The following is a 72,089-nucleotide window of genomic DNA, read 5'->3' as shown; positions in this document are numbered from 1 at the left end:
GACTGAAAAAAGTCTTCCCTGATAGCTCAGTTGGTAAAGAATCCATCTGCAATGCAGGAGACCCCGGTTTGATTCCTGAGTGGGGATGATCCTCTGGAGAAGGGATAGGCTACCCACTCCAATATTCTTGGGCTTCCCTTGTGGCTCAGCTGATAAACAAACCGATTGCAATGTGGGATACCTGGATTCAATCCCTCTGTTGGAAAGATCCCCTGGAGAAAGGAAAGGCTACCCACTCCAGTGGGTAGAATTGGCCATTCTCCAGCCAGAATTGGCCTGGAGAATTCTATGGACTTCATAGTCCACGGGGCCTCAAAGAGTTGGACACGACTGAGCACAGAACTGAGCAACTTTCACTTTCAAATCTAAATTTATATATGTTACATACTGTTGACCATTGAATAACATGAGTTTTCAATAACTGCTTATAGGAAGTTGTTTTTTTTTTTTTGGTAAATATGTATTACAGTAGTACATGCTTTTTTTTACTGGTTAAATCCACATATTTGAAAACGTGGATGCTGAGGGAGGGTTGGATACCCATCTCTACATCTGTATCTATTTTCTACTGTGTGGTTTCAGTGTCCCTAGCCCTCAAGGTGTTTGAGTGTCTATTGTATATTATATTGCATAGCCATGTTTACTGCATACAATCCAGATTTGTTAATTTTTACTTTTGAATTCTTTAACACAATTTGTCATTCTTTGTAGAAAGAAAAAAGATGAAGTGGCTTGTTCATGAGCTGTGAATTTGAAACTTGCTTTCTAAGTAAAATTTTCATATCATACTGTAGCTGAAAGTGGAAACCATATATCAAGTTTTAGTACATATGGCTTTCTTTTATCTTAACTTGTAACTAAACTAAATAGTTAAAAACAAAACTCTAGATGAGGCTACCAATAAAACTGATAAGATGTATATGGTTTTGTGAAATAATTAGCCCAATAAAGTTGTGAATAACATGTTCTTTAACAAAAACATAAAAACTGAGACAAAAAGGCCAATGATAAAAATGTTGAAGGCTTGTTTTAATTCTCACAGAAGTTCATAATTTTTATGCTAAAGAGAAAAAAACATGAGGTGGGATTTTTCTGTGGAAAAAGACAAGAAGATTAAAAGACAGGAGCGCCACTCCATCACTTGGTTTTTGAGTGCACATTCTATAAGACGGCTTTATAACAATGTGGTTACCATATTCACTGAAGCCACATCATCTTATTTATTTACTACAGGAAGTCACTGAACCCATGAAGATTTCATGATTTGTAGACACAGACCCTCTAATCAGAGAAGAAAAATAATGTGACAAGAACTACACAGAATAGCACAGAGAAATAAAATAAACATCTTTGTATTATGGTTATTAAAACAGAGATCTATGAAAAAATGTCAGCCAATATTTTTTTCCTGAAGCTGGGAAATTCGCGAACTCATCTCATGTGTCTCAAGATTCCTAAGAATGAATTAGGGGGGTGGGCAGTAAATGCTATCTCTCACTTTGATTCACTCACTCATCAAAAATTTATTGAAACCTCCTATACATAAAGCTCAATTGGAGGTGCTCTATAAAAGGGAAAAAGGTAAGCCTAATGTAAATAATACAACTCCTCAAGGAGATTATTGTCATGGCAGGGAAGAAAGACTAAGTATTACCTATACCAGTATATGGTACCCAAGATGCTGATGTGCCATGTTATATGTTCATAGAGATAACTAACTCAAAGATTGAAATTCTCTTTAGATACAGAAATGAAATAAGCGTGAACTGGTACCTAAGGACAGGAAAGAATCAAATCTCAATAGATGGAAGAGAATAACGTATTAATTCAGTTCAGTTCAGTCACAGTCACAGTCGTGTCCAACTCTGTGACACCATGGACTGTAGCACACCAGGCTTCCCTGTCCTTCACTGGCTCCTGTAGTTTGCTCAAACTCATGTCCATTGAGTGGGTGATAGCATCCCAGCATCTCATCGTCCATCGGCCCCTTCTCATCCTGCCTTCAATCTTTCCCAGTACGCGGGTCTTTTCCAATGAGTCGATTCTTTGCATCAGGTGGCCAAATATTGGAGTTTCAGCTTCAGTATCAGTCCTTTGAATGAATATTCAAGGTTGATTTCCTTTAGGATTGACTGGTTTGATCTCCTTGATGCCCAAAGGACTCTCAAGAGCCTTCTCCAGCACCACAGTCCAACAGCATCAATTCTTAAGCCCTCAACCTTCTTTATGGTCCAGCTCTCACATCCTTACATAATTACTGGAAAAAACAGCTTTGACTAGATGGATCTTTGTCTGCAAAGTGATGTCTCTGTTTTTTAATGCGCTGTCTAGATTCATCATAGCTTTTTTTCCAAGGAGGACACATTTTTTAAATTTCATGACTGCAGTCACCATCTGTGGTAATTTGGAGCCCAAGAAAATAAAGTCTGTCATTGTTTCAATTGTTTCCCCATCTATTTGCTATGAAGTGAGACTGAATGCCATTATCTTCATTTTTTGAATGTTGAGTTTTAAGCCATATTTTTCACTCTTTTCTTTCACCTTCATCAAAAGTATTTTTAGTTCTCTTCACTTTCTACCATAAAAGTGGTGTCATCTGCATATCTGAGGTTATTGATATTTCTCCCAGTGTCTTTGTTCCAGCTTGTGCTTCCTTCAGGCCACCTTTTGACATGATGTACTATGCATATAAGTTAAATAAGCAGGGTGACAATATGTAGCCTTAACGTACTCCTTTCCCAATTTGGAACCAGTCTGTTTTTCCATGTCCGGTTCTAACTGTTGCTTCTTGACCTGCATACAGGTTTCTCAGGGGGTAGGTAAGGTGGTCTGGTATTCCCATATCTTTCAGAATTTTCCACAGTTTGTTGTGATCCACACTGTTAAAGGCATAGTCAATGAAGCAGAAGTAGATGTTTCTCTTTTTTCTGGAATTCCCTTGCTTTTCCTTTTTCTATGATCCAACAGATGTTTACAGTTTTATCTTTGGTTCCTCTGCCTTTTCTAAGTCTACCTAGTACATGTGAAATTTCTTGGTTTACATATTTTGAAGCCTAGTTTGAAGAATTTTGAACATTGCCTTGCTAACATATGAAATGACCACAATTGTGGGGTGGTTTGAACATTCTCTGGCATTGCCCTTCTTTTGGATTGGAGTGAAAATATATCAGTACATGACTAGAAAGGGTGAGATAGGCATACTGGAGTATCTAAATCATGGAAGGGAATGGGAAGATGAAACCTAGAAAGATGGACTGACTGCAGATGGTTGCAGGTTTGCATGGTAAGGTCAAATGTTCGAACTTAATCTGTTACCTTAAAGAAAGTCATTGAGAATTTTGAGCGAAGTGTGAAGGGAGGAAATCAGAGCTCAGATATAGGAAAATACAGGAAGAACCCTGGATTATATCTCTTTAGACACTTTGAAACTGCATTTTTCTGTGATTCTGTGATTTTGGCAGATGATATAGGAGAGTTGGACTAAAAAAGGTCCAGTTGTTAGACGTTTTCTTGATGCTATTCAAATGGCCCAGGGTTGAAGGTAGGAGTGTGTGAGCTCCTTTCGGAGAGAATGGCTCAAAAGAAATTTTGCAGAAAAATAGAGGTAAACTGAAAACTGCTAGCATGGGACTGAAGGAGAGAGAAGCAGCCCAGGAGGTTTTGCGTTCTTTGGGCTGGATTGTGACAGTATGGAAAATGGAAAGTTTGAAAGAAATGGGGTAAAGGATGGCCCATTTTGAAATTTTGTTTTAGTTAAGTTCATTTTATATACTGATTCAGTTCAGTTCAGTTCAGTCGCTCAGTCGTGTCTGACTTTCCGCGACCCCATGAATCACAGCACCGCCAGGCCTCCCTGTCCATCACCAGCTCCCGGAGTTCACTCAAACTCATGTCCTTAGGCACGTGCTTATGAAATCTTGCAAAATGCACTTGACTCAGGTTCTAAACGGAGAAGGCAACAGCAGCCCACTCCAGTACTCTTGCCTGGAAAATCCCATGGATGGAGGAGCCTGGTAGGCTGCAGTCCATCGGGTCGCTAAGAGTCGGACACGACTGAGCGACTTCACTTTCACTTTTTACTTTCATGCATTGGAGAAGGAAATGGCAACCCACTCCAGTGTTCTTGCCTGGAGAATCTCAGGGACGGGGGAGCCTGGTGGGTTGTCGTCTATGGGGTCAGTCGCACAGAGTCAGATATGACTGAAGCGACTTAGCAGCAGCAGCAGCAGCAGGTTCTAAAATGTACACACAGCCAACAAGAGATCATTGACTAGACCTGCAGAACATAGAGGGAGGGGTCTGTGAGGGATAATTGAGATGAAAGATAGTCCTGTTAACTAATTAATCAGGGACCAGGAAGTAAGTTGTTTTCTCTAAGTGAGAATCAGAATTCAAAACTCAGGTGCCTATATCCCTGGCTGAGCATAGAGCAAAAAGCAAAGGAAATACATTTTAATACATTATTATGCAAATAATTTTGAGGGCATTATTACTGTGTGGTCCTTTTTTAAGCCATGTCATGCAACTCTTTTTCTTAAAGAATAGTTAACAAAGTTTTAGCAACTGGAAGAAAGTTCAAATATTAGAACTATTACAGACAGGACTGTTGAGTGAGGAAGATGTTTGAGCCATATTAGTGATGAAGACCACAATGAGGTGTTAGGATTGTAGAAATTCTTAGTAAAGAGTCAGATTGAAACTATTCTGATTAAAAAAATGGCCTCTTATCAAGAAAATAAGTATTCATTTCAACCAGCTCCAGGATTGATTATTTATAGATAAATGCTAGTTTTAATTTTGTGATGATCAAATGGGAAAATGGTGGGAAAACCTTTGAGCAATTATGATATCATTCTTACTGTATAATCCAAGGCCTTTCAAAATAAGTTACATATGTCCAGGTATTATTTTGTGGAACTAGAAAAATTCATCTTATAAACAGTGTTCCTTTTACTCTGGCTGGTCATTATTTAATAATTATAATGCTAGAAAATGTAAGGAAATGTAGGAAAATGATATGTATATTATGATTATAATTATATGAATATATAATTATACATCATTTTGAAATAGAAAAAATTCCAGCTTCATGAGATATAGACAGCATTTTTAAAATTTCTTGCTTCAACAGTTTGTTTTTTAACAATTCAGTGTATTCCAAAGGTGTTATTCAAACAGATAGGAAAGGTGACAACATTGATTAATATCATAATGTGCTGTGCTGTGCTTAGTTGCTCAGTCGTATCCAACTCTTTGCAACCACATGGACTGTTGCCCTCCAGGCTCCTCTGTCCATGGTGATTCTCCAGGCAAGAATACTATAGTGGGTTGTCATTTCCTTCCCCAGGGGATCTTCCCAACCCAGGGATCAAACCCTGGTCTCCTGCATTGAAGATGGATACTTTACCACTGAGCCACCAGAGAAGCTCCATAAATATATTTTAGTAAATCAAAAGTTTAAATGCAAATTACCTTTCTTCAAAACAAATATATTACTAAAATCTCAAATGTATGATAATAAAAAAACTTATGGAATTGACATTAGCAAGGTACAGAGTAGGAAACCCTGGACTTTTAATTTTTCCCCCAACAAACAGAAAGATTCAGCAACAATTCATGGACAAATTCTCTTGAGATATCCAGAAATTAGTTAAAAGTTTCCTGTTCCCAGAAGAACATGAAATCACTCACTGAAGCCAATGGTGAGATTTGGGCCACCCTCTAGAATCCTTACCCTTGGCAGGAAAAAGTATAGTCAAGAAGAGACCCACTAGCTCCCAGCTTTTCCAGGTGTGGAAAGGCATTGATATGTGCATCTAGCACCCAACTTTTCTGAGGGGTCTCCCCAGAGGACTGGATTCTGTCTTGCCAGTCTTGAAGCTTTCAAGGTTCTGGCACAGTCTAGCACCTGGAGGAGAAAGGAGATGGCAGCTGGGATCAGTAGATTTTCCCTTCTCCTCAGAGAGTGAGAGGATGAAAAGCCAGCTCTCAGCTTCTAAGAAAGACAGTTGATCTCTGTGCCAAACATCCCACTTTTTTTGGGGCTGCCCAAGTAACTAACGTTTTTATCTTCTCAGTCTCAGAGTTTTAATGGGTCTAGTGAATAGCCACCTCAAGAGTTCACAATACTTATCTCTGTATGGCATAATTATGGGTGAATTTATTTGTAATTTTTTAATATTCTCCCATTGATTTTGTGATTATAAAAACCACAATCCATTTGTTAAAAGGAATGCAATACATCATGTCCAGGCAAAAGGGAGAGTTTTTGTTTTGCATTTATATTATTTCAGTTTTCTAATTCTTTGGGTATATTTGTGCATCAAGATAACATGAACTCAAGTTTTATAAGTTATTCTTATTATACTGTGGATATCTTTGCCCAAGCAGATTGTAGAGGTGAAACTCTCTTTGTATTTACATCTGTGATATAAATTAAAAACCATTTAAATGATCCCTGGTTCACTATGATTATCGGTTGAGTATTGGAGTACAGTGTTTGTGAATCTTAGTCTTTCTCCACAGAGGATGTTCCTCATTATCCAGAGCAAATTAATCTGTGCAAAATCCCATTTGGTGTGACTCTAATTGAAAGCATCCAAAAACAATAAACTAAGGACCTGAGAATATTACTGTCATATTTAATAAAATGTATTTTATTAAGCAACTGTGAATAAATACAATGAATTAATATTAACTCTTTTGTATAATAATATTTTATCACTTTTAAGCCTCCAAGTTTTTTATTGTTAGTGATAAAAAGACCATTCTTTACTTTTGACCTTTTCATAATCAGGGCATGCTCATAGAACTTTGCCACCACAAGTGGAGGAAAATCCACACCACACCAGTGAGATTTCTTATAAAATTAGCTGGGTGACATCAGAGGCTTAAAATTAGTTGGCATGTTGGGGACTATTTCTCTTGGCACCTGCATACTCAGTTTTGTATAAGTATTGAGGGACTCTAAGGCACTCAACTTGCATTCTGAGAGTTCTTATGGTATGAGAATTATGCATTACTCCTGAGTTACTGCTTGATCATCAGTGTAGAAATGGACAGCTGTCCAAGGAAGATTTCTGCATGATCATTCAAATTGGTATTGATCTTGTCATTTTAGAAAAGTAGAGATTATGATTGTTCTGTCTTCCTATGCTATTTATAAAAGTATCCAGTGGTTTACACTAATGGCAAACCAAATGCTAACCAAGATCATTATCCCAAGCACCCTCGGTTGAAGTTAGTCAAATATAGACATATCTCAATTTTTAGGACCTCCAACAGACTTTAGTACACAGCAGGCTGATAGTTTAAAGAGAAAACGTTAGAAATAAGTTCAGATTAATATATAGACATTAACACTTTAGGAGGACCTTGAATTCAGCATGTTGCAACAGCTTTATATTAAGAGAGTCATAAAATTTCTTTAGAAGACAGGCATTTATTATAAATGGATTAATTTGAAGCACATAATTAAATTCTTTGCCAAGTGGCAAATAGCCAGTCAGAGGTAAAGCATGCTTTCTAACCTTCTTTTCTCCTTAGTCACCCAAGAGAGTGACTTTCAAACTTGTGAGTACCACAGTTTCACATTTTATTAGCATTATGTGTGAGAACACAAATTCTGGTATTACAGACTCCAGTTTTCATATATTTTAAACCAATTTATGTAATAAAAATTATTTAATGATTTTTGCATGTTGAAATACTATCTTTTTGCATTGTTTAATACTCAGAATCAGATGATTAAAGTATCCATCAACTGTGTTAAGGTTAAATTTTAAAAGTTGCTATAATTTTCATGACATGAAAAATACTTATTCTGTGATTTCATCTAAGATTTGTCTTAATTTACATAATTCCAATGTTTACCTTACTTGCGCTCATCTTTATTTTGTTGTTGTTGCAGAGATTCTCAGTCCTGATTAATCAAATATTAACATATTAATATCATTAAGTATCTGAAGACAAATAAAAGCATTTTCACCTCTTTATCCTGATTTCCCTCTACCACACTTACAAATATGTGAAAGTGTTAGCCTGTCAGTCGTGTTCCACTCTTTGTGACCCCATAAACTGTAGTCTGAGTTCCTCTGTCCCTGAGATTCCCCAGGCAAGAATATTGAAGTAGGTAACCATTCTCCTCTCTGGGGTATCTTCTTGATTCAGGGACTGAACCTCGGTCTCCCTCATTGTAGGCAGATCTTTTATGACCTGAGCTATCAGGGAAGTCCACACTTACTGACTTAAATAAATAAGGGAGTTTTTGAATATATAGATGGAATTTTAACATACATAATTTATTTTGCTTGTGGATGCAGAGTTAAATGCATGATAATCATAATATCATCAATCATAAATGTATACACCATTCCTAGGGAACATTGATTTGGACACTGAAATTGAAAGATGCTGATTTTAGAACATATAGGAATCATTTTCAGTGATAAATATATACTTATCTACCTTTTAATTTTTGAAAGAAAATTTATAAACACATTCAGTTCAGTTCAGTTCAGTTCAGTCACTCAGTCGTGTCCGACTCTTTGCGACCCCATGAATCACAGCACGCCAGGCCTCCCTGTCCATCACCAACTCCCGGAGTTCACTCAAACTCATATCCATCGAGTCAGTGTTGCCATCCAGCCATCTCATTCTCTGTCGTCCCCTTCTCCTCCTGCCCCCAATCCTTCCCAGCATCAGAGTCTTTTCCAGTGGGTCAACTCTGGGCATGAGGTGGCCAAGGTATTGAAGTTTCAGATTTAGCATCTGTCCTTCCAGTGAACACCGAGGATCGATCCTTAAAAACTAAAACACATGCATTAAAGTAATTGTTTGTGTATTAGACCTAAAAAAGGAAAATTTTGAAAGATCTTATGTTGCTTAGATCTCACTAGTAAGGATTTATATAAACCAAGTGAAAAAGCTGGCTTAAAGCTCAACATTCAGAAAACTAAGATCATGGCGTCTGGTCCCATCACTTCATGGCAAATAGATGGGGAAACAGTGGAAACAGTGTCAGACTTTATTTTTTTGGGCTCCAAAATCACTGCAGATGCTGACTGCAGCCATGAAATTAAAAGACGCTTACTCCTTGGAAGGAAAGTTATGACCAAACTAGGTAGCATATTAAAAAGCAGAGATATTACTTTGTCAACAAAGGTCCATCTAGTCAAGGCTATGGTTTTTCCAGTGGTCATGTATGGATGTCAGATTTGGACTGTGAAGAAAGCTGATTGCCAAAGAATTGACGCTTTTGAACTGTGGTGTTGGAGAAGGCTCTTGAGAGTCCCTTGGATTGCAAGGAGATCCAACCAGTCCATCCTAAAGGAGACCAGTCCTGGGTGTTCATTGGAAGGACTGATGCTGAAGCTGAAACTTCAAATCTTTGGCCACCTCATGCGAAGAGTTGACTCATTGGAAAAGACCCTGATGCTGGGAGGGATTGGGGTCAGGAGGAGAAGGGGACGACAGAGGATGAGATGGTTGGATGGCATCACTGACTCGATGCACATTAGTTTGGGTGAACTCCGGGAGTTGGTGCTGGACAGGGAGGCCTGGCGTGCTGCAATTCATGGGGTCGCAAAGAGTCGGACACGACTGAGCAACTGAAGTGAACTGAATGAAACTCCTAAGCATGACATTACATGGCCGGCAAACTGCTCTTTTTCTAGAGAATGTTGCAAAGGACATTCATTATCTATTAATGGTGTCAAATCACTAGTGAAGACTGTAGCTATTTCTCTGAAACAAGGAAATTATTTCTAAATTACATAATTTGGATTTAGAATAAAATATTCTATTCACTTAGTACCTATCTTAAATATTTATTTCAAAACAAAACATTATAAAATAACTAAATAGAATTTTAAAACAGATATTATTGAATGTTTAATCAATTTGGTACCTTTGTTTTTACCATTATATAGTTTTCATTTTTATTTCTAAACAGTAGAAAAAAAATAACATTTTTACTGCTAACTAAATTATTTCAAGGATTGATGCAGCTGTTTCTCAAACTGTGTTCCAGGGAACGTTTGTTCTTGTGACTGCTAATATGTATGTTTTTTAAGTGTCCTGTAATAAATTTGAAGAAAGCCAAATTGGAAAGGGTTTTGGATTCAGAATTTTTAGACTGCCACTATGATTATGCCGACAAAGGTGTATATAGTCAAAGCTATGATTTTTCAGTAGTCTTTGTTGGATGTGAGAGTTGGACCATAAAGAAGGCTTGAGTATGGAACAACTGATGCTTTTGAACTGTGGTGCTGGAGAAGACTCTTGAGAATCTTTTGGGCAGCAAGGAGATCAAGTCAGTCAATTCTAAAGAAAACCACCCCTAATTATTCATTGGAAGGACTGTTGCTGAGGCTGAAGTTCCAATACCTTGGCCACTTGATATGGAGCTGGCTCACTGGAAATGAACTTAATGTTGGGAAACGTTGAAGGCAATAGGAGAAGGGAGCAGCAGAGGGTGACATGGTTAGATAGCATAACTGACTCTGCGGACGTGAATTTGAGCAAAGTCCAGGAGATAGTGAAAGACAGGGGAGCCTGGGGTGGTGTGCATGGCCTCATCACCAAGCATCAGAAAAGGAGAAGGACACCTCAGAAGATGCCACTTTGGTAGACATTGACAACCCAGACAAGATGCCTCCTGTCCCCCAGGGGCCTTGAGTGATTTAAGTTGCTTTTCTATAACAGGCTGGGATGGAAACCCAACTCAGAAATTATGCTTAGTGAAAGAAAGTATAGAAAATTGCATTCCTTGCACATTTGAGTCTGTGACTTGAAATTTATTTTGATTATAGGAGCACATTTTTGGATTAGGATTCCTTGGAATATACTTTAGAAAGCAGTAATCAAGCTAATTAATTCCTGGCAGTACATATATTTCATACTCACTGAGCTGAGCAAGTTTATCTCCAAACAAATTACTTAATATATCTGATCTACTTAAGCTTCATACTAGATGTATGAGATATAGAATATTGATAATTATCTTAATCAATGAGGAAAAAGAAATAAGGCCTGTCTAAATGTTCTGTGACATTTCTGTCTTGATTTTGGCATACTTTAGACCTCAGTTTATACTATTTTTAGTCTGTGGATCTTTAAAGTAGATATAATTTATGATAAATAATTATTTTTCATCTAAGAATTTTTTTTTCCAATCTAAGTTGTCCTTTAAAATAATCCCTTCTTCCTTCAAAAAATTGTTGTGGTCTTCTCCTTTCTGAATTACTGTGTTCTGGATTAAAATATTTACTTTGATCTGAAAAAAAATTTTTTTCACAAGCTATAATCAAAACTCATTTAAATTCACATGCACTCGTTAATATTATTCTATTATTTTTATGTTAAAGACTACCTATATGTTGAAGTTAATATAATGCAATTATTTATAGAGGAGGGAATTGCAACCCACTCCAGAATTCTTACCAGGAAAATTTCATAAACAGAGGAGCATGGCAGGCTACGGTCCGTGGGGTAGCAAAGGGTCGGACATGAGAAAGCAACTGAGTGTAATTATTTATAGGTTTTACTTACTTTACTCAAATTTTCTTTGAATAAAAAAGCAAAGATATCATTAAGGATAAGATATTATGTATCTGTGCTGTGCTGTGCTTGGTCACTTAGTTGTGTCCAACTCTTTGTGACCCTGTAGACTGCAGCCCGCCAGGCTCCTCTGTCCATGGGGCTTCTCTAGGCGACTTCACTTTCACTTTCCACTTTCATGCATTGGAGAAGGAAATGGCAACCCACTCCAGTGTTCTTGCCTGGAGAATCCCAGGGACGGGGGAGCCTGGTGGGCTGCCATCTACGGGGTCGCACAGAGTCGGACACGACTGAAGTGACTGAGCAGCAGCAGCAGCAGCAGCAGGCCTGAATACTGGAGTGATTTGCTATGCCCTCCTCTAGGAGGAGGATTGTGAATTATGTATCTATTACATAATAATTGCTGTTCTACTTGGTAAAATTTTGTAGCACTCCTATTGTATTTGAACTGTCTTTATTAGTTTTCCCATTTAATCGAGAGACTTTCAGTTTCATAAGTATGGACTAAACAAAGTTTACATTGAAAGATACTGCATAGAATAATGTCAGTTACATATGCCAAGAGGTCAAAAGTACCAATATGTGGTTGTATGAAATATGACAATTAAGAAATGAAAGCAATTTCCAAAAGCATGAAAATCTATTTATGACAATATTACATTTCTATTTAATTGTGTCATTAGGTAATTTTTGGCTTTATTTGATGTATGAAAGATTGTAGAGAATTAATATTTTAGTTTTTATTCATTTGAGTAATCATCAGTCTTAAAATGGAAATTTCATGGTTATGTTTCAAGGTTCTGTGAATGTTGACAAAGTATATGCTCAATTAGGGTATAAATGTGTTTGTGTAGCTAACTGTGTGGAAAACTGTAGGCTTTTAACACATTGGATTATTAACAAAAGCAAGTCAAGATTACTGATCAATTTCTATATTCTGTTAAGTTCCATAGTAAAAATTCAAATTTTTATTTCATATGCTTAATATTTTGACTTAAAAACAACTATCTTGATTCCCATTTTTACACTCAAATAATTAATAAACATCTTGGGTAATTATGATGTGTTCATCACTGGGTAGGTAGGTGCTGGGGAAAATCAAGGATACATGTTTTTAAGAAATTACAGCTTAATAAAGGAAATGCACACTGAATCAATAAATAATAAAGCAATCTAAAATCACTACAGTCAAGTTGTATTCAATCAAATCAACTGATGCATTGTGTAGTGAAAGTTACAGATAATGAGAATTCAGAGAAGTGATATCTCTCTTAATGTGTGTAATCTGAGGAGGGCTTTATAGAAGAGAGAAGACAAGATGGATTTCAAGTGCAAATTCACACAATATCTGTATAGGAACTCACTGCAATAAGAAAAGAAGCTAGAATTAACTCTGTTTTTCTCAGCCACAGAAAGCTATCCTTTTATTTTTCCCCCAATAATTCTGACTCCATGTTTAAAACAGCACAGGGTTGACTTTCTGAATATATAGTATTTTTAGAAGTCAGGTCATAATATACTACAAGCTGAAAACACCAGGAAAATCAGTATTCTATTATTATTTAAACCATATAATGTTTTTTTTTTACATAATTTTGATTGCTTTAATCTCCTATAAACATCAGAATTATCAGGTCATCTCTGTTAAAATATTTTCTTATTTTATTTGCACAATGACCAAGAATGTTTAGCAGGGCCTAAACTTTTGACTAAATTTGTAAGAAAGAGTCTTACTGTTTTACAAATGTCAACAAAAAATCGATGCAATTTGTGTTTTTTTTTTTAATACATCTGTCAATCGATTCTTTTTGCAGGTGTTTTTACAGCAATTTCTAAACAATCAATCAAGGCTGTGAAGATTTTCCACTTTCCATTCCAAGACTTTTGTCACATAGACATTTCATAAGAAATATTCAAATCATTATATATAAAATTAGTAAAACCACTAATTCTTTGAGATATTATAGGTTCTTCATTAATGATAGATTTCCATGATGAGTAATGCTGGGTAACAAAATGTTAAACAGTTTCCTTTGCTGGATTTTCCTAGATTTTATTACACCGAAGTGTATGTAAATCGCTAGGGGTAGATATGTTATGCAGCATCTAATATTTAATCATAAAATATCTATTAATACTTAACAAGTATTCTGAGGAACATAGAGAGGGACATGCTGCTGCTGCTAAGTCACTTCAGTCATGTCCGACTCTGTGTGACCCTGTAGACGGCAACCCACCAGGCTCCCCCGTCCCTGGGATTCTCCAGGCAAGAACACTGGAGTGGGTTGCCATTTCCTTCTCCAATGTGTGCAAGTGGAAAGTGAAAGTGAAGTCACTCAGTTGTGTCCGACCCTTAGCGACCCCGTGGACTGCAGCCTACCAGGCTCCTCCATCCATGGGATTTTCTAGGCAATAGTACTGGAGTGGCTTGCCATTGCCTTCTCCGGAGGGACATGCTAATTTACACCAAATACCTGAACCCTCTTTCATTTTATAGATCAAAAGTTAGAAGTCCAGATAAGTTATATGTCTTCTTCTAGGTCTTCTAAGTGGTCACTCACAGAACACTTATAGCCTGTCCTTCCTGAAACTGCATTAAAATGAAAATAAAGGAAGTTTAAAGTGTAACAAGAGAACAACGGAAAATATATAAAAGAGGAGTGACTGATGGAAGAAATGGAAGAGAGAAAAAGCAAAATATGAAGCCGGCTTAGCAAAATCAACACAGATTTGTGATTCAGATGGATAATGGTGGAGGAGGAGGCAGCAGAAGGAAGCTAGGCAGGAAAGAAAGTGAAACTGAAGCCGCTCAGTCATTTCCGACTCTTTGCAACCCCATGGACTGTAGCCTACCAGGCTGCTCCATTCATGGGATTTTCCAGGCAAGAGTAGTCGTTGCCATTTCCTTTTCTTGGAGATCTTCCCGACCCAGGGTTTGAACCTGGGTCTCCCACATTGTAGGCAGACGCTTTACTGTCTGAACCACCAGGGAAGTCCTGTTAGGCAGGAAAGAGAAGAATAACTGAGGTGACATTACAAAATAGTTTCAAACACTACATATGCAGGGAAGAGAAGCCACATATTTACATATTCAACAAGCAATAATTCAAACACATATATTAAAAAAGGTATTTCTTAGAAAAAAATATAAGCAAACTATGACATGACATTTCAGCTAGTAGGTTTTCTCATTGCAGAGCAAAGCCTTCTGTATTCTCTTTGGGATTAGCTGCCTAACATCTAGGCTAAACATTTCCTGCCAATCAACAACAGCCACTCAGATAATGAGAGAGACTGCTGCTGCTAAGTCACTTCAGATGTGTCCGACTCTGTGCGACCCCATAGACGGCAGCCCGCCAGGCTCCACTGTCTCTGGGATTCTCCAGGCAAGAACACTGGAGTGGGTTGCCATTTCCTTCTCCAATGCATGAAAGTGAAACGTGAAATTGAAATCGCTCAGTTGTGTCTGACTCTTAGTGACCCCATGGGCTGCAGCCTACCAGGCTCCTCCGTCCATGGGATTTTCCAGGCAAGAGTACTGGAGTGGGTTGCCATTGCCATCTCCAAATGAGAGGTACTAGCAGCCTCATTTCTATTGCCTCATTGTTAAATATGGGTGGATTAAAAACAATAACAACAACAACTATGAAACATTTGAAGCAAAAATAAAGAATAAAAGATCAAGGTAAACAATCAGAAAACCAGCCCTAGTGCAGATAGATGTATAAAAGAAAGGAAAGAAACAAATCGTGATCTAAGCAAAATTTGTAATGCTATTTTTGGAGGAAAAAAGCAAATATTAAATAATCCATATAAAATATTATATAACTAAGCTACTTAAGTCAGTATGTAAACATGGTAAGAGCAGAAATACAAAGTGCTAAATAAATCAATAAAAATTATGTAATCATAGCATGCTGCTTGATACTACATTGAACAATGTATATTTGTAAATCATAGTTTGGTTTACTGAGTTTTCAACATATAAAACCAACTAATGAACAAAGAGAAGATTTGATTATGTCATGCAGCAGAATGTAAATTTTATCCCTAGTGTAAAATAATGACAAAAAATACTTTTTTTTTTTTTTTTTTTACTAGATAGGGAGAGTTGAAGAGGACCCTTCCTCCTGGGCACAAAGAAGAATCTGAGGTCTTACCTGTGGCAAAAACAAGTTTTTTGAAGAAAGAGAAGTGGGCCAAGCCAAGAGAGGCACAGATGCCAGAATGATGAGGTACAGGGGTTTTCAAGACAGGGCTTTTGCATATTCAACTTGGTGGGCATGGACTGACAGTTTTGATTAACAGTTGCAAGTTACATAACAATAAGCTCTATTGCATATGTCTTCCGATAATTCATTCTGTTATAATCAGACATGTGTTTATATAGACTATTTATGGGGGCAGGAGGAGAAGGGGACGACAGAGAATGAGTTGGCTGGATGGCATCACCGACTCGATGGACATGAGTTTGAGTGAACTCTGGGAGTTGGTGATGGACAGGGAGGCCTGGAGTGCTGTGATTCATGGGGTCGCAAAGAGTCGGACACGACTGAGCGACTGAACTGAACTGAACTGAATAGGCTTCCAGCAGCCTAAGGTCATTTGAGGACACAGCAGTCTCTGTGGTTATTTTGTAACCTATCTGTGAGTTCTCCTGGGCCTCATCTGGGGTGGGGTTTAGAAATCAGCTTGAATCTTTTTCAGCTGTAAGATTAGGTGGCAAATCTTTTCCATCTCTCCTTGCTGATACCCAGCTTTCTGTAATGTCTTTCTTTTTAAAATCTAACAATGGAACATTAAGACAGAGTTATATATCAGCATATTACTTTAGAGACTGAAAACAGCCATCAGACAAATAAAAACATGTAAACAGTTTTTACATGAGAGTACGACTGAACGACTGAACTGAACAGAAAGTGAGTAGCCAAGAAGGAAACAACTGGCTTTTAAGCCCATAAAATTTAAAATTATGTGCATGTATGTATTACTCTGGGCTTCTCCTGTGGCTCAGTGGTAAAGAATCCACCAGCAGTGCAAGAGCCACAGGAGACGTGGGTTCGATACCGGAATTGGGAAGATCCCCTAGAGGAGGGCATGGCAACTCACTCCAGTATTCTTGCCTGGAGAATTCCATGGACACAGGAACCACTGTAGTCCATCTCAAGAGTTGGGCACGACTGAAGCGACTTTGTGTGCGTGCACACAGTTAGGTATTACTCTAGCAAAAATAATAAATCATTCTTAAAATAGCATTTAGCAAATAAAATAGGGGCTGTTCCTTAATAAACTTTGGAGAGAGATGTAAGAAGCCTAATATGTTTTCCTTTTAGAGACAGAAATTGTTTAATTCTATCTTTCTAATATTTCAAATTTAGTAAGGCTCATTATGCTATGAATTTTGAGAGCAGGAATATTCTCTAAGTATCTTTGTATCTCCAGCCTCTAGTTTGTATTTTCTATAGAGCAGATATTCTAATGTTGGTATTTCTTTCCAAAGCACTGAAATATTGGTAATGCATCAAGGAAATATGAATGAAATCACATTAATATTCATCAAGACATATTTAAAAATTCATAATAAAATAATTGAGGAGTAGATTACTGAAGTATCTAACAGTGTTCTTCTCTATGAAGTTCTTTGCTTGCAAACAGGCATACACACAATATATATATTTGTTCACACCCAAATATGTATTCTATGGCATCTGGTCCCATCACTTCATGGGAAATAGATGGGGAAACAGTGGAAACAGTTTCAGACTTTATTTTTTTGGGCTCCAAAATCACTGTGGATGCTGACTGCAGCCCTGAAATTAAAAGACGCTTACTCCTTGGAAGGAAAGTTATGACCAACCTAGATAGTATATTAAAAAGCAGAGACATTACTTTGCCAACAAAGGTCTGTCTAGTCCAGGCTATGGTTTTTCCAGTGGTCATGTATGGATGTGAGAGTTGGACTGTGAAGAAAACTGATCGTCGAAGAATTGATGCTTTTGAACTGTGGTGCTGGAGAAGACTCTTGAGAGTCCCTTGGACTGCAAGGAGATCCAACCAGTCCATTCTAAAGGAGATCAATCCTGGGTGTTCACTGGAAGGTCTGATGCTGAAACTGAAACTCCAATACTTTGGCCACCTCATGCGACGAGTTGACTCACTGGAAAAGACTCTGATGCTGGGAAGGATTGGGGGCGGGAGGAGAAGGGGACTACAGAGAATGAGATGGCTGGATGGCATCACTGACTTGATGGACATGAGTTTGAGTGAACTCCGGGAGTTGGTGATGGGAGGCCTGGCGTGCTGTGATTCATGGGGTCACAAAGAGTCGGACACGACTGAGCGACTGAACTGAACTGAGCTGAACTGATGTATTCTATATGGGTATGGATTTAAAAATTGTACGTTATCTTTTCATAAGTCAGTCATTGATTTTTTTTTTTTAGTTAGAAAGAAGATCACTGAACTCTTTATAGGAAGTATTTGGAATTTTATCAGCCCTTATTCAAACAGTAAATATATTGTCTGAATTTTATCAAATTAATTATTAGCACTGATCTCTTATTCTAAGTAGAGGCAAATGACAGTGTCAATAATGATTCCAAACAAAAAATTTTTTTAATTAATATTTTTATTGAAAGATAATTGCTTTACAGAATTTTGTTGTTTTATGTCAAACCTCAATATGAGTCAGGCATAGGTATATATATATCCCCTCCCTTTTGAACTTCCCTCCCGTCTTCCTCCCCATCACACCTCTCTAGGTTGATGCAGAACCCCTGTTTGAGTTTCCTGAGCCCTACAGAAAACCCTCATTGGTTATCTATTTTACATATGGTAGTGTAGCTTTTGAACTGTGGTGTTGGAGAAGACTCTTGAGAGTCCCTTGGACTGCAAGGAGATCCAACCAGTCCATTCTAAAGGAGATCGATCCTGGGTATTCATTGGAAGGACTGATGCTAAAGCTGAAACTGCAATACTTTGGCCACCTCATGCGAAGAGTTGACTCACTGGAAAAGACTCTGATGCTGGGAAAGATTGGGGGTGGGAGGAGAAGGGGACGGCAGAGAATGAGATGGCTCGATGGCATCACCGACTCGATGGACATGAGTTTGAGTGAACTCCGGGAGTTGGTGATGGACAGGGAGACCTGGTGTGCTGTGATTCATGGGGTCGCAAAGAGTCGGGCACGACTGAGTGACTGAACTGAACTGAACTTAGTGTAAGTTTCCATATTACTCTTTCCATACATCTCACCCTCTCCTCCCTCTCCCCAAGTCCACAAGTCTATTCTCTATGTCTATTTTTCCATTGTGGCCTTGTAAATAAATTCTTCAGTACCATTTTTCTAGATTCTGTATATATATGTTACAATATGATATTTATCTTTCTCTTTCTGACTTACTTCACTCTGTATAATAGGATCTACGTTCATCCACCTCATTAGAACTGACTCAAATGCAATCCTTTTTATAACTGAGTGATATTCCGTTGTATGTATGTACCACATCTTCTTTATCCATTCATCTGTTGATGGACATCTAGGTTGCTTCCATGTTCTAGCTATTGTAAATAGTGCTGCAGTGAACAATGGGATGCATGTGTCTTTTTCAATTTTGATTTCCTCAGGGTATATGCCTAGGGGTGGGACTGATGGGTCATATGGTGGTTTTATTCCTAGTTTTTTTAAGGAATCTCCATACTGTCTTCCATGGTGGCTGGATCAATTTACATTCCCACAAACAGTGCAAGAGCATTCCCTTTTCTCCACACCCTCTCCAGCATTTATTGTTTGTAGACTTTTTGATGATGGCCATTCTGACCGGTGTGAGGTAATATATCATTGTAGCTTTGATTTGCATTTCTCTAATAGTGAGCAATCCAAAGAAGAATTTTTAAGCCTAGATACTCTCAGAAAATTTGGTTCATATCTTTACTGTTAGCATGCTTAATGTATGTAATCTGATATTTTGTTCATGCTTAAATAAGAATAAATGTATGTTTATTTTATTTATTTTGACCTCGTTTTGGAAATGCTTACGTTAGTCACAATTAATATTATCACTTACTTCTTATTAATCCTAAAGAGAAATGGTTGTAGTCTTCCTGGATTTATTGTCTTTATATTATCTACTATTCGCGCTCAATGCTTGCCAAAATTTAAGCTATCCTTTATTATACTAGTAAGCAGATTTTCATACCTGGATAAATCATAGATACTTCTGTCTTTTAATGTGAGCATTGTATCTGTTCAAGATCCCACCAACAGGACATATTTTAACATGGTGAGATTGGGAAAGATAGTAAAAAGAAAATACTGTCAGGATTTAAAGGAAAAATTATTTTCTCACTAAGCCAACAAACCTAGAATTGTTTGATAAGGTGTGCATGCAAATAAATAATTTGCTATTAACTTCTGTTTTTCCTGAGGTTTGCTTGTTTTACTTGTAATTCTGATTACCTGCAAGACACTGACTTTCTGAAGGGAATTTGTGTGTCTTGTTTCATGGAAAGATTGAGGTAGCAAAATAGATTGTAATAAGAAAGATGTCAACCTTTGCCCTGAACACAAAATAAACCTTGAGCATGCTTTCCAAAGCTCAGCAAAATTTGGATACATTGTTTTGTAAGAGTGTGTACAGGGGAAACCCCATAACTTTTAATTCTGCCTGGGTCTGGAAACAATCAGTGTGAAAAATGAGTAAAAAATCTGTTCCAGAAGAAAATTTTAGTCTCTTTAGATGTAGCATTGAATACCTGAACAGATTCTGAATTCATTTTTACACTAAATGAGATTCTTCTAATTTATTGTGTATTTCATAAGAGACTTACATAGCTCAGAACATAATGTCATCTTTTCCTTTCAACATCAAACATGTTGAAGAGATGTAAAGACTGATTACACACTGTTAAATCTTTTTCACTAAACAGATTAAAATAAAATTCAAATATTCACATCTACTCTTACTTAACAGCTATTAGAAAAAACAAAGGAATAAAATGTCATTTTATTGTAATATAGAAATATTCTCAAGTGTAGGTGTCAGGTAAGCAAACATGAAGTATGAGGATAATTGCAAATGAGCATAACATAATATGCATGTAAAAGCTTAATCAGAATTTATTGTACACAATTTCTCATTTTTTTTCATATATTTTTATCCATGAGTGTTATAATGCTTTAACACAAATGGGTCAGTTTCTAGAATTAAGACTCTTGCCTAGAAAATCCCATGGATGGAGGAGCCTGGTAGGCTGCAGTCCGTGGGGTCGCTAAGGGTCGGACACGACTGAGCGACTTCACTTTCACTTTTCACTGTCACACATTGGAGAAGGAAATGGCAACCCACTCCAGTGTTCTTGCTGGGAGAATCCCAGAGAAGGGGGAGCCTGGTGGGCTTCCATCTATGGGGTCACACAGAGTCGGACACGACTGAAGTGACTTAGCAGCAGCAGCAGCAGCAGTAGAAAGATAAATAAAAAGGACAGTCACTAATTAGGAGTGGAATTGTATAAAAAAATAAGATTATTTTTATGTAAATAAATAATACCTAGCAAGAAGTGAAAAAAAAAATGGATGGAAAATAAATACAATTTTCAGCAATTCACAGAATTTAAAATTTAAGGTAAAAGTGAAAGGGGTAGTGGCTCAGTCATGTCCTACTCTTTGCAACCCTATGGGCTGTAGACCACAAGGCTCCTCTGTCCATGGGATACTCCAGGTAAGAATACTGGAGTGGATAGCAATTCTTTTCTCCAGGGTATCTTCCCGACACAGGGGTTAAATCTGGGTCTCCCACATTGCAGGCAGATTCTTTAACATCTGAGCCACCAGGGTGAATTGCTAATTATCAAGTTCAATTTCTTCTCTCTCTTTCTAGAGTGTCATAGCTAAAATTATATAATCTCTTTGAGTTTGCTTAAAATCAATATAACACTTTTAGATGCATCATACGTCTTTTTGCGAGATTAATAATGTCCATTTTTATTATTGAGTAGGGAGGCCTGGTGTGCTGTGATTTATGGGGTCGCAAAGAGTCGGACACGACTGAGCGACTGAACTGAACTGAACTGATTTTATTTTATGATTGGCCTATACCATGTCCATTTGCAAGTTAATATATGAGATCAAATTGCCAGCATCTGTTAGATCATTGAAAAAACAAGAGAATTCCAGAAAAATATCTACTTCTGCTTTATTGATTATACAAAAGCCCTTGACTGGGTAGATCACAACAAACTGTGTAAATTTTTCAGGAGATGGGAATACCAGACCACCTGACCTGCCTCTTGAGATATCTGTATGCAGGTCAGGAAGCAACAGTTAGAACTGGACATGGAACAACAAACTGGTTCCAAATAAGGAAAGGAATACATCAAGTCTGTATATTGTCACCCTGCTTATTTAACTTACATGCATCATACATCATGCAAAATGCCAGGCTGGATGAAGCACAAGCTGAAATCAAGATTGTCAGGAGAAAGATCAATAACCTCAGATATGCATATAACACCACGCTTATATCCTGGGTGTTCATTGGAAGGACTGATGCTAAAGCTGAAACTGCAATACTTTGGCCACCTCATGCGACGAGTTGACTCATTGGAAAAGACTCTGATGCTGGGAAGGATTGGGGGAGGGAGGAGAAGGGGATGACACAGAATGAGATGGCTGGATGGCATCACCGACTCTGTGGACATGAGTTTGAGTGAAGTCCGGGAGTTGGTGATGGACAGGGATACCTGGCGTGCTGTGATTCATGGGGTCGCAAAGAGTCGGACATGACTGAGCGACTGAACTGAACTGAACTGAACTGATGGCAGAAACTAAAGAGGGACTAAAGAGCCTCTTGAAAGTGAAAGAGGAGAGTGAAAAAGTGGGCTTAAAGCTCAACATTCAGAAAACTAAGATCATGGCCTCTGGTCCCATCATTTCATGTCAAATAGATGGGGAAACAATGGAAACAGTGACAGAATTTCTTTTCTTGGGCTCCGAAATCACGACAGATGGTGACTGCAGCCATGAAATTAAAAGATGCTTGCTCCTTGGGAGAAAACCTATGACCAACCTAGACCGCATATTAAAAAGTAGAGACAAAATCACTGCGGATGCTGATTGCTGCCATGAAATTAAAAGACACTTACTCCTTGGAAGGAAAGTTATGACCAACCTAGATAGTGTATTAAAAAGCAGAGACATTACTTTGCCAACCAAGGTCCATCTAGTCAAGGCTATGGTTTTTCCAGTGGTCATGTATGGATATGAGGGTTGGACTGTGAAGAAAGCTGATCGCCGAAGAATTGATGCTTTTGAACTGTGGTGCTGGAGAAGACTCTTGAGAGTCCCTTGGACTGCAAGGAGATCCAACCAGTCCATTCTAAAGGAGATCAATCCTGGGTGTTCATTGGAAGGACTGATGCTAAAGCTGAAACTCCAATACTTTGGCCACCTCATGCGACGAGTTGACTCATTGGAAAAGACTCTGATGCTGGGAAGGATTGGGGGTGGGAGGAGAAGGGACGACAGAGAATGAGATGGCTGGATGGCATCACTGACTCGATGGACATGATGAATTTGAGTGAACTACGGGAGTTAGTGATGGACAGGGAGGCCTGATGTGCTGTGATTCATGGGGTTGCAAAGAGTCGGACATGACTGAGAGACTGAACTGAACTGAACTGAACTTACTTTGCTGACAAAGGTCCAGCTAGTCAAAGCTATGGTTTTTCCAGTAGTCATGTATGGATGTGAGAGTTGAGCACCAAAGAATTGATGCTTTTGAACTGTGGTGTTGGAGAAGACTCTTCAGAGTCCTTTGGACTGCAAGGAGATCCAACCAGTCCATCCTAAAGGAAATCAGTCCTGAATATTCATTAGAAGGACTGATGTTGAAGCTGAAATTCCAACACTTTGGCCACCTGATGTGAAGAACTGACTCACTGGAAAAGACCCTGATGCTGGGAAAGACTGAAGGCAGGAGGAGAAGGGGATGACAGGATGAGATGATTGGATGGCATCACTAACATGATGGACATGAGTTTGAGCAAGCTCCAGGAGTTTGTGATGGACAGGGAAATGATGTAGTCAATGGAGTCAAAAAGAATCAGACATGGCTAAGAGACTGAACTGAACTGATATGTGTTTTTATGGAATTATTTCTTCCTCAATATTTTACATAATTCATGCAAATCTAGGGGTTTCTTTGCATGTATTTTTGACTATGAAATCGATTGTCAATAAATTATACAGCCATTTGGATTTTCTATTTCAAGTCAATTCTAGTAATTTTTTTCTTGTAGTTTGCAATTTCATGTAGATTGTTGAATTTATTGACATTAGTTTTTTGTAATTTTCCCTCATTCTGTTAGTTTCTTAGGATTTGTGAATTTCTTCTTCTATTCTTGATATTGATAATTCAGATCTTTATTTTTTTGATAATGATCCTAACTGAAGTATATAAATATCTAATATTTTCAGAGTATTTACATTTTGGTTTTACTGATTTTTTTCACTATTTTTTTCTGTCTGTAGTTTTGTTTTCTATTTTATTGAATTCTATATTTTCTTCTTTCAACTTATTTGGATTTAATTTGCTCCTTTTCTTCTAGTTCCTCATAATAGATTTTTAAATAATTGATTTTAGATCTTAATTTCTGGCAGGAGAATTTGAAACAAAACATATTGGAACTTCCCTGGTGGTCCAGTGGTTAAGACTCTGTGATTCAATGCAGGCGTCTTCGGTTTGATCCCTCAACAGGTAACTAGATCCCACATGCTACAAGTAACACTTGGCATAGCCAAGTGAATAAGAAAATAAAACTAGACATATTATTCTAGTTGCTTTTGCAACAGCCTCCCATGGATATTGATATGTTGTGTTTTTATTTGACTCAATTCAAGATATTTTCTTAATTATATTGTGATTTCTTTCTTGACCTATGATTTCTGTCCAGATTTAATGTTTGAGTAAAAATATTTGCAAATTTAAAAAATATTTCTCTGTAGCCAATATCTAACTCATTTTTTTGTAGTCTGTATTATGGGCATATTTTTTGTATATTATCTCAATATTTTGGAAATATCAAGATGTTTCAATTCTGTTGAAAGGGACATTTGTACTTAGAAAAAATGTATATTACACTATATTTGGGTTGTTGTAATCAGTTCATGTCAGTCGCTCAGTTGTGTCTGACTCTTTCTGACCCCATGAACCACAGCACACCAGCCTCCCTGTCAATCACCAGTTCCCGGAGTCCACCCAAACTCATGTCCATTGAGTCGGTGATGCCATCCAACCATCTCATTCTCTGTTATCGCCTTCTCTTCCTACCCTCAATCTTTCCCAGCATCAGGGTCTTTTCCAATGAGTCAGCTCTTTGCATCAGGTGGCCAAAATATTGGGGTTTCAGCTTCAACATCAGTCCTTCCAATGAACACCCAGGACTGATCTCCTTTAGGATGGACTGGTTGGATCTCCTTGCAGTCCAAGGGACTCTTAAGAGTTCAAAAGCACCAATTCTTTAGCACTCAGCTTTCTTTATAGTCCAATTCTCACATCCATACATGACTACTGGAAAAACCATAGCCTTGACTAGATGGACCTTTGTTGACAAAGCAATGTCTCTGCTTTTAAATACACTGTCCAGTTCGGTCATAACTTTCCTTCCAAGGAGTAAGCGTCTTTTAATTTCATGGTTGCAATCACCATCTGCAGTGATTTTGGAGTCCAAATAAATAAAGTCAGTCACTGTTTCCAACGTTTCCCCATCTATTTGCCATGAAGTGACATGGGGTCGCGGAGAGTCGGACACGACTGAGCGACTGAACTGAACTGAACTGAACTGAACTGATGGGACCAGATGACATGATCTTAGTTTTCTGAATGTCGAGTTTTAAGACAACTTTTTCACTCTCCTCTTTTTCACTTTCATCAAGAGACTCTTTAGTTCTTCTTCACATTCTTCCATAAGGGTGATGTCATCTGACTATCTGAGGTTTTTGATATTTCCCTGGCAATCTTGATTCCACTTGGCTTCATCCAGCCCAGCGTTTCTCATGATGTACACTGCATATAAGTTAAATAAGCATGGTGACAATATACAACCTTGACATACTCCTTTTCCTATTTGGAACTAGTCTGTTCCATGTCTAGTTCTAACTGTTCCTTCCCGACCTGCATACAGCTTTCTCAAGAGGCAGGTCAGGTGGTCTGGTATTCCCATCTCTTTCAGAATTTTCCACACAGTCAAAGGCTTTGGCATAGTAAATGAAACAAAAATAGATGTTTTTCTGGAACTCTCTTGCTTTTTCTATGATCCAGCGGATGTTGGCAATTTGATCTCTGGTGCCTCTGCCTTTTCTAAAACCAGCTTGAACATCTGGAAGTTCACGGTTCACGTATTGCTGAAGCCTGGCTTGGAGAATTTTGAGCATGACTTTACTAGCATGTGAGATGAGTACAATTGTGCAGTAGTTTGAGGATTCTTTGGGATTGCCTTTCTTTGGGATTGGAATGAAAACTGACCTTTTCTATTCCTGTGGCCAGTGCTGAGTTTTCCAAATTTGCTGGCATATTGAATGCAGCACTTTCACAGCATCATGTTTCAGGATTTGAAATAGCTCAACTGGAATTCCATCCCCTCCACTAGCTTTCTTTGTAGTGATGCTTCCTAAGGCTCACTTGACTTCACATTCCAAGATGTCTGACTCTAGGTGAGTGATCACACGATTGTGATTATCTTGGTTGTGAAGATCTTTTTTTGGTACAGTTTTTCTGTGTATTCTTGCCACCTCTTAATATCCTCTGCTTCTGTCAGGTCCATACCATTTCTGTCCTTTATTGAGCCCATCTTTGAATGAAATTTTCCCTTAGTATCTATCATTTTCTTGAAGAGATCTCTAGTCTTTCCCATTCTATTATTTTCCTCTATTTCTTTGCATTGATCGATGATGAAGGCATTCTTATCTCTCTTTGCTATTCTTTGGAACTCTGCATTCAAATGGTTGTATCTTTCCTTTTCTCCTTTATTTTTCACGTCTCTTCTTTTCACAGCTATTTGTAAGGCCTTCTCAGACAGCCATTTTGCTTTTTTGCATTTGTTTTTCTTGGGGATGGTCTTGATTCCTGTCTCCTGTACGATGTCATGAACCTCCATCCATAGTTCATCAGGCACTCTGTCTATCAGGTCTAGTCCCTTAAGTCTATTTCTCGGTTCCACTGTATAGTCATAAGGGATTTGATTTAGGTCATACCTTAATGGTCTAGTGGTTTTCTCCACTTTTTTCAATTTAAGTCTGAGTTTGGCAATAAGGAGTTCATGATCTGAGCCACAATCAGCTCCTGGTCTTGTTTTTGCTGACTGTACAGAGCTTCTCCATCTTTGGCTGCAAAGAATATAGTCAGTCTGATATCGGTGTTGGCCATCTGGTGATGTCCATGTGTAGAGTCTTCTCTTGTGTTGTTGGAAGAGGGTGTTTGCTATGACCAGTGCGTTCTCTTGGCAAAGGTCTATTAGCCTTTGCCCTGCTTCATTCCGTGCTCCAAGGCCAAATTTGCCTGTTACTCCAGGTGTTTCTTGACTTCCTACTTTTGCATTCCAGTCCCCTATAATGAAAAGGACGTCTTTTTTGGGTAAAATGTCTTGTAGGTCTTCTTAGAACCATTCAACTTAAACTTCTCAGCATTATTGGTTGGGGCATAGACTTGGATTACCATGGTATTGAATGATTTGCCTCAGAAACAAACAGAGATCATTCTGTCATTTTTATGACTGAATCCAAGTAGTGCATTTAGAATTTGTTGTTTTAATAAATTATCACAAACTGGATAGCTTAAAGCAAAGAAATGTATTCTCTCACCATTCAGGAATGCTAGAAGTCTAAAATCAGGTGTCTGCCCAGTTGGTTTTTTCTTCTTTCTTTATCTTGATTCATCAATTCCTTTTTCCACCAGTTACAACCAAACTATAATAACTTATACACTTAACGAAAGCAACTCAGTTACATTCTCACGAGTCCAAAATCCTGTTCATCAGTTGCTTCCACTTCTTTCTCTATCGAGAAAGATTCCTCCAAAGGTAATTTACACTCTCTTGGTCTATTTCCTCTTCACTCATTTCCTTTGAATTTAGTCCAATCAGACTTTATCTTTACCATGCTACTGAAACAACTTTTGCTAAGTTACCAATAACTTCAAAATTGCCATGTCTAATCTAATCCAGGATTGTCTAGTTTCATCTCTGCCCTCATGGTATGCATCCATTTGTCAGAATTTGGTTCAACTGATCAGCCTCTTTTTCCTTCACTTGGTCCTGAGTCATTATTCTATAGGCTCCTACCTCACCGCAACATCTGTTCCTATTGATCTCCTTTTTGGTCTCATATGTCCTCCCCAAACTTTCACCCTTAGGGTGCTCTATGATTTAGCTCTTGAACTTCTTCTCTAAACTCACTGTATAAATTGTATCATCCTCTTTTGTGACTGTAAATTCTGTCTACATGACGTTGAATTCTAAATTAATATCTCAAAGCCTGACTATTCTGTAAGTTCCAGACTTATTTAACCCTGACCATCCAAAGGATTCATTTGGGTGTATAATGAAGAGTTTGAAACCAAAGTACTAATGTTGCTCTCATTTTATCATCTCAGAAATGGTAATTCTACATTGCTAACTCCTGAGACAAAACACCTGGGAAATATCCTTGACTTTTTTCTTTTCTTCACAATCTACTTAATATATTAGAAAATCCAGATGGTTCTACTTTCAAAATATACCTCAAACCTATCTCCTTGCTTCTGCTGCTGCTACTCTAGATCACACTCCTGTAATTTCTCTTCTTTAAATGAAACAGGGCCTAACTTGTTTCCACGCCCCTTTTATCTTTCCTTGACCACTATTTTCCACACTGTAAACAGAGATACACCTTGAAAATGGAATCATTATTTTATTTTATTGATTCAATACCGTTCCTCCTAATTCGCAGTAAAATCCCAATTTGATATGCTGGTTGCCTCTTGATCTTCTCTGTCATTGCTTCCCTTTGATTGCTCCTCTCTACCTACACTTACCTCCTTGATATTTTGAAATATATTCTCTCCTCAGAACACCTGATATTCTCTATGCTGGCCTTATTAAGTACACAGTAAACAATATATAGTTAAAGGAAGAAATTGAGATATTTGGATTATGTAATTTAGCTTATGAAATACATCAAGTTTAAGGTAGAATAAGGATCAAACACTATCTGTATAATTTTAGTATTGAACAGTATTTCTTATGTAATCATGAATGTTATTGAAAATCTTGCAAAAGATTTCTCCTGAATGTAGGAAGAAATTTAAATTGTGCTAGTTTCATATTCAAACAATCAACAACAACAAAGCAATCTATCTAAAGTTTTACTCAGAAAAATACTCAAAAAGAAAATATGTATTTATTACTGACCATGTGGATTAAAAATAAACACATTCAGAATGGCTACCCTAATTTTGTCATGTGAACTATAAAATGTTTTATTCTTTATCTTCTGTAAAAAGTTAGCAGTGAAGCTCTGCCCATTTGGATGGTGCCACAGTTATTTCATTGAGCAATTCTCCCTAATTCCATATTGCCCCCTGAAAGAAACAAATTATATTTCAGTAAGAAAGAAATAGCTCCACTCTGCCTCCATTCTGCCATAATTCAATTTTGTCTGCTGGCTGCTCCAGTCCACCCCTGACTGATGGTAGGAAGCAACATATGGCAATATTGAGAGAGTTTATAAAAGAAATCTGCTAATGGCAACAAACAAACAATCAGGAAGATCCAACAGTCAGGAAGAATTAATAAAGCTGGCAAATGCTTGGTTAGTAGAGCTGCTCTCAGTGAGCAAAGCCAAGTGTCTGCATGTATCTTGGTTGAGCCTTTTCTCATCAGGCAAAGCATATTAATTACCAGGGCTCTGCTGAATTTAATATAGTTGCAAATATAAGTATTTTGTTACTAAGGTCTTCCATATTTCTTGAACTCTGGTGATTTTGCAAAATTGGACCTCTAAAACCTAAGTAGGTAAACTTTGATAATCTTAGCAGAATACAAAATCTAATTATTTCTGACTTACAATACAAATAAACCACCCACCAAACAAAAGAAACCAAACAACAGCAACACCAAAGCATGCAAACTTTTCCAAAACATGGTTAGAGTTTGTGCCTTTTATGTCTTACTAACAATAAGAAATTTTAGGCTTCTAGGATGGTTTGATGTGCAGTAAAAAAATAAGTGTATGCTTTGAAAACTAATTTGCTTATACTGAACCAGTTGCTAAGTCCCTCTTTTAATGAAAAGTGCTCTCTTAACTATTTTTTCCATTCCTCTTATCATAATACTCAGTAAAATATGAGAGCTTTTCTAATCAAAGAATACAAGCAAACTAAGGAAAATGTTGACATTTTAGAAGACTAGACTTTCCTCCTTTGGTTATGTGCCTTTGATTTCACTTTTTTTTTCTCACTTAAGCAGGAGATTTATTATTCTTACCCAAAGGATACATATTACAAACAACACCATATGTACTACAAAGGTGATATTATCAAACTTGATTCTGAATTTTACTTGAACAGAACATGATTCTTTACTCTCTAATGGGTGATTCTTCCATGCCACATCAATATATTGTTGAAGAAGATTGTAGAATGGGATGATTCTGGAATTTTCCAGTTTTTTCTGTCTCCTCTGGCTGACTTGAGGAGGGCCTGAAGGTGAAATTCTCTGATGTCGTCGTCTTCTCATCCTGGTGTAGTGTAGTTTCTTCTGAAAAAAGTCCTTCCATCCAGGTTGGAGACAGTCCTTTAAATTATGTCCTTTTTTTTTTTTGTTTTTTAGTCCTGGTTGCAGGTCACGAGGCATCTGATCTTCACTTTCGTCTAAGTCTTCTAGACTTTGCAGTTGAGGAAAACTGCTTGCCTTTTGGGCCCAAATTAGAGTTTTCATCTCAAACATGCCATTTCGTTCCATTTCCCTTTTAAATTGTGATGCTTAGCCTGATATAGTTCTTTGGAATGCAAAATTGTTCAACTTTCTAGGTTTTTAGTGTAGTTTTGAGTCTATTTAAAATGATCAGTCTTGAATTTTATACTTCAGTGACTATATTCCACACTCTTTTTCTGTCTTTAAGATATGAGCTTGCCTCCTCTGTTAATGATAAACAAACAGACTATCAGTGGGTCCCAAACTTCCTTCAGATGTTAATCACCAAGGGGAATTTAAAACAGCAGCAACACCACCAATAAAAAATAGCAACAACAACTGAGCTCTAGATAAGTAGTAGTAGACTTTACACAAGATAAAATTGTAATCTTTGAGACTGAAGTCCAGATAACAGCACTTATTTTTAAGTCTCCAGGTGATTCAAGGGTTAAAACACAGCCAGGGTTGAAATCACTGCATTGGGGGTTGCAGCCAAAGCTCTGCATCCCTCTCTGTATCTGTGGTGAGGAATCTCAGAGTTTAGGTCTTCTCAAGCTTCTCTCAGTGCAATACACGAAGCTCAAAACTTCCTAGGACCCAAGACCCGATTTGGACTTCCTCAAGTTAGTTGTTCCCCATTCTCGTTAAGAAAAGTCAGTCAACTTACCAGCATTCATAGGAATTCCTGCACAAATGTTCCAGAGTTTTGGCCTCAGGAGATCTGGAGCCTTCAGCTGAGCCATTTGAACCTTCAGTTCAGTTCAGTTCAGTCGCTCAGTCGTGTCCGACTCTTTGCGACCCCATGGATCACAGCACGCCAGGCCTCCCTGTCCATCACCAACTCCCAGAGTTCACTCAAACTCATGTCCATCGAGTTGGTGATGCCATCCATTCATCTCATTCTCTGTCATCCCCATCTCCTCCCGCCCCTACTCCCTGCCAGCATCAGAGTCTTTTCCAGTGAGTCAATTCATCGCATGAGGTGGCCAAAGTATTCGAGTTTCAGTTTTAGCATCAGTCCTTCCAATGAACACCCAGGATTGATCTCCTCTAGAATGGACTGGTTGGATCTCCTTGCAGTCCAAGGGACTCTCAAGAGTCTTCTCCAGCACCACAGTTCAAAAGCATCAATTCTTTGGCGATCAGCTTTCTTCACAGTCCAACTCTCACATCCATACATGACCACTGGAAAAACCATAGCCTTGACTAGATGGACCTTGGTTGTCAAAGTAATGTCTCTGCTTTTTAATATGCTATCTAGGTTGGTCATAACTTTCCTTCCAAGGAGTAAGAATCTTTTAATTTCATGGCTGCACTCAGCATCCGCAGTGATTTTGGAGCCCCAAAAAATAAAGTCTGACACTGCTTCCACTGTTTCTCCATCTATTTCCCATGAGGTGATGGGACCAGATGCCATGATCTTGGTTTTCTGAATGTTGAGCTTCAAGCCAACCTTCTCACTCTCCTCTTTGTCTTTCATCAAGAGGCTTTTTAGTTCCTCTTCACTCTCTGCCATAAGGGTGGTGTCATCTGCATATCTGAGGTTATTGATATTTCTCCCAGCAATCTTGATTCCAGCTTGTGCTTCTTCCAGCCCAGCATTCCTCATGTTGTACTCTGCATATAAGTAATTTGAACCTTGGAAGGTACTTATTCTTGTATGACATTCCATCTCAATTTTCTCCAATATAAATCGTACCTCAAACTCCTCCATTCATCAACATTCCACTACACTCTCATCATGTATGTCATCAGCAACATGATAAACTCTCAAGTCATATGTTTTGAGGGAAAAAAGACCCATTTGTGAATTCTATTTTTGTTTTTTCTGAAATGTACATTCAAGCTCTATGTAACAGATAGCAGTGCCTACTCCATGGGCTTGCTTCAAGGACCATGCAAAGTAATGTGTTTGGAATGCTTAGTATAGGGTTTGATACCTTAAAACTACATCCTTGTCTAATCTGCTACATCCTTGTATACCCTCAAAAATTTAGGCCCTTTGGAAACTCACTTCTACCATTCTGAACTTCTCCTCAAGTAAGCTCTTCATGGTCCCAACTGCCACCCAAATCAAAATTTTCTCTGAAATTGATATAAGTCGGTGGTCTTGCTAAAACGAGATTCTCAAGCTCCCACATCTTCTGTATTATTTTTGTATTACAGTTTCTTGAATGAAGATATAAGCATATTAGAAAGTTTATGATTCTAAAAAATAATGCCATTGTGATGACTAAACATGTACTGACCACTTAGTCTTCTGGGCAAAGAGGAGATGTGACTTGCGATCTAGTAAGTGGACCAGGGACTAAAGTGCTGTAAATGGTCAGCACTCAGATGCAGCTTGTGGTTGCAATATTACTGATTATATTCTGCTTAAAACCTAAATATGCTTTCTTTCCATGACTGCATTTGAATAGATTTCCTAACCAGCTAGAGAAATTCTTATTGGTGTGTATTTAATGTACTTAATGTACATTTAATGTATTTAATGTAATGCTGTGGATTTATGTACTTCTAACTCTTAAAAAGCTCCACAGATTCATTTCTAGATGAATAAGACAATTATGGGTAGATATGGCATGTCCTACTCCATGATATGTACCATCCAGAAAGGGGGGCCAAGGGAGGCAGAGGATGCTTTGGCAAATCTCCTCCCCAGGGAGTTATTCTGCAATGAGTAGAAAAGTCAACTCTACACTGGCTCAGAAAACTTACAGTTAGTTAGTATTTCCATTACCTGGCAAAGATGACTCAAATCAGTTAAGTGTCAGGGACAGGTATTTCTCACCTGTAAGCACTCATGTCATGTGTATCTTGTGCCTTAAATTCCACTAGACACTATAAAGTATAGATATAAAGCTTAAGAACTTTATGGTTTCACTGGAAGATCTTCAGACAAAGTCATGAAGAACAAAGGAAAATATTATATTATTTGGCTATAGAATAAGCATTATTAAAACACCATAAAGGGAGCAAAATTATTGCTAGCTGCTGTAGTCAGTGATGATCCATGTACCACTACAAAACATTGTTGAAAGAAATTGAAAAAAGGGTTAGTATGCATTATAAGGGCTTCCCTGGTGGCTCAGAAGGTAAAGAATTTGCTTTACAAAGTGCATGCGTGCTCAGTCACTCAGTCGTGTCTGACTATGACCCCATGGACTGTAGCCCACCAGACTCCTCTGTCCATAGGATTTACCAGGCCATAATACTGGAGGAGGTTGCCATTTCCTTCTTCAGGGGATCTTTCCAACCTACAGATTGAACTTGTGTCTCCTTGCAGCCGGTTTCTATAACACTGAGCCCATTACAAAGTATAGATGTTCAAAATAAAACATAAGATCTTTGTAAAGGTCATCATATCATTAAATGCTGTTATTCTTTGAAACCAGGAATCCATTGCTGAGATTTTTATGTTAGATCCACAGTTATTTCCTTTCAATTGAAAACATATGAGTCAATTCGCCAATGAGCTAGTGTGATTTTATTATCTGAAATAATCGCCTGGAAAGCAGGTGGCTTTTATGGGGCTTTATGGCCTCTTCCAGTATTATGTGATGTGCTTTCATTATTCACTTCCTGTTACCACCAATCCATCTAGATTCTGTTTCTTTGGTGTAAAATTTTTTATCTTCCCCATTAAACAGCAAAGGTCACTTGACAACAAACTTTTGGACAATACCCAAATACCATTCCAGGCAAACTACCAACGTTATGGGAAAGGCACTGAGGATGTGTAGATCCTTCATCACAGGCAAAGTCAGATATGTGATAGAATTGGTAATAGTTTTGCATTTACATAGAATCTTAAAGGCTGTAAATTTATGGGCCTTCCTAACTTTACCTGTCATGAAGGTGAAGAACAAACTAAAACATAGCAACTATACACTGGCACACAGGGGTTTGATAGACTCTAGTGTTATATTTAATTGAAAATGTAAGAGAATGTTAAGTAGAAAGAGTGCAATTATGTGAATTGGAATGATGCCAGGCCTTTATTCCATCCTCGGGGCATTATGGACTCCCAAGAAGTGACCAGATTGTCAGTACTAAGGCTTACGTGTGAAGGACACCACAGGAGCAACTGGTCACTGGGGACACTTATAAAGTGAGAGTGGGGATCTTACTTCTTACAGTGAAATAGCCCTTGTCTAGATGACAGTACAGTCCTAGGGTGAGGTGACCTAGAGGAAAGTTCCTCTCATGAGCACTTTTTCTATTTTAATCTTTTGTTTAAAATCTCAGAGCTGAATTTGAAAATGGGGTTAAACTTTACAGAGTGAATTATTACCCAAATAGTGATAATACTATGTAGGATTAAGGATAGAATTGTGAAGAACTAACCACTTCAAATGAACCACACATATTTCCAACTAGCTGCATGTATTTTAAAGGCTAATTACTCAGGGGAGAGACTAGGTAGATTTATATTATGTTTTGGAGCTGAAGAAAATGCATATAAAACAGCAAAGGAAAAGGGTAAGATTATGAAGAAATCTTTTCATGTAGACCATGATCCCAAAGGCAGTTTTTTATTATTAATCTTTTCATAGCATTTTTTCCATTTTTCCATTTATTTTTCCATATTACTGTTTCCTTTTCTTCCCTTTGACATGACAACTTGACATGAGTTCACACGTACTAAGTGAAAAATGATTGTAGTGGTATAGCTTTATATTTTATTTCCATTTCATTCATAATGAGTTAATGGAAGCAATAAGTTAGCTGGCAAGTGACACTGATATGTCAAATACCAGAGGTTAGCCTCTGGTACCTTTCCATTATGCACATTTCTTTCCATTGTACTCCTGAGAGGCATTTTCTGTTTACAAATTTCTTTACATTCCCAGATATAATTTCATGACATAGCTCCTCATGTTCACCCAACTTTTTATGTATATGCTGGAGCACTAATCTGAGTCTTTCATGAATTCTCTTCTTGTTTCTTACCCCTGCTTTTACTTGCATTGTGACTATAGGTGGAGACAGGGTCTTTAGGAGATTCGTAAGGTTAAATGAAGTTGTCTAAGGGTGGGATTCTAATCTGATAGGACTTGAGCATGCTCAGAGGAAAAGCCATGTGAGGTTACATAGAGGCCATCTGTAAGCTAGAGAGTTCTTACCAGAATCTTAGCCCTGACAGTCCCTTGATCTTGGAGGTTCCAGCCTCTAGAACTGTGAGAAAATACATTTCTGTTGTTTAAGAACATACAATCTGTGGTATTTTGGTATAGCAGTTCAAGCAGACTAAGATACCTGTTCACACATATTCGTTTCACACTCCATCCTTAATACTGACTGTGGCTATTTCCAATGTCAGAGATCCCATAATTCTAGAAAATTACTAATTAAAAGCAAACATCATAATCAAGATGTGAACTCAGTTGGAAATAGAAATTTCACCACAGTGGTTACTGCTGGGCTGAACTTACATGACCTAATAGATTTCTCAAATAATAGGATTTCAGTGCCAGGGAAGAAATATGTTGGGTGTGTTCTAGAAAGTGAAATAAATCTAAGCTCTGTGTATCCCCTGCTGTGACAGAAATCGTGTGTGGAAGATTGCATTGTTCATCCCTCTTGTTGCTGACTTGCTATGGGAGGCATATATTCCACCTCTGTGTCCCCTCTTAATACCAAAATTGGTCATTGACTTGGTTCAGCCAGAAATATGGGCAGAAGTGACAGCATGCAGTTTGGTAGCAGAATCTTTAATACCCAGTTGGTTTTGCCAGTTTTCTTGTTCATTTCCCTTTGGCAGGAGAATAGCATGCCCTGAGTAGGGCTGTTTCTCCGCCTAGATCCTGAAATGAGAAGACATAGAACCGCCAATCCATAGCAACTGAGTTTTGGAAGCAACTGAGACTTAGAACTTTGTTACCACACCTGAACTTAACAAAAGGCAACTGATGCTGGATATTATGAAGGGTCTGGAAGGACAGGTCGGATCATGGAGTGACTTGTACACTAAATGTTAAGCTGCAAGAGGAAAAGCACAGAAAAGTTTTAAGGAGGGGGACATAAGCTTTATGTTACTTTTCTTTAGTTTACTTGTTACTTTAGTTATATTGAAGTAAGAAGGGAAAATTATTTAAAAATTAAATAGTGCTAATCATTGGAAGGACTGATGCTGAAGCTGAAACTCCAATACTTTGGCCACCTCATGTGACGAGTTGACTCACTGGAAAAGACTCTGATGCTGGGAAGGATTGGGGGCAGGAGGAGAAGGGTATGACAGAGAATGAGATGGCTGGATAGCATCACCGACTCTATGGACATGAGTTTGAGTGAACTCCGGGAGTTGGTGATGGACAGGGAGGCCTGGCGTGCTGTGATTCATGGGGTCGCAAAGAGTAGGACACGACTGAGTGACTGAACTGAACTGACTGAAACATTTTATAATGAAAAAGAGTGGTACCCCAATTAATGAAAGTGAAACTGAAAGTCACTCAGTCATGTCCGACTCTGTGACCTCATGGACTGTCCATGGAATTCTCTAGGCCAGAATACTGGAGTGGGTAGCCTTTCCCTTCTCCAGGGAATCTTCCCAACCCAGGGATTGAACGCAAGTTTCCCACATTACAGGCAGATTCTTTACTAGCTGAGCCATAAGGGAAGCCCAAGAATACTGGAGTGGGTAGCCTATCCCTTCTCCAGGGGATACTGGCCCAGGAATTGAACAGAGGTCTTCTGCATTGCAGGTGGATTCTTTACCAACTAGACTGTTTCCCAAATACAGGTCTTATTTCCCAGTGGGAAATAAGTTTTATAATTCATTTTGTAAGTTAGATCATATTTCTTCCATATTTCTTAAATATTTGTCGATAATACATTTAGATTGATACATTTTAAACATTATTATTATTCTTTAATTAGATCTGATAATTATTTGTTTTTAAATGGCTTCAAAATCCTTGACCTTCCTCCTATTGAGAGATAAGGTTTATGCTTCTTCCTCTAAAATCTGGACAAACTCATGGCTTGCTTGTAACCAGTGCATTTTAGTAAAATATGCATGACTTCTGAGGTAGTTGTGGCCACATGAAAATCTGTCTTTCAGATTTCTTGCTGTAGGGAGCCTAACCGAAGGACAAACTCAGTCTCTGCACTCTGAATTCCCGCAGCCTTCATGCTGAGAGGATGCTTCCAGTGGGCTGTTCCCTGTCAGTGCCTGAATGTAGTAGAGACACTAAGGCAGATCAGTTCCTACCAGATGTGGGACTCCTTTGACATGCAGCTTTGACTTAAAAACTTTCCATCAACTTGTCTAATACCTTCCTGGATTATTGTGCTGTCAGAGACTCTGCCTAGCCAGACTTCCTCCTCCTCTCCCTCCTTTATAGGAGTCAGGACTGCATCGCCATCTGAAAATGCTAACAGCTTCCTCTGGTTTTCTCCACTTTTTCCTTTACTATGTATCACTCAATAAGTCTCTTGAACAGCTAATCTCCTTGATGCTGTTCCTCAAAGTCCCCAGACTAACACGCTAGTTAGTTCAGAATATAGGTTTTTCCTTGTGCGCAGGGCTCCTCTCTGTTGAAAGTCTGACCTACCACATAGGGAGTTTGGCCACCCTCACACTCTTATGCTGGGAGGAAGCCCAGAAAACGAGGGACTATATGATGGTCCCTGGTTGACTGCTTTAGGTAAGATCTCAGTCAACATCTGGGATAAATCCCCAGATGTGGGAGAGGAGACACAGCTCCATGATTCCAGTCCCCAGCCATCACGTCACCCCTAGCTTTTCAGTTTTTCTATCTGAGGCTTTAGTCATTGTAAATTTAAGGGGAACCGTTTGTGCCGTGCCTTGCTGAAATGTAATGTGAAATGTGCTATGCTGAAATATAAGCATAATACATATATTTTTAAAAAACTACTAAGCTCTCATTGGATATTTGTGAATTGTGAGTTTGATCCATAGAAACCTTTTGTGGCCTACTGTGAAGATGTGTCCTTCCTGGGAAATTTTGCAACTGTAGCTTACAAGTACTCCACTGGCAAAGACAAGGCTATGCTACTCTTCAGCATGTAGTTTCTCAGAAAGTATTTATATGTTAACAACTAAATGGTTACATATATTTTTTCATCTACACTGGAGACATCTGAACCAGAAACCTTTACAAGCAGAGAGCTCTACTAAAGCAGTTCTGATGTTAGCTAAAGTGCTCACCACAGGTTTTTTTTTTTTTTAAACTGAGTTTATTTTCAGGCTATCTATTGGTGGACATAGAAGTAAACTTGGTAACTGAAAGACCTTTTGGTCTTTAACATTGGTGCAGCTGGTAAAGAATCTGCCTAATGGAGATTAGAGATTTGTCTCAATGGAGGAGACCCAGGTTTGATTCCTGAGTCAGAAAGAATCCTTGGAGAAGGGATTTGATACCCACTCCAGTATTCTTGCCTGAAGAATTCCATGGACAGAGGAGCCTGGTGTGCTGCAGTCCATGGCTTCAGAAAGAGTCGGACCCGAGTGAGTGACTAACTCTTTCACTTTTGGTTGAAAACAATTTTATCTTGGAAATCATTATCCTATTGTCTTTTGCCACTAAGTGTTACTGTTGGGAAATCTGACAGTGATGAAGTTGGGCGTTTTTCTGAAATCGCGTCCTAGATTGGGGTCTTCTCTTTCACCCTTCCTTCTACAATTTTTTGGAAGCCTGCCTTTAATAAATCACTTTCACACACCTCCAGTTCTCAGTTTGCTTCCTGAAATCAAACCTGAGGTATGTGGTGGAGTAAAATGTTTTATTCTCTAAGAGAAAGGCATTTCAAAGAAGGATACAGAAGCAATTGAGGTGCAGAGAGGTCACTGAATAGAGCCTTGATCCCTCAAGTGTGTCACTTTGGGGGAGGATAAGAGCATAAGAAGTTTCATTTTAGAGGGCCCCAAAAGTGCATTTTAAGTCGAAAATGTTGCAGAGTCTCTGTCCCCTTCTTTCAGACCTCACCAGAAATGGTGAAATCGTAGCTACTCCCATCCCAGAAATACCAGCTCCTGTCTCAACTTCTAGTTGCCTTTGAATTTAGATAGATAGACTTTATTTTTTGGGGCTCCAAAATCACTGTGGATGCTGATTGGAGCCATGAAATTAAAAGACGCTTACTCCTTGGAAGGAAAGTTATGACCATCCTAGATAGTATATTAAAAAGCAGAGACATTACTTTGCCAACCAAGGTCCGTCTAGTCAAGGCTATGGTTTTTCCCGTGGTCATGTATGGATGTGAGAGTTGGACTGTGAAGAAAGCTGATCGCCGAAGAATTGATGCTTTTGAACTGTGGTGTTGGAGAAGACTCTTGAGAGTCCCTTGTACTGCAAGGAGATCCTACCAGTCCATTCTAAAGGAGATCAATCCTGGGTGTTCATTGGAAGGACTGATGCTAAAGCTGAAACTGCAATATTTGGCCACCTCATGCGACGAGTTGACTCACTGGAAAAGACTCTGATGCTGGGAAAGGTTGGGGGCGGGAGGAGACGGGGACGACAGAGAATGAGATGGCTGGATGGCGTCACCAACTCGATGGAGGTGAGTTTGAGTGAACTCCGGGAGTTGGTGATGGACAGGGAGACCTGGCGTGCTGTGATTCATGGGGTCGCAGAGAGTCGGATACGACTGAGCGACTGAACTGAACTGAACTGATTGTTAATAAGGTAAATATATTACAAAGTCTATTCAAATTAGTCAGTGTCTTGGCTTTTATTTATCAAATAAAAAAATCACAAGCTTCAGATACAAGAAATTTATTGAGACACTTTCTTTTGAACCTAAATACCTACTATTTCATTTTCCTTAGGACGTTCATCTATTTATCATCTTCACTTTTTCATATGTTCAGATCATGGCACCTTATCACAAATTTATAAGAAGAGAATGAAAACAATGTTTACTTGTGTGTGTATTGGAGCAAATTTTTGCAACCTTCTCAAAGAAGAAAACATTCAAAGGTTCTTACTTTAAACTGTGTTTGCAATAATACCCTTCATTTGCTATTATCTTCCCTTTATTCTCAGTATTCATCCTTGCATATGGAAATATTATTCCTTCTGTTTACCAAGGTTCCTGCTGTGCTTGAAAGCTAGTTCCTGACAGCTCACAGTCACTTCTGTGAAAAGAATCTAGGGCTCTCAAACTCTGAAATGATCGCAAAAGAAGAAAAAATACTTATATGTTTCATTTCTACCATCTTCCAACGTTTCCACTTCAGGTAAAATATAGAAAGAGAGCAAGTGAGGGATGAGCTTCGTGATAACTTTTTGGTGCCAGTGCAGGCCTCCCACCAGGATACATCTCCCACCTGACAGGTGGTCTTTTCTCCTCAAGTACTACTGAGCTGGTGAACTTAAGCAAGAATATTTGACCCACTTCTCAGACCTGGGGCTCAGAGCAGCAGGGTTCTTATAACCATCTGAGAATCTCATGTTGAAAATCTCTTCTGTAGTGTCTTTGTGAACCCGTGCATCTGATCTTCCCATTTAGAAATTTCTGTGAATGATGAAGGCTGAGGTAACAGAATGAGCCCTCTGCTTCTCACGTTTTCTAGGAAACCTCTCACCTTTCTCTGAAAGACTTCTAATGGGTTCTGATTATAAATTTAAGAAAACCATATTCAAATCAAGAAATAGCATTTGTAACTTTGCTTAGATTAGAACCATGTTTAGTTTTAGTTTCCTTTGAGATTTGATAACAAATGTACACTAAGGCTTCTCATTACAGGAGAAACATATAGTTACTGGCAGATTTCCAAAGTATAAGGAAAAGTGAGAAACTCTTCTTTGTAATAATTACACATAACAGTAATTAATGGTGTGGGACTTCTGTGATTAAGTAGATTTCATACCTAGATTCTTCTGTAAGTCAATACACCTGAGTATTTCTGGTTTCTAAACATATCTACTTTCTTAATTCATATTGACCCCATTTCTTTTAAACTGTACCTCAAAGTATTTGAAGTTCTCCAAAGCTTATCTATTTTATCCTCTTTCCAATTCGCAAATAGAAGCCATGTCAAGGTAATTAACTGTGATAACCTATTTAGCATAAAGTTATTATAAGGAAAAAGAGCACAAAAGCTCTCCAGAAAACCCTCCATATTCTTAAGTTTCTAAATTAGGTCACATGTTGCCATTTTCAATCCTTGATTAGTATCTATTTTGAGTAAACAAATCAGGGTTTAGGCAAGGTTTTGAAAATTTTTCATTTTTTATTGTTTGAATGAAAAATATTTTCAATAAATTATAATAAAAAAATGAAGAGTTAAACTTAATCATCAGGTTTTAATTTCATAGATTATAAGTGAATACTTTTCCACCAAAGAGCATCTATAATTTCAACTGTGCTAACAATAATGATCAAATAAAGGATTTGATGATGTTGGGTCTATCAGAAAAAAAAAACCAACTATTTTTTGAGAAAGTCCTCAACTTTTGATTACATGACAATATTTTGTCAATTTCTACTTCAGAAGTTCAGTTTTTAATATTTTGATTTTCTATTGGTGAGACCCTTCATGTTCATATTACCTTGGATTGGAATATCCCAGATATTAGGGCTTTCCATGTGGTTCAGTGGTAAAGAATTCACCTGCCAGTGCAGAAGATGTGGATTCAATCCCTGGGTTGAAAAGATCTCCTGGAGTAGGAAATGGAGACCCCCTCCAGTATTATTGCAGGGAAAATTCCATGGGCAGAGGAGACTGGTGGGCTACCGTCCATTGGGTCTCCAAGAGTCACACATGATTGAGCACAGCACACACACAGCATCCCAGATATTAAAAGAAAGAAATAAAGTTTCATCTTGAAGCAAGTTTTAAACATAGGTCAGTATTTAGAAATGCTCACAAAATAATGATAAAGAAGGTAACTGGGACAGATGCCAGATGATGACTGGCCATGTGTTTACATTGTGATTTAAGTCAACTGCACTGCTGCTGCTGCTGCTAAGTCACTTCAGTCGTGTCCGACTCTGTGTGACCCCATAGATGGAAGCCCACCAGGCTCCCCCATCCCTGGGATTCTCCAGGCAAGAACACTGGAGTGGGTTGCCATTTCCTTCTCCAATGTGTGAAAGTGAAAAGTGAAAGTGAAGTCGCTCAGTTGTGTCCGACCCCTAGCGACCCCATGGACTGCAGCCCACCAGGCTCCTCCATCCCTGGGATTCTCCAGGCAAGAACACTGGAGTGGGTTGCCATTTCCTTCTCCAATGTGTGAAAGTGAAAAGTGAAAGTGAAGTCGCTCAGTCGTGTCCGACCCCTAGTGACCCCATGGACTGCAGCCCACCAGGCTCCTGCACAGGGATCCACAATAACATCAGCACATCCTTCTTGCCTGAATGAGGAACCTTAAACATTTTATGTAACTATGTTATGTAACTATGGTGTCAATTCTTTGTGACACTATTCAGTTCAGTTCAGTCGCTCAGTCGTGTCTGACTCTTTGCGACTCCATGAATCACAGCACGCCAGGCCTCCCTGTCCATCACCAGCTCCCACCATAAACCAAATCAAAATAAAACATTTTTTTTTCTTTTTCTGTTTTTGTCTTCTGTATTTAAAACATTGCTAGGAGTTTTAGGTAAGAGGAGAAGTTTCCAAGTGGTAGCAAGAGAAACTGATAAGAAAAGTTAGTCTAAATTATTTTATCCCAGACCTAAAAGAGTTAAGGAAATTGATACTGTATAATGAAACTCTTTAGGGTTTCTTCCACCCTGTTGCAAATACTAGATCTATTTTCCAGAGGAGAAAAGAAGTGTCTGGTGATATCTCTAGAAGTTTGTCAAATTTAAAAATAGATACAACTTCTGAAACTTTGGATGAATATTGTTGTCTTTTCTATTAGATCTATTAGCTGGATGTTTGACATATTAAACTAATTTTGACAGAAGACTTCTTTCCTAAAAAAAGTTTTCCTTTTCATTAAAAAGCTTTAAAATAGTCCAAATATGAGGCCAACTTAACAAATGAAATTACTAGATGTCTACTTTAAAATCCAAGGGTTCATGTAGCTGATTTTACCAACTTGAATGTATTTGAGGTTATAGCAAGTTGGTTGTTTGAGATACAGTGTCTGAAGATCTAACTTTAAATGAGAAATTTAATGTCTTCCATTAGCATGAAATGTTGTCATTCACTGGAGGAAAGAAGGGAATATACAGAATTTGTTGCTAGCAGGTCCCAAAATTGGGACCTAATTTCCTTGAGTTTTTGTTTAATGCTGTTCCAGTTGAAAGCATGAAATGAGCTGGCCTCATCATCTGAGGAAGACAGCTCCACAGGAATCTGAAAACGTGCTAAAAGGCTTTGCCTGTGTTTGTTTATTTTTGTGATTGTATTTCTCAGCTTACAGATGCTAATCCAGAACCAGCTTTCTACACTGGCAAGCAAAAATGAATATACTTCAAATGTGCGTGTTCTGGTCATATTGACGTACTTTATTGGGGAATTAAAAACTATTTGTTGATGAAAGTGGGGTCAGGGTATCTGCTGATTTTTAAGGAATAAATGCTAATCAGATATACTTGAATAAAATTCTAACCTCTGCTAAATGGATAACAACTGAGTGATAAATAATTATTGTGTAATATGCAAGTGATTTGTTATGAGAGAAGGTAGTGCCCATGTGTTAAAAATGTGAATGTGCAAACTAAGGGAAACATACTTCTCCGCTTCTGATCTATGGCAGGCGTATATAGATACAGACAGCTTTCTCACATAAAGTCCATATTCCTTTTGGTTCATTTATGTTATTGGATAGGCATAATCGTAACTAAGGCTAAGTGACTATATGAGCCAGATAGGCATACGTCAGCAGCAAATTTGCATACTGAAATATTAAGAGGCTGATTCCCTGGGGTGAAGATTTCCACAGGTTGGAAGGAAACTGCAGAGACAACAGGGCTACCCTGGGTGCACCAGCTGCATAGGCAGAAACATCTTGGGGAAAGCTTGAATAGTACTTTGTTTTACAGAAATACACTGCTGCATCTCACATTTCTCATTTTCATCCTGTGATGTGAATCTTTATTTTTTCTGAAATTCATTAGGCTCCTGGTTTTGCCCTTCCACATTCTGGTCCCAGGTTTTCCTCCCAGTTTTGCCCTTCAACGTCATCTCTGTCATCCCATTCACTATAAACACAGATCTGATTTGTAGTTTCTTGAATGATCTAACTTAGACCACTTCTGCCATTCGTAAAATATCCTCCCTTCTCTACCCTTTTATACTTATTTAAGCTTTATATAGATCATATCCCATTTCCTTTGTGGAAATCTTCTATAGAATTGACTGTTGGCAAAATTGACTGTTCTCTGAATCCTCTACCCTGACTTGTGCGTGTGTGTGAAGGCATGCATGTGTGTGTATAGTGTGTTAATGGCATGTTAATGTGTTAGCTTTCTATTGCTGATAACAAATTACCATATACTTAGCAAAACCAACACTAACTTAATATTTCATAATTTGGTAGGTCAGAATTTAAGGCACTTAGTGGTAAATTTCATATGTGTATGGATGGTTTAGTCTCTAAGTCATGTCTGACTCTTGTGACCCCCGTGAACTGTAACCTGCCAGGCTCCTCTGTCAATGGGATTGATTCTCCAGGCAAGAATACTGGAGTGGCTTGCCATTTCCTTCTCCAGGGGATCTTCCTGACCTGGGGAATTGCAAGCAGATTCTTTACTGACTGAGCCACCAGGGAAGCCTTCATATGTGTACACCTACCCCCAAATCACCGAGTTGTATGCATAAAATATGTACCTCTATTATGTCAACCATACCTCAATAAAGTAGTTTAAAAAATAGAAGTTCAGGCGCAGAGTGACTCAATTGGTTTTCTAGAATCTTCCATAACCAATATCATGGGATCAGTAGGGCTGTATTTCTTTCTGAAGACTCTGGGCATGAATTTGCTCACAAGTTTATACAAATGGTTCACAACGTTCAGATCCACACAGTAGTCATAGGATGGAGGTTGCTATTTCCTTGCAGGGTATTGGTCCAAAGTCCTTCTCAGCTTCTAGAACTCCTATGTTTCTTGGCATTTGGTCTCATTCTTCTGTCTTGAAAAATCTAGTCCTTCTCAAGCTTTGTCTCTCTCTGACTTCCTCTTTTGCAGCATCTCTTCTGCCTCCAGTCAAAGAATTCTCTCTGCATTAAGGGGTAACATGATTAGATTGGGCTTACCTTGATAATTCAGGATAAAGTATCTATTTTAAGAATCATAATCTTGTTTCCATATCTGTGCTATTGGAAATAATGATGTAATAAACATAGGAGTGTGTATATCTCTGCTAATCCTGTTTTCATTTCCTTTGGGTATATATCCAGAAGTGGAATTGCTGGATCATATGGCAGATTTATTTTTAATTTTTTGAGGAATCTCCGTACTTTTTCTTTTTTTATTGAAGTATAATTGATTTACAATGTTGTGTTGATCTCTGCTGTACAGCAAAATGACTCAGTTACACACATATAGACATTCTTTTTTTATATTCTTTTCCACTATGGTTTATCACAGGATGTTGAATATAGTTTCCTGTGCTATCGAGTAAGACCCTATTATTTATCCATCCTATATTTAACAGTTTACATCTGTTAATTCCAAAATCCCAGTACTTCCTTCCTCCACCCACCTCCCCCTCGGCAAGCACAAGTCTGTTCTTCATGTCTGTGAGTCTGTTTCTGTTTTGTAGATAAGTTCATTTGTGCCATATTTTAGATTCCACATATAAGTGATATCATATGGTGTTGGGTCTTTCTGATTTACTTCACTTATACTAGTCTTTGGTTGCATCCATGTTGCTGCAAATGGCATTATTTCATTCCTTTTTTTCTTTTAGTATTCCAGTGTGTGTCTGTGTATCTTCTTTATTCATCCATCTGTTGACGGATATTCGATATTTTGGCTCTTGTGAACAGTGCTGCTGTGAACATAGGGGAACATGTATCTTTTGAATCATAGTTTTGTATAGGTTTATGCCCTGGAGTGGGATTGCTGGGTCATATGGTAATTCTATTTTTAGTTTTCTAAGGAAGCTCCACACCGTTTTTTAGTGGCTGCACCAACTTCCATCCACATCAGCTGTGTAGGAGCCTCCGTTTTCTCTATGCCTTCTGAAGCATTTGTTATTTGTAGACTTTTTAATGATGGACATTCTGACGGGTGTGAGGTGTTACCTCCTTGTAGGTTTGATTCGTATTTCTCTAGTAATTAGAGATTTTGAGCATATTTTCACATGCCTACTGGCCTACTGTATGTCTTCTTTGGATAAATGTCTATTAATGTCATCTGCTCATTTTTTCCTTGGGTTGTTTGATTTTTTGTTGCTGAGTTGTAATTTTTGTTGTTTGAATATTGGAGATTAAGCCCTTGTCTATCACAGCATTTGTAAATATATCTTCCCATTCATAAGTTGTCATTTCTTTTTTTTATTGTTTCCTTTGCTGTGCAAAAGCTCATAAGTTTGATTAGGTCCATTTTGTTTATTTATTTCTTTTATATCTATTGCCTTGAGAAACAGACCCAAGAAAACATTGGTACTATCTATGTCAAAGAATGTTTTGCATATGCTCTCTTCTAGGAATTTTATGGTGTCATGTTTTATGTTTAAGTGTTTAAGTCATTTTGAATTGATTTTTGTGCCTGGTATGAGAGTGTGTTCTAACTTCTTTGACTTACATGCAACTGTCCAACTTCTCCAGCAACACTTGCTGAAGAGACTTTCTTTTCCTATTTAGTATCCTATCCTCCTTTGTTGAAGATTAATTGGCTGTAGGTGTATGGGTTTATTTCTGAGCTCTCTATTCTGTTCCATTGATCCAAATGCCTGTTTTTGTACCAATATCACACTGTTTTGAATACTGTAACTGTGGTATTGTCTGACTTTTGGAAGATATTATGTCTCCTGCATTTTTTCCGCTCTTAGGATTATTTCAGCAATTCTGTGTCTTTTATGGTTCCATATAAAATTTTGGATTATTTGTTCTAGTGCCGTGAAAATTATCATTGATATTTTGATAGGGATTAAATGAAATCTGTAGATTGCTTTGGATAGTATAGCCACTTAAAAATTTTGTATTTTATTTTTTAATTTTTTATTTTGTATTGGGGTATAGGTGATTAATGGAGAAGGCAATGGCAAGCCACTCCAGTACTCTTGCCTAGAAAATCCCATGGATGGAGGAGCCTGGTAGGCTGCAGTCCGTGGGGTCGCTAAGGGTCGGACATGACTGAGCGACTTCACTTTCACTTTTCACTTTCACACATTGGAGAAGGAAATGGCAACCCACTCCGGTGTTCTTGCCTGGAGAATCCCAGGGACGGGGGAGCCTGATAGGCTTCCGTCTATGGGGTCACACAGAGTTGGACACGACTGAAGTGACTTAGCAGCAGCAGCATAGGTGATTAACAAATAATGTTGTGGTATTGTCATTTTAATAATAATTATTCCAATTTAAAAGCATGGAATATCTTTCCATTTTTTGAATTTCTTTAATTGTTTAATTAAATTTTAATTCCAATTCTTTATTAACATTTCTTTAATTTCCTTTATTAATGGGTTATAGTTCTTAGAGTATAAATCTTTTGCTTCCTGATCAGCTTTGCACCTAGGATTTTTTCTTTTTCTTTTGGTGCTATTTTAAAAGATACCTTTTTTTTTGAACATTCCCTTTTTGACATTTCATTGTTAGTATTAAAGAAATACAACCAACTTTTGAATGTTAATCTTGTATCCTGCTATCCATGTTGTTGTCTATTATGGTTGGATCCACCAACAAATGAATGGATGAAGAAACTACACACACACACACACAGGGGATATTATATAGTTACGAAAAAGGACATCTTGTCATTTTTCACAACATGCGTGGACCTTGTGCACATGCCTTATACTCAATAAGTCAGACAGAGAAAAAAATGTAGAGTCTATGTGGATTCTAAAGAAGTCAGACTTAAAACCAGAGCATAAAATGGTGGCTACCAAGAGATGGGATCTGTGAATATAAGACATATTCTGTTTAAGGTATAAGCCTGCAACAAATAGTCAATAATCTCAACAGATCTAATGAATAGTACTGTGTAGTGAATAAAAACAATGATAGTGTACTATGATCACCAAACTTGCTGACAGACTAGAACCTAATTACTCCAAACACTAAAAACAAAGGATAAGAATATAATATGATATAGGTGCTAATTATTGCTGCAATGGTAATCATACTATAATGTATAAATGTATCAAACTAACATGTTGTACACCTTATAGTCACACAATATTATAAAGCAAATATATTCAATAAAGACTTTTTAAATGGATCATAATCTTAATTACAGCTGCCAAATCACTTCTCAGCAGTGACAAGATTAACATGTGATTGAATAACCAGAGGGAAGATAATTCTTCCTATCACAGCCATTACCACACCTTTGGCTTTATTACTTTGCTTTGGCCATGGTAGTATCTTTTTGAATTGGCCTTACACACTCCATTGGAATTAGTGTTCTTGGTGTGAATTAAATTGTGCAAAGGAAATCCTTCATGTAGATTTGAAAAGTACAGTTTAGAAGAAGATTCTGTATATACAGATGCTATAGCCCCTTGTGCATCACCTAGTAAAGTTGTTGTTATCCTAAAGCAGATTTCAGAATTTATGTCTAGCTTCTGAGGTGTCAAGAAACAATGAGAGTTGCATTGGTTACTTGATTTGACTCCATATTCCTTAATTTATGGCTTCATTTGTCTAGTCTTTAGCTACATATTGTTTAGGATGCTACAGCAGTGGTGCACGTGTGAGACCATAATGAACAGTCCCCAGTGGTGGTTTGAAAGGAAGCAGCTTCCCTGATGAGCCGGTTCTCTATTCGTGGAGTAATTTTAAGAGGCTCAGACGTGAACATGCTTCTTTATTTCCTATAAGGTTTTATAAGAGTCTATTTTTCTGTCTTCTTCTTTATGCCTAAAAACATAGCAATAGTTTATAGCTCCTGCACTGAACCCTGCATGACACAGTATTTGATCCCAGGAATAAGTGCAACATAATAGATCCTTAAAATATGTGGCTTTGGTTTAGTGGCCAGGAAATAGATGTAGACAATCTGATGCTGCAGGTTAGGACCTTGTGAGGCTTTGGCCAAACATTTGTAAAATTGTCACCTACAGTGACCAGAAAGGAAAATGTTCATAAGTGCCTGTAGCTTTGAGGGAAATGGTTATACAGAGCCATAATATTGGTATCATACCATACATTTCTAGCTGTTTTTAATAAAGTATTATATAAAAGTCAATCATCTGTTACAGGCAAGGATTTTTAGGTGTGTTGGCAGAGAGAGAAAGATATGGAAAGGTTTACAAATTTGGGGTCTCACTGCCTTAAAAACCTATGGCTAATTCAGTTCCCAAAGAAACAGGTATTAAAGCCAATCAAGTAAATCAATAAAATAAGACAAAAATAATAGAATTGTTAAGTCCAGAAAAGAAGTTTATATATGGTTATTGGCATATGGAGGAGCACTCATGGTGGCTCAGACAGCAAAGAGTCTTCCTGCAATGCAGGAGACCCAGATTTGATCCCTGGAATGGAGAGATCCCCTGGAGAAGGAAATGGCAACCCGCTCCAGTGTTCTTGCCCAGAGAATTCCATGAACAGAAGAGCCTTGTAGTCTACAGTCATGGATTCACAGACAGTTGGACACGACTGAGTGACTAACATTTTCACTGGCATATGGAACCAACTGCAAGCAAATAGATCAACTGCTTAATATATCTTGAGATAATCACGTTACCAAAGAAACCATTTTTAAAAAGTCTGTGCTTTTTTTTTTTTCAATTTCAAAAGTAACCTTCAAGTTTCCAATGATGAGCAAGGATAAATAGAACCTAGGGAGAATCTACTTTCTAACATCCATTTCAAAGGTGTTATTCTGGAATGCTGAGGCAGAATTTATATGAGGAACCCATTTAATTGCTAAGAAAAGAGTTTTGCAATTATAGGCCACCAGAAATTTTCCTCACTAGTGACCAGCTATCATGGAGTATCCTTAAAGCCTTTCCTTATTTTTCATTCTTGAATGGTAATTTTAATTATATTTATCTTGTTCCTATTCCTCCATGTACCTCTCAGTTAAAGACTTTATTCTGAAACTGTGTAAGTAAAATGAATAATTTGAAACCTTAGTTTAAGTGTCTTTTTAAAAATTCATTGAGAACAATGAAAGTGATCAGTTTTATTTCTTAGTTATGTTTCTACATTAGAATCATTTCAATTTATTCTCAATTGCATAATTTATACAAGAGTTAAATTATCCATTTTGTAATGTAACCAACTTAGAGTTATGAATAAATTTTAATAAATGCCTTGAATTATTCTATGATTTTCTGCCAAATTTATAGTTTTTTAAAATGATGCCAGATGTTTCCCCCTTATTCCCTTAATAATTAAGAAATAGCAATAAAGAAATCTAACCTTTAGGTGAATCCAAACATCATTAGAATAAAACAAAAGTTTTAGCTGTTTGCATATTAGGTGATGCCATCTTGAATATTTGGGGGTTTCCACAAGTTAATTTTTTGTCAGAAACTGTGAGAATCAAGATTAGTCTTTGGTACAGTAAAGGTAAATAGATATGAGATTTTATACACCCATAACTTTTGGTAACCTGAAGAAACATATTTTTACTATGGTGATGTCATACTCATAACTTCTCTAAAAATCTTGAAATCTGTATCAGTTCAGTTCAGTTGCTCAGTTGTGTCCAACTCTTTGCGACTCCATTAACTGTAGCACGCCAGGCCTTCCTGTCCATCGCCAACTCCCAGAGTCCACACAAACCCATGTCCATTGAATCAGTGATGCCATCCAACCATCTCATCCTCTGTCGTCCCCTTCTCCTCCTGCCCTCAATCTTTCCCAGCATCAGGGTCTTTTCAAATGAGTCAGCTCTTTGCATCAGGTGGCCAAAGTATTGGAGTTTCAGCTTCAACATCAGTCCTTCCAATGAACACCCAGGACTGGTCTCCTTTAGGATGGACTGATTGGATCTCCTTGCAGTCTAAGGGACTCTCAAGAGTCTTCTCCAACACCACAGTTCAGAAGCATCAATTCTTTGGTGCTCAGCTTTCTTTATAGTCCAACACTCACATCCATACATGACTACTGAAAAACCATAGCCTGGAATAGATGGACTTTTGTTGACAAAGTAATGTCTCTGCTTTTTAATATGTTGTCTAAGTTGGTCATAACTTTCCTTCCAAGGAGTAAGCGTCTTTTAATTTCATGGCTGCAATCACCATTGTCAGTGATTTTGGGGCTTCAAAAAATAGTCAGCACTGTTTTCACTGTTTCCCCATCCATTTGCCATGATCTTGGTTTTCTGAATGTTGATCTTTAAGCCAAATTTTTCACTCTCCTTTTTCACTTTCATCAACCTCGTGCGACGAGTTGACTCACTGAAAAAGACTCTGATGCTGGGAAGGATTGGGGGCAGGAGGAGAAGGGGACAACAGAGAATGAGATGGCTGGATGGCATCACCGACTCTGTGGACATGAGTTTGAGTGAACTCCGGGAGTTGGTGATGGACAGGGAGGCCTGGCGTGCTGTGATTCATGGGGTCGCAAAGAGTCGGACAAGACTGAGTGACTGAACTGAACTGAACTGATAATATTTATCCACTACAATGTTCTAGGCATTCTGTTAAGCATATTTAATATGTTATTTTAATCTAAAGTATATCAATATTACATCAGATAACATAGTTAAAAGCAATTTAATAATTCCAGAGGTACAATATGAATCTCTAAAATGAAACATCATAAAAAATGAGGGTGGATAGAAATGAGAAAACATTAAAAAAATGAGAATGATTTTTACCTGTAGAGAAGATACTCTCTGAGTTTGCTTTTCTGTAAGGCACCAACCATATAAATAGAAAACTGTGCAATAGACCCCCATGAATTACAAAACTTTATCAACATTTTGTCAGTTATAATTTATCTATCCCTTCCAGCTTTCTTCATACTCCTTGAAGGGGAATAAAATCTTGGTGTCTTGATCAGATCACTGGGCCAAATTTAGTTAAGTGGTATTTTATAGAAGGAATTATCTTTATTTTCAAATACACATCTTGCTAAAATTTTGATAATAATTTTGTTATTTGCCATTGAAATTCACCATTTTCTTCTTTCCTAGTACTTTTACTGATGATTATAGTCAATATCCTTCCTTCCTCAATGTTTACATTTGAATATTTCCCATTGTTGTGGAGTGTGTCACTTGAACAGGAAACATCTCTTCATCTCCAATCCTATGCTGCTAGGGTCACTGGAAGAAGGCATCTCCATTAAATTAAAGGTATTCTGCTAATTTCTTAGGAATTGAGGAGGTTCTCTCACTTAAGTAGGTCAGTAGGTCTGATAAAAAGTAAATTTATTTATTTTCGGTTTGCATTTCAATAATTATGACATAAATGAAAAATTAGTTACTTCAGCTTGTATGGCATGTGTTTAGTTATATCACTGATTCATTTAGTTGTTCCAAAAAATGTTTATGGGTCTTCTGCCTTCTTTCTTGTTTTGTGTAGTATAATGGATACACAGTCTTAAAAGGAGTGTGGACTCCCTGTTTCCCTCAGTCACACAGGGATGAGCAGCGTCCTAGTACAGTCCTTTTAGAACAAATAGAACCAAGAATATCAAAATAAGCAAGATGGTGAGTTAAAGATAGGAGCACAGTTCTGTGAGAACAGAAACAGGGCTAAGGGAGACATTAATTTCCAAATGGAAAGAGAGTGGAAGAAGCTGTGAGGTATAAGACAAGTTTTATAAAGGAAACATGAACAGATCTATGTGATCTGAGAGGCAGAGAGGATAGTATGGAAGAAGGACATTCGGTGCAGAGAAATGGGGGGAAAAAACTGTTAGTGTGATGCAAATATTTGGGGGTAAAATGGGATTTAAAGTTACATTCTGAGGTAGCTAGACTTCAAAGTATAGGACCATATTTTAAGAAACTGAATTACATGACCAAATACACTTAATTTAATCATGGTTTCTGTGCCACATAGTGCCAACTAACTATGTTGAAAGGTATGTATCATTTACTGAGCCAACTGACTTCATTAAATTAAACTTGAGAATGAAAAACTATACAGAGTCTATGATAATTCAGCTTGATTTTTCCATGTTTTGTGCTGTCAAAGCCTGGGACCACAGCTAAAAGCCAAAGGGGTGAGGGCATTTTCCCTTTTCCCTCTCTGAACTCAATTCAGGGTTATTCTTTAGTGAGAGGAAAGAATTGCTGATGGGCATCCTGCAGCCTTGGGCACAGCTGGCGTCTGCCGTACTTTGGTGCATGTCCAAGAGCCTCTCAGCGAAGTGACATACCAGGGACTTAGACATGATTTCTCTACTCCCTGGAGAAGTCTGAACTCAACATAGTGGCAGAGAACTCAAAAGGGAGCTGAAAGAAAATCATTTCTGCGCATACACGTAAATCTGCACCTGGGTCTCCATCCCAAAACTGAGGTTGGTCTAGCGTCTGATTTCTTGAATCAAAGTATTGGTTTTTTGTTTTGTTTTTTTCTGTAATTACTATTGTGACCATAGCATTTGCTGCAAGGATTTCTTTCCCATAGCTTCCCATAGGCAGGTCTAAAGATTGGTTTATTAACGGTTGTTTAGAGAGACCAAAAAAAAAAAAAAAAATCCCTGTGCATTCAGGATTGTGGTTTGTAAATGCTGTACCAGTGTCATTTATTGTTCTCCAGTTTCCCTGGCGAGGAAGAAATTTCATTTGGGTGTAATTTTGTCAGAGCTCTGGGAAGTGCTTACCACTTTTGACATGTGAGACATCACAGTTCTGGGAAAGAACTGATTACCAAGTCATATTTGTTATGGTTTTCCAGGTGGCTGGGTATTTCTAAAGCATCTTGCTTCTCGTACAGCTGTACTCACACTGTTTCTTTAGAAGACTGAGTCCACACTACACAGGAGCAGGCAAAGAAATGCTGCCAGTTACACAGAAAATTTTTGCTTCCTAATAAGGAGAATCAGAAAGGCAGTGGAGTGCAGTGGTTCCACTCAGCGGCTATATTGACTTTTCCTTGAATTAGTCATTCTTCAACAGTGTTTTATTGTGGACCATTTATTAAATGTTTAAAATCTAATTTTCTTAATCTGTAGAATGGAGTTACCAAGACCGTCCTCATAGGCATAATTTTATACTCTTTAAAGTTTTTTTCAATGTCTGTAAAGCATTTATCTCAATATCTGTTATATAATTGCCTCTCAGTAATTAGTAGCTCTTATTGATGTATTACATAATTCTAAATGTTTCAGATCTGGCAGAAAATCTGTTTATGTATGTTAAAGAAATAAGAAATTAATAAGGTGTTGGAATACCTATTCACTTCCCTTGTAATGCCAGTTTTCATTCATTTGCATTCTTCATTTTTCAGGAAAGAGATATATCATATCTGTGTTCTACATAGGGGATCGGGGCATTCCATTCATTGGTCTTTTTCAAATAAAAAACTTACAGACAGGTGGAAAATTTTTGCTTACTTCTTCTGTTCAAATTGCACTCTACAATTACTTTTAAATTACTTCCTTTGATAAATAGAAGAGCAGATTACGGAAATTTTAGCAAAGAAATGCACCAATTCTAATCCATTACAAAGTAGGAGCTGTATTGAAACAATCCCTGAAAGACCAGATCTCCCATTTGTTAAATTGCTATCATTACTATTAGTTTTGATATCATGCTGACATAGTGTAGGGTGTTTAGATTTTGACTTTATTGATGAGGTTACTGGTAATTTACTTCCACAGCACCTTGCTTGATCAATGAATTTAGAACTAGAAAGCTTGTGTTTGCCTCTGTAAACGTGTAAATCTGTGTGAGTGTTTAAGTGTTGAGAATTTAAATACAATTAACTTGTTGACAAGAATTTGGACAGCTTTGAGTTCAACAACCACTGATTTATTGTGGGTTTCAAGTGGAATTTTAACGAATCATACTGAATGGTATCAGTCAAGTCAGTTGTATGACTGGCCATGAACACTCTGAAAATAACTTGTACCTGGCTCTGCTTAAACTAGACCATTTATCATCATGTAGCATGGATGTCTGGGATTATTTTACTTCCTTTTTAAGTGATAGGCAGATGAATGGACAGAGGAAATTATCAGACTTTCTTCTCAGACAATCTGGGAGGTTATTACCAAAAACCAGTCCTGAATAAGGAGTAAGTAAATGTTATGGAAATTGTGATTTAAATGATATAACCAATTACTATTTCAGATTTGAAATCTAATGTAAATGTAATATCAAAAGGGCAAAAGGAAGGATCAGAATTTACACAAAAGGACTAAACAAATGAGTCGTTAGCTGAACTTTCTTTTGAGTCTGTGACCTTCCCAGCTTGCAACACTTTCATGAATGTAGTTTAATTTTATATTTTTTTAAAAAGTGGAGAAGGAAAAGTTAATTTAAGGTATTGCTAAAAGAGCATCAATCAAATTGTACCTGACTTTAATGCTAGAATATAGCTGCACCCAGATGAGTTTTCAGATTTTAAGGATTTCCCTTCCCCTCGATAAGCAATTATTTGTTGTTAGGATTAAGGGGCATTTTAAGACCTACTAATTTTTTAACAGAGGAAGATTGAGTAGGAAATAGACTAAAATCATTTTAAAGCCTCAAAGATATCAGTTATACTTTGTTCTAATGATTAAATGGTTATTATGATTCCTTTAGGGAAGCACCACAGAGATGAGAGTCTACAAACTATGAGGTCGACAGAAAGTTCTGGGTGACCCACAGTCACCCAAAGCTGCTCGAGATAGACTGGGCCAGAGCTGGGTTTAGAGTACAGTGGATTCCCAAGCAGTAAGGGAGGGCTAGGGCTGACAGGCTGGAGAAGGCAATGGCAAGCCACTCCAGTACTCTTGCCTAGAAAATCCCATGGATGGAGGAGCCTGGTAGGCTGCAGTCCGTGGGGTCGCTAAGGGTCGGACACGACTGAGCGACTTCACTTTCACTTTTCGCTTTCCACTTTCACACATTGGAGAAGGAAATGGCAACCCACTCCAGTGTTCTTGCCTGGAGAATCCCAGGGACAGGGGAGCCTGGTGGGCTTCTGTCTATGGGGTCACACAGAGTCGGACACGACTGAAGTGACTTAGCAGCAGCAGCAGGGCTGACAGGCAGGAGGAAGTCTGATAACCTTATAGTGCTTACTCAGGCCCCTTTTTCTTACTGATTTATTTCACCTGGAGACTTCTTGGAGCTTAAAAATACAGATGAGTATTGTGAATTTCCAAGAAGGGGATGTCATATTCTATACTACCTAAATTTGATTGTGAAATGATTTTATGTTCTTAATGCCTATTAATGTTGTTGTTCAGTTGCTAAGTTGTGTCCAACTCTTTGAGACCCCATGAACTGCAGCACACCAGGCTTCTCTGTCCTCCACTATTTCCCAGAAAATGAAAGTCCTTCAGTTGTATCTGACTCTTTGCGACCCCATGGACTATATAGTCTATGGAATTTACCAGGCCAGAATATTGGAGTGGGTATTCTTTCCCTTCTCCAGGGGATCTTTCCAACCCAGGTATCAAACCTAGGTTTCTCACATTGCAGGTGGATTCCTTACCAGCTGAGCCACAAGGGAAGCCCAAGAATACTGGAGTGAGTAGCCTATCTCTTCTCCAGCGGATCTTCCCGACCCAGGAATCCAACGGGGTTTCCTGCAGTGAAGGCGGATTCTTTACCAACTGAGCTATCAGGGGAGCCGACTATTTCCCAGAGTTTGCTCAAATTCATGTGCATTGACTCAGAGATGTCATCCAACCATCTCAACCTCTGCCACCTCCTTCTCCTTTTGCTTTTCAATTTTCCCAGCAACAAGGTCTTTTCCAGTGAGTCCTCTCTTTGTGTTATGTAGCCAAAGTATTAGAGCTTCAACTTCACCATCGGTCCTTCAGATGAATAATCAGGGTTGATTTTCTTTAGGAATGACTGGTTTGATCTACTTGCAGTCCAAGGGACTCTCAAGAGTCTTCTCCAGCATCACAATTCAAAAGCAGCAATTCTTCGACATTCAGCCTTCTTTATGGTCCAACTCTCACATCCATACTTGACTACTAAAAAAAAAAATCATGGCTTTGACTATACAGGTCTTTGTCAGCAAAATGATGTCTCTGCTTTTCAATACACTGTCTAGGTTTGTCATCATCAAGAGGCTATTTAGATCCTCTGCTCTTTCTGCCATTAGAGTGGTATCATCTGCGTATCTGAGGTTGTTGATATTTCTCCCAGCCTGGAATTTCATATGATGTTCTCTGCATATACAGTAAATTAGCAGAGTGACAATATGAACATGTCTGTTGTTCCATGTTTGGTTCTAGCTGTTCTAACTGGTTTTGCAGGAGATTGGCATATAGGTTTTTCAGGAGACAAGTAAGGTGGTCTGGCTTATAGAATTAGTTATTCTTTTGTTGGGACAGAACTGTTAAAATATGGACCTACAAAGTTCAAAGCGCGACACTTTGTTGTTCTGTTGCTAAGTAGTGTTCAACTCTTTGTAACTCCATGAACTGCAGCACACCAGGCTTTCTTGTCCTTTGCTATCTCTCTGAGTTTGTTCAAACTCAAGTCCATTTAACAGAAATCCCTTCTTCATCTTCTTGGCCTCCTGATATTCCTATAACTGCATGAGATTTTGCACGTCCTTGGGGATCCCAGCGAGATATAAGCCATATTTAAGTGATAGCAATGTAAAATGAAATATCAATGTGTTAATACAATATCTAGTATGAATATAAAAATTTATCTTTCACCATTCCTATGAATGAATTCAGGTGGAGTACACTATAAGTCAATCAAATTGACTTTATAAAATAGACAGGGCTCTAAGAATAGATTTAACTGTCCACTGAATTATGTTTAATGAAAATTAGAACTCAGTTGAAATATGCTTTAATTGTCCACTTGCATTTTCTAGAAAAACATATATTTCTCACAGATAAATTAAAAAGTAAGAATAAGAATGTTTTGAAATATACTGTATTTTCCCTGAGAAAATTATATACACATACATCTCTACCTAAATATCTATTTATACAATTTTCAGAAAAATTTAAGAACATGATACCAGTTTTATCAAAAGGCATTTAAATTGTTAATATATAGGGCTATTTGATTAATTAGTACAAAAATATTCAGAATTTCATTTCAAAATGTTGACAATTGTTTTGGTTGTAAGAGGATTCTCTGGAGGGCTGAGTGGCCCTGCCAGAACTGAACACATTTGAGAAATCTCAGGGGAAGCTTCATCCTCCAGAGATTTTCCGTTTGCTTTTCACTTCAAAGCAGTCAGGCTCAACATCTTGATAATAAGCCAATGTGAACATCCAAACATCTGTGGTTTCTCTCTTCACATACTCAGTCCTTTTGTTGGTATGTCAGAACGTGGCACTGTAAATCATAAAGAAAATATTGCCCTTTAACTTATGTTTTAACTTCAGTACATCCCTCACAGAGTCAAATAATCATATTTATGTTACTTGTTCATGGAATTAAAGAAATAGTTAAAGCTCGATGGATCATAGAATCTGAGTGTGCTGCTTTACAGGGAATAAATGGTGGCCCAGAAACACTGAGTAACTTGCCTAATGCCACACAGTGGGTAAGCAGATCAGCTCCGGTGCTCTCTCATGTACCCCTCTGCTCCTTGAACTCTTCTCTCCCATCATCTGCTGCTTGTTGGCCATCTGCCTTCACAGCAGCACTATGCCAGGCTCTGTGCCAACGGATGCAGAATTCAAATATGATGTGATCCTATTGTGTATGAGAATAGCTAAGGGTATGTTTTTTCACCAAGTGTTTCTGAGGGGCATAGTTGAGATCATTTGTTTATAATGGTTAAAATTTGAAAGTTTCATATATGTGTTTGCTTATGCAAAGAACACAAAGGATATAGAGTTAGAATAATCTTGCTAGTATATAATGTCTAAAGAATCAAAATAACCTGAGTGATTTTTTTTCTAATTAACTTCTTGCTGATGTATAATTTCCATACAATAAAATATTTAGTTGGATGGACTTGTATTTGTATGTGTTAGTTGCTTAGTCATGTCCGACTCATTGAGACCCCATGGACTGTAGCAGGCTCTTCTGTCCATGGGATTCTCCAGGCAAGTATACTAGAGTGGGTTGCCATTTCTTTCTCCACTTGTATCTTTGTGTATTAATATATTATCTACATCGATGATTTAGCAGACCCATTATTATTAGTCTGTCAACCATCTGAAAGCTAGCCACAGAGATAATGTTTCTTTAAAAAAAACAACACAGATTCATTAGAGTATAGTTGATTTACAATATTGTGTTAGTTTCAGGTGTACAACAAAGTGAATCTGTTATATATATATCCACTCTTTTTAAAAATTAAATTTATTTATTTTAATCGGAGGCTAATTACTTTACATTATTGTGTTGGTTTTGCCATACATTGACATGAATCTGCCCCGGGTGTGCATGTGTTCCCTATCTTGAATCCCCCTCCCACTTCCCTCCCAATCCCATCCCTCTGGTTCATCCCAGTGCACCAGCCCCAAGCATCATGTATCATGCATTGAACCTGGACTGGTGATTTGTTTCACATATGATAATATATATGTTTCAATGCCATTCTCCCAAATCATCCCACCCTCGCCCTCTCCCCCAGAGTCCAAAAGACTGTTCTATACAATATACAGCCTTGATGTACTCCTTTCCCAATTTGGAACCAGTCTATTCCATGTCCAGTTCTAACTGTTGTTCCTGACCTGCATACAGGTTTCTCAAGAGGCAGGTCAGGTAGTCTGGTATTGCCATCTCTTTCAGAATTTTCCACAGTTTGTTGTGATCCACACAGTAAAAGGCTTTGGCATATTTTTTTCTGGAACTCTCTTGCTTTGTCGATGATTTAGCAGATGTTAGCTGGTTCCTGTGCCTTTTCTAAAACCAGCTTGAACATCTGGAAGTTCAGAATTCACCTATTGTTGAAGCCTGGCTTGGAGAATTTTTAGTATTGCTTTACTAGCATGTGAGATGAGTGCAATTGTGCAGTAGTTTGAGCATTCTTTGGCATTGCCTTTCTTTGGGATTGGAAGGAAGACTGACCTTTTCCAGTCCTGTGGCCACTGCTGAGTTTTCCACATTTGCTGGCATATTGAATGCAGCACTTTCACAGCATCATCGTTCAGGATTTGAAATAGCTCAACTGAATTCCATCACTTCCACTAGTTTTGTTCACAGTGATGATTCCTAAGGCCCACTTGATTTCACATTCCAGGATGTCTGGCTCTAGGTGAGTGATCACATCACCTTGTGATTATCTGGGTTGTGAAGATCTTTTTTATACAGTTCTGTGTATTCTTGCCACCTCTTAATATCTTCTGCTTCTGTTAGGTCCATACAAATTCTGTCCTTTATTGAGCCCATCTTTGCATGAAATGTTCCCTTGGTGTCTCTAATTTTCTTGAAGAGATATTTAGTCCTTCCCATTCTATTGTTTTCCACTATTTCTTTGCACTGATCACTGAGGAAGGCTTTCTTATCTCTCCTTGCTGTTCTTTGGAACTCTGCATTCAAATGGGTCTATCTTTCATTTTCTCCTTTGCTTTTCACTTCTCTTCTTTTCACAGCTATTTGTAAGGCCTCCTCAGACAGCCATTTTGCTTTTTGCATTTCTTTTTCTTGGGGATGGTCTTGATCCCTGGCTCATGTACAATGTCACAAACCTCCATTCATAGTTTTTCAGGCATTCTATCAGATCTATTCCCTTAAATGTATTTCTCACTTCCACTGTATAACCATAAGGGATTTGATTTAGGTCATACTTGAATGTTCTAGTGGTTTTCCCTACTTTCTTCGATTTAAGCCTGAATTTGGCAATAAGGAGTTCACGATCTGAGCCACAGTCAGCTCCTGGTCTTTTTCTTGCTGACTGTATAGAACTTATTCATCTTTTGCTGCAAATTATATAATCAATCTGATTTCGGTGTCGACCATCTGGTGATGTCCATGTGTAGAGTCTTCTCTTGTGTTGTTGGAAGAGGGTGTTTGCTATGACCAGTGCGTTCTCTTGGCAAAACTCTATTAGCCTTTGCTCTGCTTCATTCCTTGCTCCAAGGCCAAATTTGCCTGTTACTCCAGGTGTTTCTTGACTTCCTACTTTTGCATTCCAGTCCCCTATAATGAAAAGGACATCTTTTTGCGTGTTAGTTCTAGACCGTCTTGTAGGTCTTCATAGAACCGTTCATCTTCAGCTTCTTCAGCATTAATGGCTGGGTCATAGACTTGGATCACTGTAATACTGAATGGATTGCCTTGGAAATGAACAGAGATCATTCTGTCATTTTTGAGATTGTATCCAAGTACTGCATTTAGAAATCTTGTTGACTGATGGCTACGCCATTTCTTCTAAGGGATTCTTGCCCATGGTAGTATATATAATGGTCATCTGAGTCAAATTCAATGATTCCAGTCCATTTTAGTTTGCTGATTACTAAAATTTTGACATTCACTCTTGCCATCTCATTTGACCACTCTCAATTTGCCTTGATTCATTGACCTAACTTTCCAGGTTCCTATGCAATATTGGTCTTTACAGCATTGGACCTTGCTTCCATCACCAGTCACATACACAACTGGGTGTTGTTTTTGCTTTTGCTCTGTCCCTTCATTCCTTCTGGAGTTATTTCTCCACTTATTTCCAGTAGCATATTGGGCACCTACTATCCTGGGGGGTTGATCTTTCAGTGTCCTATCTTTTTGCCTTTCATGCTGTTCATGGGGTTCTGAAGGCAAGAATATTGAAGTGGTTTGCCATTCCCTTCTCCAGAGGACCTCATTTTGTCAGAACATTTTGTGTCCTACATCTTTACTAAATTCATTTATTAGTTCAAATAGGTGTTCGTTTTTTTGGGGGGTGGAGTCTTTAGAGTTTTCTATATGTAGTAGTATTATGTTATCTACAAATAGTGATGGCTTTATTTAATCCTTCTCTTTGAATTTTATTTCCTTTCATTTCTTTCTCTTGTCTGCTTGCTGTGGCCAAGTCCCCCCATAAAGTCTATGTGAAGTAGCAGTGGCAAGAGTGGGCATCCTTGTCTTCTTCCTGATCCTAGAGGAAAAGCTTTTACCTTTTCACCAGTGAGTATGATGTTAGCTGTCGGTTTCTCATAAATAGCCTTCACTATGTTGAGGTATGTTCCCTTTATATAAACATTAGTGAGAGTTTTATCAAGAATGGATGATCAACTTTGTCAAATGCTTTTCCTGTGTCTATTGAGATGATCTGAAATTTTTTTTCATCCTTTTGTTAATGTGGTTTATCACATCGATTGATTTGTGGATATGGAGCCATTCTTGCATCCCTGAAGTAATCCCACTATCTTAATTTAGTTCTTCCCTTAACTACATATTGTAGTTATTTTTTGTATTATGACTTTTGTGTTTTGACCATCATACTATCTTTTTAAGTGGTTGATTCACTGCATTTACTACATATTTTCCTTTACCAGTGAGATTTTTTTCTTCATATATTTTATTATTTTGGTATAACCTTTCCTTTTTCATTTAAAGAAGACCCTTTAACATTTTTTGTAAAATTAATTTAATGGTAATGGACTCTGATTTTTTTGAAAATAGTTTTATTTATTTACTTATTTATTTTTGACTGTGGTGAGTCTGCTGCTGTGCAGGCTTTTCTCTAGTTGTGGCTAGTGGAGGCTACTTTCTATCTGTGGTGTGGACTTATCATAGTGGAGGCTTCTCTTGTTATGGAACGAGAGCTCTAGGGTGTGTGGGCTACAGAGTTGCCGCATATGGACTCAGTATTTGTGAATCAAGGGATCTAGAGCACAGTCTCAACATTCATGGCACACAGACTGAGTCATTCTGAGTCATGTGGGATCTTCACAGGTCAGGAATCAAATCCATGGCTTCTGCATTGGCAGGTAGATTCTTTGCCACTGAGATACCAGGGAAGCTTAGTAATGGACTCTCATAGTTTTTACTTGTCTGGAAAACTCTCTCTCTTCCTTAGTTCTGAATGATAACCCTGCTGGGTAGAGTATCCTTGATTATAGGATTTTGCTTTCAGCACTTTAAATATATATCAAGACACTTCCTTGTAGACTGTGAAGTTTCTTCTGAAAAATCAGCCTTTAGCATTAGAGGAGATTCCGTTGCATGTGATTCTTTGTTTTTCTCTTGCTGTATTTAAAACTGTCTCTTTATACCTAACATTTGCCATTTTATTATGTCTTGGGGTGAATCTCTTTCGGGTTCATGATGTTCGGTACTCTCTGGACCTGGATTTTTTTCCTGCACCTAGGTATGTTTTCTTCCCCAGGTTAGGAAAGTCTTCAACCATTAATTGGTCAAATATGTTTTCTTCTCTTTCTTTCTTGTTATTCTGGGATCCCCATAGTGTAAATGTTAGTACACTTGATGTTGTCTCAGAAGTCCGTTAGATTAACTGTGCATTTAAAACTTATTTTTTCTGTTTGTTGTTTTGATTGCGTGATTTTCACTGTTTGTTGTTTTGATTGCATGATTTTCACTGTTTGTTGTTTTGATTGCATGATTTTCACTGTTCTGTCTTCTAGCTCACTCAAGCATTCTTCTGTATTACCTAGTTGTCTGTTGATTCCCTCTAGTATTTCTTTAATTTCATTCATCGCAGCTTTTTAGCTCTGATTTTTCCTACATTTTGGCATATATTTTAAAATTCTTTGAGGAAGTTCTCCCTATGTTCCTCTATTCTTGCCGTGAGTTTGGTGTTTTATGAATACTCTTTCAGATAAAGTACTTACCCCCATTTCATTTTATTTTTCTGAGTTTCACTTTGTTCTTAGCTTGAGACATATTTCTTTTTCTTTTCATTTCATTTGACTTTCTCATTTTGTCTTTATGAAATTAGGCAAAACTATTTCAAGACTATCCGAGTCTTGAAAGCATGACCTTGTATAGGAGCATCCCTTGCAGGCTACCTGTGCCCAGTGGCTTTGGTGGGAAGGTTGGAGCTGAAACAAGAAAGGGCCAGGGCTTCTCACAGGTGCACTGGGGGCCAACATCTTGATGGAGTTGAGGTGGGTTAAACCCAGAGGAGTTAGAGCTGGATTCCAATATGGCCCAGTGCTTCTAGCAGAGTGTGGCTGAGGCCACTACCTTGGTGATGATGTTGGAACCAGAGTGTGGAGTGGGCTGGGACTTCTCTTGGGGCAAGCTGATGAGGTTAGGATGGATCCAGTGTTCTAGAACTGGAGCCTGATGTGAGCTGGTCTTTTTCTGGGGTCCTCTGGTAGCTTCTGCCTTGAAAAGTTGTTGGAAGTGAAAGTGACTCTTGGCTGGGGTTCTGCTTGAACAGTTTTGGCAGGCCAACGAGAGTGTCAGCTGCTTTAAAATTCACTGCCTCTATTCTGGGGCTCTGGGCTTACAAATTTGTGAATGTACCCTTTAAGAATGGAATCTCTGTTTTTTCTACAAGCTTCTGGCTCTCCTGATAGTAAGAGTTGTTGGCTTTCAAAACCAGTTACAATCCCAGAGCTAAGGTACCTAATGTGGAACTTGAATACCTCCTTCTGAGTAAAGATCTCCAAGTTTGTGATATTGCCTTCTTCTGAGTTGCCTATCAGACATGTGTCCGGATTAAACCACTCTCTTCCCTTCCCATCCATTACGTTGTTGTCGGTTTTTTTTCCCCCTCTTGTATCCTTATTTGTTGAAGAGGTGTTCTACTAGACATCAATTTGTTCTCAGAGAGAATTGAACTATCTATAGTTATAGTATTGTTGTATTGATGGGAAGAGCTGAGTTCAGGGTCTTCCAACTTTGCCATCTTGATATTGCTAATGATGAACGGTTAATATCATGATCACAACCCATGTACTTAGCACACTTAAGTCACATCATTCAGAGTCTTTCAGCAATGAGTAATTCATACTTGAGACTCACAAATCATAATTTTTAATAGCAGTGGCCAGGGGTAAAAACAACAACCTTAAATATGAAAGGGAGAAAATTATGTTGTATTCATTTAAAACAAAAGCAGTATTGCTTTAGTTCTGTGTACAGTATGGACTTTTTAATTCCCCCCACCCCAAACTTCTCCATGTATCCTCAAAAGCAAGTGTACTTTTGTGACTTTTTGTGACTAGGGTAAGTTTTTCTATAATACTGAACCCTCTGTGATAACATCTGGATAGTCCTGGGCATAGTAGGACAGATGGTCACCCTACTTCTAAATCAGGAAAACAATCTTGATACAACATTACCATTAAATTCACAGACTTCATTTACATTTATCAAACTATTCTTAGTTATATTCTTGTAGATAATATTTCTTCTTCCTTTCTCTTTCTAGATCCAATCCAAGAATGTATGTCCTTTATTTGCATGTCACTCCAGCCTTATTTAAAGTGGAACTGTTTCCAGTTCCCCTTTTCTTGTATGACCTTCACTTTTGCTTTCTTATGAAAGAACTGAATTTGATGTTTTCCTCCAGGGAAACTTAAGCCATTCGTTATTTGCAGAAATTCCATAGAACAGATAAGGAGGTAGTCTAAGATGTCTCACATCAGAAGGCACACACTGAGGACTTATCCTGCTGATGGTGAGGATAACCTTGATTACTTTGTCAGTTTCATGTCTTCTAGGTTTTCCCTCCAGAAAGACATTTTCCAATTTGTAATTGATAAGTATTTCATTGGAAGATACTCTGAATCTATGCCAATATTCTGCTTCTCCTCAAACTTTTTCTCACCAGTCTAAGCATCTATTGATGATTCCTATGTGAATCAACCACACGTATTCTTATCAAATGCTGAATTTTTATTTCTATCATGTCTTCTGCAACTGTTAGTTATCTTTTTACAATTCAGTTCAGTTCAGTTCAGTCACTAAGTCATGTCCGACTGTTTGTGACCCCATGGACTGCAGCACGCCTGGCTTCCCTGTCCATCACCAACTCCTGGAGCTTACTCAAACTCATGTCCATTGTGTTGGTGATGCCATTCAACTATCTCATCCTCTGTCATCCCCTTCTCCTCCCACCTTCAATCTTTCCCAGCATCAGGGTCTTTTCCAAAGAGTCGGTTCTTCACATCAGGTGGTCAAAGTATTGGGGTTTCAGCTTTAGCATCAGTCCTTCCAATGAATATTCAGGACTGATTTCCTTTAGGATGAACTGGTTGGAACTCCTTGCAGTCCAAGGGACTCTCAAGAGTCTTCTCCAACACCACAGTTCAAAAGCATCAATTATTTGGTGCTCAGCTTTCTTTGTAGTCCAACTCTCACATCCATACATGACTACTGGAAAAACCATAGCTTTGACTAGATGGGCATTTGTTGGTAATGTCATGTCTCTGCTTTTTAATAAGCTGTCTATGTTGGTCATAGCTTTTCTTCCAAGGAGCAAGTAGTCTTTTAATTTCATGGCTGCAGTCACCATCTGTAGTGATTTTGGAGGCCCAAAAATACTATTAGTAGATGCTTTCCCATCTCATGAAGGTATTCGTTTCTATTTTTATCAATATAGACTCGTGGATTCTTGTTTTAATCAATGAGTTGTACTGTGTTACTCTCATTATTTATTTTGGTGATTAAATTATTCTAAATTTAGCATGTGAGCCCCTGCTGTCAGTTGACATAACTTAATTAATTTTGGCACTTACTTATTCCTGGAAAAATATTTCCAGGCTCATCCTATTCTCCTCACCCAGGCATGGAATTAGCCATTTCTTCCATAAACTGTATATTCTTTTAGTGAAAAAAGGATTTAGAAACAAGAGTCTGAGCACTTTTGCTCATTGCTAGTGAGAAGTTACTGTTTTGAGATTTTCTCAGCAGAGACATTTATGAAAATTTTGTATATAAATATGCATGCACCATTGTATACATATATATTTATTTATAGTTAAAACCTTAAATCAAGTGTTTTACATCAATATTTTCAATTCCAAACTCGATACCCTAGCAATTTTTCAATATGCCGTATTTGTAAATTCTTCTCTGACATGGAAGAAACTTGACTTCTACTACCCTATTTTTTTTTTCTTCACTTATTTGCTCACTCTCTTTTCTACCGCTTTGGCTACTGGACACCATCACCTCTGCCTAACCACCACCTCACTGCTGCCTTCTGAGATATTAGGTCAGCCTTCCTCTGCCTGACACCCTGACTGTGACCCTTTGTTCAGTTGCCAGAAAGATGCCTGCCTCTTCATCATCACCAGAACCTTGGTACTCATACCTGCTCATGTCTCAGTTTCCTGTCCTCCTATTTCTGCTTTCTCAGATTTGGGGGTTGGTTACCTCCTCTGCAAAGTTACTCTACTATCTCATGGGGACGCTTTAAAAAATTATGCACACATTTTGCATATCATCACTTAGTTTATCTATACTGTTTGTTTTGGGAAGTGCAGCAATGCCCTGTGTAAGGCAGCATTCATTCAGAATTATTTAAATTGTATCTGAAATTTAGTGAATAATCACCAGGAGTGTTTTCCTTACAATACATTTTCTTTTTTTTTTAATTATCAATGATACATTGTATCATTCATTCATTCATTTTCACTTAAGACGTTTTCTCTTTTTAAATTGGAAGATGATGGAAAAGTGATATCCACCTCATTAGAACTGATTAAAATGTATTCTTTTTAATTGTTGAGTAATACTCCATTGTGTATATGTACCAAAGCTTTCTTATCCTTTTGTCTGCAGATGGACATCTAGGTTGCTTCCATGTCCTGGCTATTATAAACAGTGCTGCGATGAACATTGGAGTACATGTGTCTCTTTCAATTCTGGTTTCCTCAGTGTGTATACCCAGGAGTGCGATTGCTGGGTTGTATGGCAGTTCTGTTTCCAGTTTTTTAAGGAATCTCCACACTGTTCTCCATAGTGGCTGTACGAGTTTGCATTCCCACCAACAGTGTAAGAGGGTTCCCTTTTCTCCACACCCTCTCCAGCATTTATTGCTTGTAGACTTTTGGATAGCAGCCATTCTGACTGGCGTGAGATGGTACCTCATTGTGGTTTTGATTTGCATTTCTCTGATTATGAGTGATGTTGAGCATCTTTTCATGTGTTTGTTAGCCATCTGTATGTCTTCTTTGGAGAAATGTCTGTTTAGTTCTTTGGCCCATTTTTTGATTGGGTCTTTATTTTTCTGGAATTGAGCTGCAGGAGTTGCTTGTATATTTTTCAGATTAATCCTCTATCAGTTGCTTCATTTGCTATTATTGTCTCCCATTCTGAAGGCTGTCTTTTGACCTTGCTTATAGTTTCCTATGCTGTGCAGACACTTTTAATTTTAATTAGGTCCCATTTGTTTATTTTTGCTTTTATTTCCAATATTCTGGGAGGTGGGTCATGGAGGATCCTGCTGTGATTTATGTCGGAGAGTGTTTTGCCTATTTTCTCCTCTAGGAGTTTTATAGTTTCTGGTCTTACATTTAGATCTTTAATCCATTTTGAGTTTATTTTTGTGTATGGTGTTAGGGAGTGTTCTAGTTTCATTCTTTTACAAGTGGTTGACCAGTTTTCCCAGCACCACTTGCTAAAGAGATTGTCTTTTCTCCATTGAATATTCTTGCCTGCTTTGTCAAAGATAAGGTGTCCATAGGTGCATGGATTTATCTCTGGATTTTCTATTTTGTTCAGGCTCTACTACAAAGCCACAGTCACCAAGACAGTATGGTACTGGCATAAAGACAGAAATATAGATCAATGGAACAAAATAGTTAGTACCTTCAGAGTGCTTAAAAGTAATTCATTTCTTAAATTTAGTAAATATATTCCTGGTATTCACTGTTGGTTTAACAATAGCTTAATCAATATATCTTTATAGTTAAAGGCTAACATCACCAAATTTCTTAGTCAATTTATACTTTATTGGGAATTTAACAAGATATAAATATTATAATTTTATTATATTGTCGAATGATCAATTTTTGCCCCATCCAAATCAGTTATTAATTAGTGTTGCATGTCATCATGTGTTCAAGCATATCAGGAGGTTTATGTGCCCTCTTTTTCCTGTCTTCATTATAACAATTACCTGTTTTGCTTCATTAACTTCTTCCTGTACTTTCTGTGGAAATTATCTTGTTGGCCTGGAGTTCTGACTCATTTCTTTAAGTGATAACTTATTAAATCATCTGTCTTAATGTCTACCAGTATTAAGAACATTTAGCCATTTGAACAGAGCCTGGCAGGATATTAGATCATATCTTGGGGAGGAATACGATCTCAGTTCTATCAATCTTAAAATTTTATCTTTATATGTTTATTTCCTTAGAGTTTTCATTTTATTTAAAATATTATTGGAATGTGATATTTTATTAAATGAAATGTAACAATCCTATATATAAGGGAAGAGCAGTCATGAAAGTCAAATATATTGCACTTTTACAGAGACTTTTTGATACCTGACTGTATTGAAATAGCTCTTTCCTTCCACATAACAACTCACACATTAAATACAACTGTATCTAAATGTCCTGCTCTGAATAAGATGATATTCCTTCCCTCAAGAGGCCAAATTTTAGACATAAACAAGCTAATACAAAAATGTATTATGTTATAAAAATGGGGAAAATTTAGAGTAATAAGGAATTAATCTATGAGCATGTAGATCAAAGAAACTTTCAGAGAGATGCTGGCACATAAATAGTATACTGTATAAAATCAATCAGACAAACAAGAGAGGGCATTCTGGATTCAGAGAACAATAGTGGCAGTGCTGAGAAATCATGCAGTGAATGCCTTATCATAGTCAAGAATCGCAAGAGCACACATTTCAACAGTGATGAGCAAGGATGAGAGGACAAAGAAAGAGATGGGGTTCAGCTCATAAAAGGACTTGGGTGCCTGGTGAAGGGTCTCCTGAATAATTTTGAGCAAGACAAATGACATCATTAGGCTTGCTTTCAGAAAAAGATCCTTCTGGTTGCAGTGCAGAATGTCAATTGGAGGGAGCAGAGATGGAACTGAAAGCAACCTTAGGAATTTGGACCTTCAGTCATGTTAGATGCAATGAAGAACAGAAAACAGATTCAGGAGAAAATGTATGAGAAAACCAGTGGGATATGATCATTGACTGGAGTTGGAAAGTTGTGTAAGAGACGGTTACTTGTGTAACAATGCAGGTGTTTAGATTCCTGGTTGGATGGGGCACTAATCTCAAATAGGATATGAGCTCAGAAATACTCTATTTCTCAGTGAGGTATTACTTCATTCTGCCTCTACTTATCTCACGTGTTCCTGGATTAATGTAAATGAAAGAAAAAGTAAGCTAGATCATAATATAATTGTTGCTATCTATTGATTAGTCATAAAAATGAAACTTTTCCACTTCCTTTCATTTTATTCTGTAAATGACATGGTACATTTTGCTAGCCAACTGTTAGTAGCTACCAGAAATAAAAATTTCCTCTGTTAGAGGAACAATACCAATTCTGATTGTAAAATAAGTGTTCTTTCCATGATGAGAATGCTAGAGAGGAAGACAATACCATTTTGAAAATGAGAAACCAAGGATTTTTTTTTTTTCATTGCTCCGTGAGTCATAAACTTTGAGACTGGGGAATTTAAACTCTTGTCCTTGATGCCAAAGTCCTAGATTTCTCTACAAAGGGAGGAGAAAAGTTCAAAAGTAAATTAATAGTCTTGTTTTTGTATATATGATTCTAATTAAATGAGGCATCTGTATTTTTGGTTGGATAATAGATTATAATGAGCCAATGAAAACTTTCATTGTAGGCAAATGATAATCATTTTAATCAGGAATAGTTGTGGTTGAGTTGAAGCTAGGAAACACTGATACTGCCATTGTGCAAAGGTGACTTATGATTAGATTTAAAATTGAGTGACCTCTACCAGAGGCATTTGTGATAGTATTCAATTTTTTTTTTACACTGGGTGCATTTGCTTTTATATTCTAAATTTTTAAAATGTTAGGTACTTCTGCTCAAAAAAAGGTGGATTATTACCTTGTTTCAGAAAAATATTTAATGAAGTTGTTTTATGGAGAAATACAGAAATATTTTTTTCATAAGACTACACATGAGCATTGCCAGATGGTCAATATCAAAACCAGATTGATTATATTATTTGCAGCCAAAGATGGAGAAGCTGTATACAGTCAGCAGAAGCAAGACCTGTAGCTGACTATGGCTCAGATCATCATCTCCTTATGGCAAAATGCAGCTTTAATAGGAGAACGTAGGGAAAACCACCGGAGAGAGCAATGGCAAGGCACTCCAGTACTCTTGCCTAGAAAATCCCATGGATGGAGGAGCCTGGTAGGCTGCAGTCCATGGGGTCACTAAGGGTCAGACACGACTGAGCGACTTCCCTTTCACTTTTCACTTTCACACATTGGAGAAGGAAATGGCAACCCACTCCAGTGTTCTTGCCTGGAGAATCCCAGGGACGAGGGACCCTGGTGGGCTTCTGTCTATGGGGTCACACAGAGTCGGACACGACTGAAGTGACTTAGCAGCAGCAGCACAGCCTATTTAGGAATGGCCTAAATCA

The sequence above is a fragment of the Moschus berezovskii genome, chromosome 18 (assembly GCF_049115385.1).
Source record: "Moschus berezovskii isolate FMDL1 chromosome 18, NW_MosBer_1.0, whole genome shotgun sequence".
Lineage (NCBI taxonomy): Eukaryota > Metazoa > Chordata > Mammalia > Artiodactyla > Moschidae > Moschus > Moschus berezovskii.
The sequence above is the reverse complement of the archived record's forward strand: the minus strand, read 5'-3'. Positions refer to the sequence as shown.